Consider the following 72089-nt stretch of genomic DNA (forward strand, 5'->3'; position numbering starts at 1 on the left):
TGGTTCCTCTGACTGTTTTTCCAGGGGACGGGGGGTCAGAGAGAGGAGACGTGGCCGTGACTCGTATTGTGATGGATGCCAACACAAATTGGGTATACCGTTTGGTTTTTGTTTTGTTTTTTTTTCCCCCCTCCACATTTAACTCCGTTGCATACGTAGACCAATTATATATCCTCCGCAGGAAAGAGTCATCCAATATCATACGTGCTCCTGAGTAACAACCGGAAAAAAAAAAATGGAGAGCTAAATTAGAGCAAGACTTAAATATAACACGGGGTGGTGCATTTACAGGAATTAAAGCTCGGAGAGGAGCTGAGATGCTCTTGTGTGGTCTTTACCCCTCTGCTTTCTCTCTCTCTCTCTCTCTCTCTCTGTCGCTCTCTCTCTCTCTCCCTGAATGTTCCTCCTTCTCTCACATCCTCTCTTCCCTCTTTTGTGGCTCTAAGCCTATGAGCTGGTGCGGGCCCTTCCTTACTACACACCCAGTGGGGCTTTAAAAAGGCAGGGCTGTAGGTCTCAGCGGCCAGATGTCGTTCGGTTGTGGCGTTTTTTCCCTCTGAAAAAAACAAACAAAAAACAGGCATTGTCGACCCCCCCTGCGCCCCCCCCACCACCACCCGAAGGGCTCCGGGTCGACCAGGATTAGAGATGCGGACGCCACGGAGAAGAAGGGCCCCGGAGCTCTTGCTCATCCTCCTGGGTTACGTTCTTCTGCTGGATGGAAATCGGGCTGCGTCGGAAAGTCAAGGTGAGGGGTTGTTACTGAAAGGGGTGAGTTTAAGCGGGTGTTTTTTTTATTTTAAACTTTTACCTTTTTTTAAACTTGGGATTAACGGTCTTGTTTCACTTTACAAACAGAAAATGTTTGCTTCTCTCCCAAGTGCATGTAAGGACACTAAGCTGTTTGTTTTTGCGGCTTCATTTTTTACATCCTTTCAGAAACACCTTTTCTCATCTACACCAAATTTATTATAATACAAATGACCCGAAAAGGTAGGGAGAGATCCTCACAGCACACTTGACGGATGCTTTTGATTTTTTTGAGCTTAACCATATTAACCTCCCGAATGCATGACCGGGGAAATTCAGATCTGTTCCAAATATTTCCAATAAGGTTTGCAGTACGAACATGAGAAGGAACCGGCCTATTGGGACGCGCAGGCGAGGGCAACTCTGGCCACCGCACTGAAACTCCGCCCTCGGGAGCACCGGGCCAAGAACATCATCTTGTTCCTGGGTGACGGTAAGTTCGTCCGTTCTTTATCAAACATTTGATACCGTCGCGGTTTCGTTTTGAAAAGTTTCTGCTTCACGAGTGACGAACAAAGACAATAGAGACGACGCGGGGCGATTCTGAAGTCTGCAGTCATTAAGTCTCAACCTCAGAATGTTCTCAACAAATGTGGCTTGGACAGGAGCTCTGCGCGCATAGTAGGGCACGCAGATAGCTTGACTTCTAGGAATTGATGGCCAAGTAATTGCAATAAAACATTGGTTTTCTCAGCAAGAAAATTGTAGGTTTTGGACATTCAAAACATTTAATACTGACCATATTTATACTGACCTCGAAAGGGATCTTAACTCCAATGCATCAGAGTGGAGAAGTGAGTAAACTGTGCGTTTAATGCATTCCTGAACAAATTTTACGATGTCAATCGAGGGAATTCTCATTTGTGTAGCATCGGATCAGGATTGACAGATGTGCACATGCAACTGATCCAACACGCATAGAGGATATTACCTAACGCACTGTACTTATCTACAAAAAACTGGGTTATTAATTGGAGCGGCATGCATTGCAAGAGGGTCCCTAGTTCAATTCCGACATTTCGGCCTTTCTGTGTGGCGCCTCCAGGTTCTCCCTGCATCTGCAAGACAAAAAATACATGCAGTAGGTCAGCTGTTCTTAACCTGGGTTCGAAGACGCACACCCGTCTCATAGACGTGCTAACGCTGGCCGCAGGTGATCGCGCTACATAGCTCGGTCGATCTGTGCTGCAGGGATTTTGGTGCCCTCAGGAGTCGACTCGCGACTGTCGTGACGATACGTCGCGTGATTTCTTTCTTAATATTTTAATCCCTTCATCCTGATTATGTCGAGCAAAAATAGAAAGCGGTCGGACGAATATGTACAATATGTATATCGGAACGCAAACTGCATGATTTGTAACGCCAAGTTGAGCAATTCTAGTCCGACACCGTCAAAACTGAGGGAACATGTCCTGATTCCTTCCTATTCATTATTATGTTTTTATGTGAAAATCATATTTTGCGTGATGTTGATGCACGATTCATTTTGCGCACCAGTAAAACATATACCTATGTTCTGAATTTGAAAAAAAATTATATTTTATGGTTGTAAGTCTATATTTTTAGAGAGATGGAATCCAATATGGATCCAATATTGAGCTTTCCCCTTCATACAACATTGCATTTGCCTGTCTGTCTGTCTGTCAATGCTCCCTTGGCGTATTTTCAGTGGATCTTTACAATTATACCATCCTGCAAATCCTGCAAATCTCCCATAACAAACATTTTAGAACGTGTCTCTTTGAAGACCTTCATTATCACACGCCCTCTTACTGTCCAACCCCCAGCGGCCGTCTGGGGGGGCAGGATGACTTGTCAGTCAACGCATCTGTCTTTGTCTCTTGCTTCTGTAAAAACTCTACAATTTCCCAAGAGCGGAACATTGCAGTTGCAGTTCCCAGAATGCTTGCACTTTTTCTGACAGACTGTGGATGGCATTTGTGAAATGTCCCCGGGTCTTTATAGAGGTTACCCACAGACCGGGAGCAAAGCCTCAAAAGCAACACTGTGCGACAAACGATACTCTATCTTACTCAGGAATCAATATTTGTTTAATAATGCAGTCCTTTCAGAAACTACAGACATAAAGTGATGCGTACAATGACATTTTAAATAATTGCATGTGCTGTTAAAGTGTTAACAGACTGGATGTGTGTATCAAGGGAGGTATTATTGCCAGCTGGAGGGAATTTTGTATCTAAATGATATACCGGTTACAACTGCGGAGTTAAACACCAGTGTCTCTCCCATTAATTACCTCTAACTATGGTTCAAATCAGCTTAGCCATATCCCTTTGAGGTCGAAGCTGGGTTTTTCTTAATGAAACGCAACAGTATTGGTGAGTCACACAGAATCACCAGGCCCCGTTCTCTCCCGTCACCCCATTTATTCTCATAACCAACCATTTCTCAAAGATTAAGCCAATCACAACAACTTCACCCCGGGTTTGATTTGAGGACTTGAATAGCTACTGAACAAAGAGGAATGTGCACAGCTTTACGTGGCGGGATTGCATAACACCAAGAAGGGCTATTACCAGACTTTTAACCCCCATATTATGTTAAGGGTCAATTTGACCCATTTCACCCAATGGGTCAAATTGACCCTTAACATAATATGAGGGTTAAGATAGACGATTGATAATCGGATGCTAAAAAGCTGAAAAAGCTTTTTGATGAGAAGAAAGCCGTGTTTGCTCGACCTCCAGTTTTTCTGATTTGTTGATTTTATTTATTTTTTTGCAAAGACCAACTCAGATTGGTTATTCCATCCGATCGCTTCTAAGGCGTGTCCATAATGGTGTTCCATCCACGGATGTATAGATCCGGTCTTGTAAAATGCGATATGAACATGCATTTGTAGGATTCGTAATCAAACGCACACGGTGCACAGCAACTCGATGTATGTTAATTCATTCAACGTGTTCGCTCGAGTCGCTCGCCAAGAGGAGCCAGTGAGTGGTCTGTGGGCTGACTGTGAAATTCTCCCAGAATTCTTGAAGAAAACCACCGCCTTAATGCCTCAACCATTTGTGGATTCATTTGACTCTGATGGCCCTGACATGCATTCAATTTGTTTACTCGGAGGATTACGGACTTCCGCGCTTTACGTCGGTCTGACGGCAGTCGTCAGAGATTTCTGCAGATGCTCGGATGCGTCTCGAAATGTTTATCGATTGAGGTTGTTTTAGACGCATTGTTGTATTTTGATGTACATTTCAACATATGGACAAGAGGACATCTGGGATTCACCATTTTGCAATAAAATCACATTACAAAGCAAGAGTAACCGCCTAATTCAAGTAGATTTTTTTCCCTTATCAATACACTGATCAGCCTGACTGCTTGTGTCAAAGTGCAGAGTTAAGCATTAATCATGCTTTTTAAATACTATCTAACAAAACGTTACAGTAAGTGTTGACCAAACTTCCTGTTACATGATAGCTTTTGATGCATGCATGATTGTTTTTTAGATATTTTTTGTCTGCTTTTTCAGTTTAGTTTAAGGAATACTAAACAAATGTATCTAAATGCTATCTAGATAACAACAGACTGAACTTGAGTAAGTTAAAATAAAGTTGATTTTTATGGACAGAGTGAGCAAGCGGCTCAGGCTATAAAATAATTCTTAATTATATAAAGATGAATGATAATAACAATAATAATGATATTAATAATAATAATGATGATAATAATAATAATAATAATGATATAATTAATAATAATAAAAAAAATAAAATTAAAATAAAAACTTTAATGAAATTTAATACACAACAACAACAACAATAGTAATAATAATAATAATAATAATAATAATAATAATAATTAAAAGTAAAATTAAAATAAAAACTTTAATGAAACTATAATAAATAATAATAATAATAATAATGATAATAATAATAATAATAATGATAATAATAATAATAATAATAATAATAATAATAATAATAATAATAATAATAATAATAATTGATCACCTTAGACTATATTCAACATCTTTTTTTCCTGGATGTCTGTTTTCAACCAAAATGCTGTTGTTCTTTGTACTGATTGATTGATTGATTGATTGATTTATCTATCTCCCAAGTGTAATTGAGAATTTAAGTATTTGTATCAAATTTCCTTGAGTCATTCAAAAACATTGCTATTGTCTCTAAACAATCTTTTTTTTTGCCAGGGATGGGCGTGTCCACAGTATCAGCAGCACGAATTTTGCAAGGTCAAATGGAGGAAAAATCTGGGGAAGAGACGATGCTGGCCATGGACACATTTCCATACCTGGCACTTTCTAAGGTGAGGATAAAACAATTTTATTTGATGAGAGTTACATATCAGTTTTTACATTTATAAGCCATATACATTTTCTCCTATTCTAGCTTTTTTTTTCTTCACATTTAAAACCATATTATACAGGACTGTCTCAGAAAATTAGAATATTGTGATTAAGTTCTTTATCTTCGGTAATGCAATTAAAAAAAAACAAAAATGTCATACATTCTGGATTCATTACAAATCAACTGAAATATTGCAAGCCTTTTATTATTTTGATATTGCTGATTATGGCTTACATTTTAAGAAAACTCAAAAATCCTATCTCAAATATTAGAATATCATGAAAAGTTTTTTTTTTTTTTTTTTTTTTAATTGCATTACAGCAGATAAAGAACTTTATCACAATATTCTAATTTTCTGAGACAGTCCTATATTATTATGTTGCATTCTCATTTTCCTGGGATGGATTCTGGGAAACATTCAGATGGCAGATGTTCATGATTACCACGTAAAAAGTAGCTATGAATTAAGATCATTTTTTTGTTGCCATAAAACCTTCCAGACGTACGATGTATAATTATAATTTTAAAACAGTTTAGAGAGGGATAATAATGATTCGCCACATTGGCAGATTTACACACACACACACACATGCACACACGCACATAAAAATACACAGGCAGTTCGTATACTGTAAATAAACCTAAACGACAGGATGCACCCCGGTTGCATCACTTTCACGAAATGTCCCTGCAGCATCGACTTGAACCGTCGAATATGGGGCCAATTTGTTCAGAATATGAAACCGCAGAGTTTGTTTATAAATTTCTCTGCTCGACTGGAACCCATTTGTGATGTAATCAACCTCGCAACCACAAGGCGTCAGACTGTGCACCCCAGCCCTTTGGTTTATGATGTAAAGTATGATCTTTTTTTCTTTTATTATGCAGATTATTGTCATATTAGAAAAGGGATGAAGATGTAGAGGTTCTTTTTGGGAGTGAGGGGGATGGATAGAATCAGGAATGAGTTCATCGGGGGGGGCATGACATGTTAGATGTTCTGGAGAGAAAGTCAGACTGCGATGGTTTGGACATGGACAGAGGAGGGATGGTGAAGATCTGGGTAGAAGGATGCTGAGGTCGGAACTTCCAGGAAGAGGAAGACCAAAGAGGAGATTTATGGATAAAGGGGGAAGGAGGACATGAACTTGGTTGGTTGCAGAAGAGAGGCTTAGATGGAGGAGGACAATTGCCTCTTGCAAACCCTTGGGAACAGCCAAAAGGAAAATAAGAGTAAGAAGATAGTCATATCAGGACTTTCCCAATTGTTTCTAGCAGTGAAATTTTCTTCTGACACCCCTGTGAGCCTGTGGAATCCATGCTGTAGGCCACTATGGATTCTCAAATTCACCACATGATGTCACTAGATCAAACACACCGGTCCTTCAAGGACCGTAATCAATTATTCATTGCACTCGATGCATTTCTGATGCAGTATTTCGACCGGTAGCGTCCAAATGGTTTCACGATGTTGTCGGGTTTTTTTTGTTTTTTGTTTTTTTTTCCATCTCTTGCCCTTTAAAACAAACATTTCCGATAGCGTTTCTTCTTCTCAGACCTACAGCGTGGACAAGCAGGTGGCAGACAGTGCCAGCACGGCTACCGCCTACCACTGCGGCGTGAAGGCAAATGCCAAAACCGTTGGACTCAGTGCCAAAGCGGTGGCCTACGAGTGCAACACCACCTTCGGTAATGAGGTCTACTCAGTGTTGAGGCGCGCCAAAGATCAAGGTAAAGAAGGGAATCAGAGGTGAACTGGTTCAGAAATAACACAGTCATCGCAAGATATGTAATCTGATAAATCTGTGAGATATGCAATCGTGAGGAATAAAACAATTATGAGATGCAGACTCATCGTAATTAGGGTTCATTGTCCAGAATGTCTAATTAGGGATTATTTATATTGGATTGCCCTCACTTTAGATATTTTAGTGATTTTTTTTTTTTTTTTTTCAGAGCAGTTCCATGTCAAAAGTCCATTGTATCTCTCGTTGCAGTTGCATATTCAGCCCCGGGCTGAATGATTAACCCATCCCTGTGTTGTCTTTACTGTCAAGGTAAATCAGTAGGTATCGTGACCACCACTCGTGTCCAGCACGCCTCGCCCGCCGCCGCCTATGCGCACTCAGTCAGTCGTAGCTGGTACAGTGACGCTGACCTTCCCCTGAGCGCTCAGGAACAGGGCTGTGTGGACATTGCCACTCAACTGGTCACAAATGTTGACATTGATGTAAGCGAGAATTATTTTTATTTTATTTTATTTTATTTTATTTTATTTTATTTTATTTTATTTTATTTTATTTTATCTTATTTTATTTTATTTTATTTTATTTTATTTTTATATGCATTTTTATTTTTATTCTTCCATATTAAGTTGGGGAAAAAAAGAAAACTTGTACCGCACAGGGGATATGATCTAGATCAGAATATGCTGACTCATTTTATGTGTTGCCGCGGTTCCTTTGAAAATGGATGCAAGTATACTGCTCAAAAAAATAAAGGGAACAATTAAAACAACACAATGTAATTCCTAGACAATCACACTTGTGGGAAATTTAGGAAGCAACATTGATTCATTTTGACTTGTTTTAAGGACATTACATTACAGTTGGATCAGCCTGAAGTGTGTTTTTCCACTTTTAATCCAGACCTCCATGGGTTCATACATTTGCTCTCCATTGCTAATTTTTGTTTGATTTTGATGTCAGCACATTCAACGATGTAAAAAACAAAGTATCTAATCTGGATATTTCAGTCATTCAGATCTAGAATGTGTTATTTTAGTGTTCCCGTATTTTTTGAGCAGTGTATGTTCATGAGATAATCATGCAGGAGGTGATAAATACAGAAAGAAGCGTATTTACAAGACACAACTGGAGAAATGAAGAAAAGTAAAACATTGCCAAAGACATTACAAAACAACAATAAAAATTAGGAGTTGTGATATTGTATTTGCATGAGAGGAAGCAACTCCATTTCCACAGACAATAACTAATTAAATTCATTAAGTTTTTCTCTACTCAATACTTAATCCTGATTATAATCCAGAGCACGTTCTCTCAGAAATCACCACATACCATTGCAAGTGCTTAGACAAGGTCGGCCAATGCTGTTTCCGCCATAAATAAATGGAAACACGCCATGATGCTCCTGAAATCCAAGATATCTGTGGGGATATTCAGTTTTTACTCAGCCTAGAGCAGGGGTGGACGATGAATTATTACAAGAGGCTATTTGAAAAACGATCGGGGGGGTCAAACCAAGAAGCGACACAATTGTGCAACATGAACGGAGTACATGTTTCGTCGTTGTCTGCGGAGGTTCTCGGTCATCCAGTTGCTACTCTGTCCCCAAAGAGCGACGCCCCCGTTAGCGTAGCAACCCCCTTAGACCTAGTTTCTGCCGATCAACTCTTCCATTTACATAACAAGCCACCGTAACCTAGACCTTTACCACTGTTATCACACAGTAAAGAAAACAGAAGCCACACAACCTGTTTGAAATGTAAAATGAATTAACATTTATAGCGTATTTTTTTTGCCTTTATGCTATATGTAAACAAAACACGTGTTGCATTTTTTTTAAATCAATGTACATCTGCAGAGAAAACAAAATTACGTTTCCGTATTGCAAGATGCTGGGTTGAAGGTTACTTTTAGGCAAAATACTCCATGTCTCTATGAGTCCTCCTCGTATTTTTGACAAAAATAAAATAAAAATAGCCAAACTTAAATTATCCAGCGGCAGCAAAACAACAACGCCATCCTGTCTTTATGTGCTGTCATCCTTTTACTGGCGCGTGCAGTCGCTTGATAAAAAGCGACAAAAATATTTCAACACATTTTATTTAGATGTTCCAATCTACACATTTAAAAAAATGATCGAAATAAAAAAAAAAAACACTTTAATTAAATACTCATTTAATTTATTTATTTTAATTTATTTTAATTAAATACTTTAATTAAATATTTTCAAAAGCGTTTTGTCATTCATGTTCTGATTGACCCCACGCAGGCCAGCAGGGATGCCCAAACCGACCCAATCGGTCAAACATATCATATGATAAACAACTTTTGGACTTCATTCTCGTTGCATTGCCCTTTTCAAGGTCATTCTCGGGGGAGGGAGGATGTACATGACACCAAAAGGGACTCAAGACCCCGAGTACCCCACGTCCAACTCTCGCAAAGGGGATCGCAGAGACCAAGTGAACCTTATCGATAAGTGGCTGAAGGCGAAACCGGTGGGTAAACCCGTTCTTTTTTCGGCTGTTGGATTTCCATGTTTAAAATAAATACTCGGAATGAAAAGTCAAAACATTTTGTAAAAAACAACATTGCATATCGGATATTCCGGGTTCTTTATTTCAGATGATCAAATTAGAGATCTGCATCCATCATTGTGGATGCAGGTTTGAGATTTAAACAAAAATGCTAACAGACACTAAACCGTCTGAGAATTGACTCCCATATCTTTGTGGATACACTTTGAAGAGAAATACAAAGAGTCGGAAAAGCCTGAAATTTATCATAATGGTTTTCAAATGGCACGCCGTTTGACACAAACGTCATAAATGGCACACCTTTTTCTGTCTAATAAATCCACAATCAAATAAATCTGATGGGATTCCTTGATAACTTTTTTGTGAGGACTTTGTTCGTTATAAAATCATGCCGATGAGTCTGATACATAAAAGTGTGCCGGGAAAGCTGCCGTTATCTGTAATGAAGGTCGTAATCTGGATTGAGTTTTTGTTGTGCCGCGTCGGACGATTTCCGTGCTTTTCCAATACGGTTCGGAGACGCAAGTCTTATGAAATTAAATAAAAAGATCCATCTGTTGAATATAATAGAGGGGATTTCTTTAAGGCAGCATCCTTGATCCTTTTCTTTCAGTATTTCAGTCAGAAATCAATAATTGTTCGGGGCAGTTCATGACGCTCTCATCTATTCAGTTGAAGTTGAAGTTGGTCAAGTCGAAAAGTTGAAAAATCCAAGAAAACCAAATCACTTGCAATTGTCCTTTTTGCTCTGCGAAAAACCAGGAACATGATAATTTGGCAATAAAAGATTTATCTTCCAGGAAATCACAGCTTTAGCAGTGAGCAAAGGTCATTGGTTAATGTTGGAAAAAAAAAACAAGAAGGACATTTCAGGGGGCGAAAACCCTGCTTGACGAAAAAGTCTGGGGAACAGTTTATCACGGAAAATACATCTCCAACTGCGAAAAAGAAAGAAAAGCACGACTGATGAGGATATTTTAGAATCTGAAAAGAAAATGTGTTCGGGGCTAAATATTTACAGAGGAATAACCACAACTGAAGCGACCCAACGACAGGGAGGAACAACACAAAACACATGTGGGATAAACAACATCCAACAGTGATTGACGTAAAGTAAAGTCTGAAGGCTTTTACACGCCTGGAAGCGTTCTCACTTCCTGTGGCGTGAATAGAACTCAGAAACAGTTAATCTTTAGTTGTGCACGCTCAGATTTTACGTTCTGATACCTCGTCAACTACGGCGGTAAAGATGGCACACATCAAGAAATTCATAAATTGATACAGCATTTCAGCGTTTAACTTTTATGGCCATAAATATCGGTACTTTTTTGCAAGGCCTCGCTCAGAGAGCTGAAAACCTGCCTTTGGCAGCTGTAAACTTCAGTGCTCACATTAAATTACTAACATAAACCATAAAACTATTTAGATAGCACTACTAGTCAGTCTATTTTCCTTTCAATCAAGTAGTACTCTGTCGTGATTACTTTTGATATGACAGGAATAAATGTAACAATCATTTGAATACATGCATTAGATTTCATTTTTTTATCCTTTTTGGTTGCTTTTATACTTAATAATATGCTTTATGTTCTATCGTGTTGGTTTGATATTACTAATATAGAAAACCTAACTTGCCTCTGGTCTCTTTTTCAGAACAAGAAGTCACGCTACGTTTGGCATAGGAAAGAGTTTGATGAGATAAATAGTAAAAATACTGACAGACTCATGGGTGAGTAACTTCTTGTACTACTCTGAATTACAACACATCTGACTTTTTCTACGAGGAATTTGTGTTTGTCATCCTTTGTCTCGTTTATTTCGGTTCCAGGACTGTTTGAGCCAAAGGACATGAGATTTGAAGTTTACCGGAATGACACGCGTGACCCCTCCATCGTGGAGATGACGGAGAAAGCCATTAAAATTCTCAGCAAAAATCCAAAAGGATACTTCCTGTTTGTGGAAGATGAGTACTTCTTTGCAGTTACATATTCAGAAATATAGTGTTTTAATCATCATAAGAGTGAACGTCGCGTTTATCGTTGACGCTCAGATCGACTTCAGCTCAGATGTGGATGTTGCTCTCATCCATCTCTTGCATCTTGTAAATCAGAATTTCATTTTCATCTTTCTTGTACGAGGGAGAATCGATCACGGCCACCATGACGGCATCGCCAAACTAGCTCTGACGGAGGTCGTGATGTTCGACGAAGCGATTCGGCGTGCCGATCAGCTAACCAGAGAATCTGACACGCTAACTGTCGTTACCGCGGACCACTCCCACGTCTTCACCTTTGGCGGCAACACTCCTCGTGGAAATCCCATCTTCGGTACGGCCGGCGGCAGAAAAGACCCCCGCAAAGACATTTATTTTATTTCTATAAAACACACACGATATACCGCATGATCGCTCACAGGACTCACCTTCACCATATTTCCGTCTTTTCAGGTCTGGCACCGAAGAAAGCCGATGACCAATTGCCTTTCACCAGCATCCTGTACGCCAACGGCCCTGGATACATCCACATAAATGGAACCAGGGGGAACATCACCCTGGTGGATTACTGTGGGTAGACCCTAATGTCTTTCAGATGCAACATTCCTCCAACCCGATATACGTAGAGTACGGACTGATGTGGTCGTAGCTGGCTCATGAGAGCGGCGATGGCACGTACATTTACTGCGCTTTGCGATACACTACGCAATCCCAAAGCCTCATCCTGTGAGGGAATCCAACAAGACGGCCACGGGTATTTCTTTGTGGAAAATTAGTCGTGCGACAATTCGGTCCACACTCTTCCCGTTCCCCACCGTACATTTTAGTCATCGCAGGCTTTTGTATACTTGAAGGTAGAAATAACTCCGAGCGCCAGTTTGGTGCGAAGAGACAGGCTTCGCTTTATTTATTTGAACCCGGTCTTTTTTGACTCGGAAAAACCACACTCAGCCCATTTGGCACCTAAAATAAACATGTATTACAAGCGAGGGATTCATTTTCTTAAAGCTAACATTTCCATTCAGAGAAACATATTAGCTCAATGCGATCAAGGCATGACAGCCTATTTTCAATTATCCGTCTCCTGAATCGTAATATCGTTCAGACGGATCTCGGCATTCTACTCGGTTATAAATATCTCATCTTTGTGGGCGATCTGTAGCGCTATATTTGTGATTCTAATTTAAATTCAAATTCAAAAATCTTTATTTGTCCCCTGGAGGCAAAAGTTATGGGAGAAAAGGTAGGCCATTATTCGTCACCGCGGCCAAAAACGGATGTTCTGTTTTTGGCTTAATGCGGTTTGTACTGTCTAGTCTTGAAAGTAATAATTAAGTTCAAGTAAATACTCCTCTTGGTTTCAGGTGACCCGAATAGCTTAAACATCGCTTGCTCACAGTCTCCCCTTTCGCATCGTCTCTTCCCCCAGATGACGAAGAGTACATGCAACAAGCTGCCGTCCCCCTCGACGCCGAAACGCACGGCGGCGAGGACGTGGCCATTTACGCCAAAGGCCCCATGGCTCACCTGTTCCACGGAGTGAAAGAGCAAAACTACGTGGCTCACGTTATGGCCTACGCCGCCTGCCTAGAACCCTACAAGGACTGCCCGCCTCACGCCCACACACACACCTCCTATGGATGTGTGAACACACCCTCAAACCTCCTGTTTGGCCTATTAGGTCTCCTCTGGTTGTTCAGATGACCCCCGTCTCCCCGAACCATATTACCGTATATTATGTCATACACCTAAAAGAAAGCATTTCAGATTATTGTATGCATGCAACAGATACTGAGTGCGCTAAATATCCACTCAGTACAAGATATACACTCACTGTAACACACCAAGTGGCAAGTCAGTTTAAACGGTCAAAAATGAGTCTTATAACAGCCCCTTAGGATATCGGACTACTAACTTGTGCAAACTGGTTGTACCATCTTTGTGCCGGCAAACGTTGCTTAAATATGCAAAGATTCTCTATTTTCATAGTTTCAAGGCTTTACCTAAAAATAACTTGAAATGAGCAAACGAGCCAGGAGCTCAGTTTACATTGTGCGGACGCGTCTCTGTTGATTTATTTACACCATGTTTGCTGTTTTGAATGCGTGACTGGACGCGGAAAATAACCTGAACCAGGAGCACCGATGCTCTACTTTGCAACACTAACACACAACATGAGAGCTCTTCAGAATGCTGTATTTCTTTATGACTCTTTACAGACAAAATGTAACTTTTTATGATTATTTATGTATGTATGATTCTTCAGTTTCCGAATTGAAGATTTGTCACTTGATATGTAATCTCGGTAGATGGGACATGAATGTATTTTATAAGCAAGATGTATTTTTATACCATTTCTTGAGAAAGTGTGACGCAGGGATAAAATATGTTTTGTACTCGTCCAATTCCTTGCCGTTCCATTTTATATTTTTTACATTTTCTTCTCAGTGTCTTGGTTTTGATTTATGAAATAAAATGAAATGAAATTAAAATTGAAAAAAAGAAAAAAAAAAGTTTTCCTTTTGGGACAACTTGCTGTCACATAATAATCTGGTGCATTTAAATCACATTAAATGAAATGCAAAAAAAAAAGATGCAAATCAGATTCAAATTCAAAATCTGTAACTTTACTTGTCCTCTGGGGGGGCAAATGCAAAAATGGATATTGCAAATATTGCAAAAAACATATTTAGATGACCAGCTTTGTACTTAAAATGTATAAAGCAATGGTTTGATAAAAATATAATCAAGAGTATATGTTGTGTTTTTTTTTTTTTTTTTCTGAGTGCAATTTGCCACTTTTGCTGCTCCTGTCCTTTATGACACCTTGCTCATGTTGTAAGAAGGACATGGCCTTTGCTCCTTTTCCTGCTGCTATAAAAGACTCCCAGGTCAAGGAACCATTACACCGCCACCAGAGGACCCACAGTCGAAATGGCGAGGAAAAATCTCCTCATTTACGTTGGACTATTTATGTTAGTGTTTTTGCAATCGACTTTATCTATTTCAGGTAAGGATATACAATCAATTTGTTTCTTTATTGTCCAATCATGATACAACAGAAACTAAATACCTAAAAAAAAAAAAAAAAAAAAAAGGCTATCAATGATATTTTGGACAGCTAAAATAAAAAGACATAAAAACGTCTTCACATTCACATAAATACCTGGCATGAATAAAATACACAATGTCATTTCTGGTCTGGAAGTTGGTGTCTGTCTTTTTTTTTTTTCTTTTCTATAGAGGAAGAATTCCACGCCAGCTATTGGAATAACAAGGGCAGCCAGGCTCTTCACACCGCTCTGAATATTCAGCCTAATCTTCATCAAGCCAAGAACCTTATCCTCTTCCTGGGGGACGGTAAGGCCGAGAGAGGACTTTCCAGCAGCACAGACTTTAAAGAATTGATAAGAAGAATAAATTTCCCAATTAAGGGACAATAATTGGGGTTATATCTAGGTTCTAATATATGATGTCAGACTTTTGATTGGCTGTGGGGAACAGCCAATCAAACGTCTCCAAAATAAGTTAAAAATGGTACAATATGATTTTTATGTTGTTTCATCGGAATATTTAAGAACTGATTTTCTTCACATAAGAGTCATAAGACAGTATTATAGATTTGAGAACGACAGGAAATATTACAAGCCGCAGTCGCTAACTTGAGTACCTTTCAACGCCCTTTAAACTCTCACATCAGCAAAGCTTCATGAAGTTTCATGGAAGAACAATAAAAACCCTGTTTCTCCTCCGTCGATGTTATCAATCGCGGTCAGTGTTTGCTTTTCCACCTGCCAGGTATGGGAATACCGACGGTGACCGCCGCACGAATCCTCAAAGGCCAGTTAGCAGGGAAATCTGGAGAGGAGACCTGTCTGTCGATGGAAGCCTTCCCTCACCTGGCACTATCTAAGGTCAAACTCGCTTTTTATGCATATATACACACACACTCACACACACACTCACATTATTTTCAATGATTTGATGATCGTATTTAATCATGGCAGCAATCCATGTCAAATGTCACTGATGCAAACATCTAGCTGATAACCCAAAAACTATTACTGCCGGTATTTGGCTCTGCAGACGTACAACGTGGACCAGCAGATGCCAGATAGCGCCGGCACGGCGACGGCGTACCTGTGTGGAGTGAAAGCAAACTACGGTACCTTGGGTGTCACCGCTGCCGCCAAAAGGGAAAACTGCAGCACCGTGAGGGGTAATGAGGTGACATCTGTTCTGCATCGGGCCAAAAAAGCAGGTGGGCTTATTATCGGTTTTACCACATGGTGCCATTATTCAGACGTGAGCTTGAATCGCTTTTCAGTATTTTTTTTTTTTGTCTCCTGCAAGGGCTTTTGTTTTTATGGCAGAAATTAAAAGACAATTGTGTTTGATCAGAAAGAACAGAATTATCCCCGGATTGTTCAGGCTGGAAGCTTTGTCCTGCTATTCGCCCCATTCCTATGAATGCAATGTGCCAGGGAGACCTGGATAAAATGTTACATTGACAAATACATTAAAATTTGTGGAGTAATAAAGGCAAGAAAAAAAATAATAAAATGTATTAAATAAAAGATTAGTACTAAAATAAATTTTACAAAAAATTACAAAAAAGAAATAAATATGTTTGTGTCTGTATGTATTTATATACATATGTTATATTTGTGTATACATATGTATACATATATGCATATATGTGTACATACATACATACATACACATGTATACATAAATACTGTATATGCAAAATGTCATGATGTTTAACAAATACAATCACTTATACATATATATATATATACATATATGCACACACAGACACACACACGTATATACGCATGTATAACATATATATATACACATATATATCCATGCAAAATGTCAAAGTTGCATACGTAAAAAGTATGTAGAAACTTGTGTCAATTTCAAAATGTTTAACAAATAAAATCACTTACATTTTGTTGCAGGGAAGTCAGTGGGCATTGTCACAACAACACGGGTGCAGCACGCCTCGCCGGGTGCAAACTACGCCCACACGCCCGAGAGAGGCTGGTACGCTGACTCCGACCTTTCCACTGAAGCTGTCCAAAATGGGTGTCACGACATTGCATACCAACTTGTTCACAACACAGAGATAAATGTAAGTTTTAATATGATGTTTGTTTTTGTCTTTTTTTTCCGCAAATAAATAAATGAATAAAAGCACCAAAATGCAGACATACATTTCTACATGTATTTTCAAATCATACTGTGTAATTTTCGCAGTGTAGACACTGCGTCCAGGAGAGCCTGGACAAATTGTAAATATATATGTGATTTTGTGTGTACATATATATACTTATGCACAAATGTGTACATATATATGTAATTGTTTTGTAACATATGCATGTATATACATCATATATTTATACAAATACACACCTACATATATAAATACCTATACATGTACACGTCTATCTATCTATCTATCTATCTATCTATCTATCTATCTATCTATCTATCTATCTATCTATCTATCTATCTATCTATCTATCTATCTATCGGATTTGATCATTTATACATTTACGTTTGATAAGCACAGGAAAGTAATGAGGGAATAGCAAACTCCCAAGTAAATGTTCGGTCACTGTTCTCACTCCTCTGCTGGTTGAAAGGGGTTCTTGGTCCACAAAGTAATTTTTGGACCAATTTTTGACATTTTAAAGGAAATGAGTGAATGAATGAAGAGCATGCGTTTCGTCATCATATCACAGTACCTCTCAAAGATTTTTGGTTTCTTTTTCACGGAAGTGTCTATTGTAAACGTTCAGTTTTGCAAGATGTGCATTGTCACTCACTGTGCTACTGCCATCTGAAGTGAGCGCACAAGAGATACGATCAACAGAAACTTCCAGCACCTTTTGCCAGAACTGAGCATCTGAAGTGGAAAAACATAATGTAGAAACCCTTTCTGTTCTGTCAACCTCATCTGATCTGAGACTCGCTTGGCGTTGAGTGAATAATGACATTTATTTTGAGAGAATGATGTGGTTGTCTGTCAAACCAGGTCATTCTCGGGGGAGGTCGGGAATACATGTTTCCCGACACGGTGAAGGACCCAGAATATTCCAACAAAACGGGAGTCCGAAAGGACGGGAAGGATCTTGTTGGAGAGTGGTTGAAGAATAAGAAGGTAAATGATGGGTATTCAGGTGTGTGTTATCACACACACACACACACACACACACACACACCTTTCACCTGCAAGACATTAACATCTGCTTTTTTTTTCTTCTTGCTAACAGAGGGCCTCATATGTTTGGAACAAAAAGCAATTTGATGCCATCAATCCAGCAAATACAGATTTCCTGATTGGTGAGGACGTTTTACTTCGTCAATAACATATTATCTAAGATCATCACATAGTTCAGTTTCGTGACTTACACAACGAAACAACAAAAAATTGTACATAAATAGTACAAAATAGCTTAGAAACAAAGCAACTGAGATGAGATAAAGGGCTATCTAGGTATCTCAGAACATGTTTTCTCATAACTTTGATACAATTTAATAATCTATATCATTTCTATTTATTCGAATCTTGAATATTTCATTGACTGCTGACAGACGAAAAATCTACTCTTCTCTCTTAAGGTCTCTTTGAGCCGAGGGATTGCCGTTACGAGTTGGAACGTGATAAGGCTTTGGATCCCTCCCTCACTGAAATGATGGAGAAAGCGATCAGAATTCTCAGCAAAAACCCAAAGGGATATTACCTCTTTGTGGAAGATGAGTGCTTCTTAACTAATATTCACCTGAAGCATTTTCAGCAGCTGCTGGATTATTGAATGGTATTTAATTAGACATATTTAATGACATATTGGATACTTTGTTTTGTCATTTAAGAGGGAGAATTGATCACGGTCACCATGGCGGGAGGGCCAAAATGGCTCTCTATGAGGCCGTCGAGTTTGACCGCGCGATCGGACGAGCCGCCGAAATCACCAGTGAGCTGGACACATTATCCGTGGTCACCGCAGACCATTCTCACGTCTTTGCTTTCGGAGGATACTCTACCAGAGGAAACCCTGTATTAGGTAAATTTTCTCCTCGCTGCGTTTCACGGTAGCGTGACCTGCAAGTTAATTGGTTTTCACACGTTGAAACCCCCTCGATTCCCAGGGGTTTCTCGACAGCTAGCGAAAGACAACAAGCACTTTACAACTGCGGTGTATGGAAATGGACCAGGGTACCAGATTGTCAATGGAATCCGACCCGATATGAATCCGTCGATGTCATGTGAGTACGGCGTGTTGGTCAGGGAGCAGAAAGTAGTTTAGTGGCTCCATCTTGTGGTGTAAAACTCAAGCATGGAGCCCTTGTTGACCCCTCAAAGTCAAAGTCAGCATTATTATCAATTTCTCCACATGTACTGGACATACAGAGGAATCGAGAAGACGTTTTTCACTCTCCCACGATGACATGAAATGAATAAAATGATAATAATAGAGTGCACATTAGCAGATAAACAGTAAAGTGCACAATAAATGTACAATAAACACAGTATAAAGTGCATGCAGATGCAATCTACTGGTTCTGAGGGGAAAGGACAGAGATTAAACAGCATAAAACCCAAAATGTATAAATATATGTAATTTGAATTTCAATATAGACAGTAGCAGCAGTTTTCTCTGCAGATGCAATAAAAAAGGGTAATAACATTTAAATAATATTTGACCCATTTAATCTGTCATATCTATATCCATCTAGTTCCAAGCTGGAAGACATTTAAGCAAAAAATATTGTTGCAGTTATGTGTGAATTGAATTATATAGGTATAGATAATTTGCATATATTCTTCAGAAATGTAATTTTCTCAGCATCAAAGGTTGCTTTGATTCAGTGATTGAGCTGAATTAGATTGTATCATACTTTTCGGTGGAGTTTCACATTGTTTCAACACCCTTTTGATGGGACGTGTGCTTTATCTTTCATGGCTGACTATGTTTTCCCCTGAAAAATGTGCTTGTTTAATATGGTCTCTCTCGCTCTCCTCTACAGCGACTAATGAGTATAGACAGCAGGCTGCTGTTCCTCTTCGTTCAGAGACCCATGGCATAGAGGACGTGGCCATTTTTGCCAAAGGTCCGATGTCACACCTCTTCCACGGGGTCCAGGAGCAGAGCTACATTGCCCACGCGATGGCTTACGCTGCTTGTTTGGAACCCTACAAAGACTGCAAGCTTCCTCCCAGCAGTGCTTCTGGATCCGCCGTGCCCAGCCTGCTGCTGCTCCTCATGGGCCTCCTTGTTTTACCTGTCCTCTCTGTATAATTATATTATGACACCTACCTTTCCCCTGACACTTTGTATAAAAAAAAGAAAAAAAAAAAACCTTAAATGCACATGAGCGACACTGTACCCTGTTGCAGAGTGTGTGGAGTGACACATATTTACACACTGCCATGGTAGTTGAATTGTACTTGTCTCCATAACCTTGTTAAGAATAAGTGATTATGGCATGACGCACTGCTGTTCGGTGTATTTATATGAAAAAAATATTATTGCAAGACAATGCAATGGTTAGAGCACCAGCAAGAAGGTGTCCGGTTCGATTTAGACAGAGAGTGTGTTTGCGTGGGGTTTGCATGTTTTCCCCCTGTGTCTCCATGCCCTACCCTCCTCCCCGACAGGCTCTCTGGTTTCCTCCCAGTCTAAAAACCTCAATGTCCCAGACGTGTGAATGAGAGTGAATGGTTGTATGTCTCTATATGTGGCCCTATGACAGCTGGGACAGGCTCCAGCGCCCTGGCTGCAGGATAAGCAGTACACATAATGAATGAATGAATGACTGAATGACTGAATGAATGAATGAATGAATGAATGAATGAATGAATGAATGAATGAATGAATGAATGAACATTTTTGTCTTTACATTTATATCTGATAATACATACAATTACCTTACAGAAATGGCTGTAGATCGGAATATTCACGGGATAATCTCTTTTTTTTCTAATAGCTTTGAATTCTATGTTTTCCATGCGGTTTATGGCTGTTTAAATTTTATATGGTATAATGAACTGTAAAGGGACTCAGTCAAATAATTTCTATATCTATGGCGTATTAATGTAGTTTATATGATTATTCTATCGATATATATATATTTTTTATTATTATTTTCTTTTATTATGTCTATAGACGTTTTAAACACTCGAGGGCGTCCTCTATCCCACTGGTCAGCAATTTTTCAATAAACCTTACAGAAGAAGAAAGCGGAAGTCGAGTGATGATTGACAAGTATAGTGTCCAATGAGGGAAGCGTAAAGACGATCCGAAGGCGGGACTTTACTGCCATTTGCAAAAGGGGCGTTTTGGTGCTTTGGAGGGAATTTCAATCAAAATACAGACGGACATTGAGGTTTATTAAAACCAAGATCATGTTTGTCGTTTTAGACAACGCCTCGTTTCATTTATTTGGGAGAAATTGTTGAGGAGGGTTTTTAAATGCATATTTTATTCCGTATACCCATCATTTTCGTAGTTTATCGTCGCGGGCGCAAATGTTTTGTTCGCGACAGAACCTGTGATGCGGATAAAATAGCGTGCAGATTGAGAAGCTAGCCGCTCCGATGGAGAAGAGATCGAGAATCTAGAACTTTCTAAGCCGAAAAAACATCGCCATGGACCGACGACGCAGGAACAGAAGCCTGGAGACCCAGCTTGTTGAAGCCGTGAACAATGGAGAACCAAGGTGGAGAGTTATAACTATTGTTATTGTTATTAGCAGTAGCAGCAGTAGTAGCAGTAGTAGCAGTAGTAGTAGCAGCAGCAGTAGAAGTAGTTGTAGTAGTAGTAGTAGCAGCAGCATGTTGTAGCATTTTTGTTTTTGCTTTCTTCCAAATTTCCAGGTCTTTTTCTGTACATTGTGATCTGTAGTGAGAGCAGAGAACAAGAAGAGGAAAATCTAGAGGCGGAGGTATGCTCTGGAAAGGAGAGGAATCAAGGTTAGTCGCAGCAAGACAGATGTGTGTGGTGTGGGGATCGAGAAGTTGGAGGATTTCAAGTTTTTGGGGTCAACAGTCCAGGGGAGAGGAGAGTGTGGAAAAGAGGTGAAGACACGGGTTCAAGCAGGTTGGAATGGGTGGAAGAAAGTGTCAGGAGTACGAAGGGATAGAAGACTATCAGCCAAAATGAAAGGAAAGGTGGGCAAGACAGTGGTGAGACCAAAGATGCTGTATGGACTAGAAATAGTAACAATGATGAAAAGACAGGAGGCAGAGCTGGAGGTCGCAGAGATGGAGATGTTAAGGTTCTCTTTGGGAGTGACCAGGATGGATAGGATCAGGAATGAGTCTATCAGAGGAACAGCACATGTTAGATGTTTTGGAGAGAAAGTCAGAGAAGCCAGACTGAGATGGTTGGGTCATGTACAGAGAAGGGATAGTGAATATATTGGTAAACGGATGCTGGAAGGCCAAAGAGAAGATTTATGAATGTTGGAGGAGAGGATATGAAGGAAGTTGGTGTGAGAGAGGAGGATACAGAGAATAGGGTTGGATGGATAAGGTTGAAAGAAAAAGCAGAAAGGAGAAGATTCCTGTATGGAATCAGGCACTTTCACGTTGAGCTAAAGTTATAGGTCTGCTAACCCGGCTGCTGTTGCTAATGTAATAAAGAGTTTTTAAGGAAACATCTTTTAGCATCATCATTGATGTTTAGACACTCAAACAATGACCGTCTGTATTTTCCCAAGTGAGCGAAACGTCCTCGACCGCAGCCTTGTTTTTACTAAACTGCTGTATTTATAAAGAGCATCAAACTGTCTGGCTTCACTGTGGACAGCGAAGTAAGAATTTCATTGTGCAGGAAAACATGTTTCCTGACTATGCAAATGACAATAAACACTGAAAACTTTGATCTCGTTTCTCAAATATACATTGCACGGTTTGCATCTTCGTGTGGGTTTATTTGTGCGAAGGGAAAGGCAGGGTATAACAGATGATTGCATGTCCTGTTAATTAGGACTGATGGACGGCACATGTTAGATTTTCTGGAGATAAAATCAGACTGAGATGGTTTGGACATGGAAGGAGGAAGGATAGTGAAGATCTGGTTAGGAGGATACAGAGGTTGGAACCTCTAGGCAGGACGTCTGGAGAAGATCAGAGGATTTATGATGATTCACTGTGGTGACCCCTGAACGGAGCGGTCAAAAGGAAGAAACATTTTTCAACCCAATGTGTTTGTACATCATACAAAGAGAGGGTAAAAAGATGTACCGGTATATGCATGTAAAAAACACACTCAAAAGGAACCCAAAATCCCAAACCCCCCAAATCTATGAACTAAAACTTTTGGTCAACCATCATGACAACTGATACTGACACTCAGCCATGATATTCTGGGAAAAAAAAATATATATACATATTAAAAATACTTTCAAGGCACATATCTTTCCATTACTCTTACATTAGCAAAAATCTGAAAAACGACAATTAATCCTCTGCAGGTCTGTGGAGCTTCTTCTCTTGCAAGGCGCCAGCCCTGACCTGGTCGGGAAGACGGGCGTTGCTGCAATCCACCTGGCTGTCGGCAAAGAGACGGAGAAGAACATAAGGTGTTTGAAAATCCTGCTGCAGCACGGAGCCGACCCCAATGCGAGGTAAAGGCTTCAGTCAAATGAGATACGGGCCATCTTCTATGACAATCATTTTCAACCATTTTTGAGCGGCGGCACATTTTTTACATTTACAAAATCCTGGGGCACTCCACCAACCAAAATGACACTCTAACACAGTACATATAAAGCATATCGTTAATAATATCGTTTTTTAATGTATTTATACTCAGTGTGAAACCTGGCTATGGAAATGGATATCGTGGCGGTAATGGTAGAAAGACACACACGAAGACACACAAGCTGGCAGTATTAATGTTTCTGCCACAGTCTGGGACTTTTTGATTTAGCTACAAGTTCAGCAACAATGTTGTTATCTTTGAGGGCTCTCTCGTTACCATTGTAGTTTTTCTCAAAAAAATTGCCAGTTTCTCATTGTTTGTACGTAAGCTTCAAAATAGTCCATCGGCTTGTTTTGAACATTTACATTTGGAGATGGTGTTTAAGCTTGCTTGGCACCATAGCGCTATTGGATAGCTTCTCACCACACATCAAGCACAGCGGAGTCGGTGCCGTTGCTTCCCCGGTGAAAATGAATCCAAATGAATGATAGCTTTCGCTTTCTTGCCTCGAGCTCACCGTCTTTTCTTTTTTCTGTTGTCCATCTCCATCACTGTCACTCGCTCATCTTGCTGTGATCCCAAAGTGCCGCTGTCCTGTGTAGCGCAGGACTAACTCTGACATTGACCTCTATGTCATCGCGTCACAGACGTGATGACGTAGCGAGTGGCGTTCCATTTCTTAAGGACAGATGTGCCATATAATCCAGTGCTCCCTAATAATCGCCCACCCCAGTGGAATTGTTATTGCTGATGACAATATTATTTCGAAATGCTTGGAAATTATGAATGAGTTTTTTTGTCCTTGCAATCCACTATAGTCAGAATGATGCTAAATGACAATGTGAATTATAGCGTGTTTATTTATTTGTCTTCAGATCCGCCGAGGGTCTGACTCCCCTTCACATCGCTGCAGCCTGGGGCTGTTATCAAAACCTGAAGCTGCTCTTGATGAATGGGGGGAACCCCAATATGAAGGATACTGTAAGAATGTATATTAAACAAATATTCTCCATTATTTTTTTCCCGAAGGAAAGATTTTTTTTCAAAATGTACTTTTCATTTACTTCAGATATAAACACACAAATTAGTTCCACATAAATAATAGTCTGTAATAGAAATTACTCACAAAAATATTCCACATTCTGATTTTTTTTTTTTTTTTTAATTTATTCTTTTTATTTCTACAGGAAGGAAATACGCCCGGGCAGCTTGCAGAGCAGCAGGAGAACAGAAAGTGCGCCCAGCTTCTTCAGGAGCACCAGGCTAGCTCAGTGGGCACCCAGGAGGATGACAAACCTCACTCTCAATACTGTAAGAGAAGATCATTTAAAACATGTGTTAGGAAGATTTTTTTAAGTAAAAATTGATGTATTGCACTTTGATTTTGTGTTAATTTTCGTGTCATCTTACGTCCGCCCCCCCCCCAGCTAAACTTTCGGACCAGACGGACATGTCCGGCTATCCCGACTCGGACGACAGCTTCAGCTCCCAAGCATCTCTGATCAGCGACTTTGCCGAAGCCCCGTTGAGCAGCACAAGGTGCTCGTCAATGTTCAACGCGTCCAACAGTAACGGAATGCCAAGTTCCAGAATGTTCCAAAGTAACAGGCCTTCTGACGTGCACATCAACCAAAACAATTCCGCACATTGGATATTTGAAGGTCCCTCGATGTTATCGAGCACTCGTATGTCTTCGGTTGCACCCGTAATACCGGCCGTTAACGAAGAGGAATTGTTTCATCGTGACGGTACGTTTTCGTCCAAACCAGATGCGTGTTGTGACGAAAGGGGTAGAAGAACCTGCCCGTCCACAGACGACACACACCAGGTGTTTCCATCCAGGCAGGAGAGCTGTAAGAGTGCAGCTTTGGACTCGGACGAACCCTTCCCAGTTTTTAGTCCTGAATCTCACAAACACCTTTCTGCCACCGGCAACTGCACCAACAACTTGTCTTTTGACCTGTCCGAATACTCGGGGTTTCTGGATTCGCAGCGTATGGCTACGGTTTTGCACAGGGGGCTCGGCATAGACGTCACGTCTCCCGATCACGTCTATGTTTTTTGCCGGGACGGCAGTGAACAGCAGGAAGAGAACATGGAGAAAACTGTCATCAGTCACAAAGCGTTGGAAGACAGCGACGAGGAAACGGATGACGAGAGTGTGAAAGCGGCTTGTCAGGAACTCGCAGAGCAGCCGGCACATCCCTCTGAAGGCAGCTGCGGCAGCGCCACCGGTAGTAGCCATTACAGCAGCTGCGATAGTGAACCTTACACCAGCACCCTAAATTTGACTTTACCCTCCAAGTGCCCCTCACTCCCCGCAGAGGACAAAGTTTCTGCCAAACGAACCGATGGGGTTTTTCCCCCGGATCAGATTGAGCCTCAGCCAGAGAAAGACCTCAATATGTTAGAAAAATTAACCTGCGATGAAGGGAAACATCTGGAAAATGGTGTGGCAGATGTTTTGTGTAAAGCCAGCAAAGTCCAGCCAGAGACAGACACACAAGTCAATAACACCGGGGAATCGCAACTGGACTTCCAGTTCACACTGAGCCCTTTCGTAACTGGCCGGACGCGGTCGCGGCTGACTCGTTGCTCTCAAAGAGAAAGCGGAAAGAGCCTCCTCTTCACCTCCTCGTTGTTTGAGGATACGCTGCCGACTCCGGTTCGAACTCTGCATAAGACGCCCAAGTCTCAGAGGGGCACAGCTTCTTACAGCTCACCGCAGGTTTCCAGACACACTCCATCATGTTCGGGCGACGGCCCGGCGCCGGACTCCCGTCCCGCTGATAGTGGAGACTCATGGCCCGCCGGTCTGAGAGACGGGTCCTGCTTGAGCGGCAGCACACAAGATGATACGTTCATCCTCCCGAAAAGCGTAGCTGAGCGCGGCGTCGCATCGCAGACTCTGAACGACACCGTCGTACCGGAGCAGAATCCGAACTCCTCAGCGGACGCTTACGAGAGGAACCTAAGGGAAGTCATACTCGCCATAGAGGCCCAGGGAAAGGATCTCCCCGAAGATGGGGACTTCCTGACTGACGATGTGACGAGCACAGAGGGGACTACAGAAAAGGTTAAGATATCGGGCGACCCCCATCCCGCAGAAATACACCAGAAACAAGAAAACTCCCGGAGGGCCGCCGACCGTAGCTTTCAGCCAGACTCCATGTCCTCGTCATCCGGTTCAGGCTGCTTTTCCCCACGGAGGTCCAGAGAAGACTCTCACCTCTCCGGTACTCCGGGCACCGGCTGCACCCCTCGATACAGCATCAACCGCCTGTCGAGCTACAGGCGGCCGAGCCACCTGGTCGAGGTCTCCTACACCCCCGGCGGGCGTCCGCACCTGCAGGACGCGTCCGAACCCATCGAGTACCTTTACACCGATACGGAACGGGGCCACAAGCTGATCGAAACCCACGTCCCGCCGGCCGCCAACACCTCGCTCAGCTCGAACACGACCGGCGGCGAGGAGACCCTCCTCTACGACTGGCGCTCCATGCAGACGGGGGCCGGAGCCGGCAAGGAGAACCGGAAAGTGCCGGAGCAAAATGAGAGCGCCGACCGGGCGGAGGAGCGGCTGCTGCGAGAGACGGAGGGGATGACCGACAAACAGCTGAGGCAGAGGCTGGTGGAGCTGGGGGAAAACCCGGGGCCCATCAGCAATCGCACCCGGCCCGCCTACATGCGAAGGCTGCGTGCCTTGTTGACGGAATCAAATTGCCAAACACCACGTCAGCAGAAACCATCAGAACCGGAAAAGACAGGTAATTAAATCCTCTTTATTTGTCTAATGATTGTGGTTATTAAAAAAAAAAAAAAAAAAAAAAAGCAGTGTCGAGTCAACCTTTGGTTTTTATTACAGTTTTCATTAAGAGTGACATAATCATGAATTAGTTGTTCAGCAAGTTAGCAAGTTAGGCTATGCAGTGTGTGTGTGTGTGTACGTTTGTGTGTCTCTGTCCAAAAAAAAAAAAAAAAAAACCCTCACTAGCCCAAGCTTACTGTTCTGTATATTTCCTGTGCATCGTGTATTTGCAGTCCCTATGTCCTCTATTGTAAGTCGCTTTGGATAAAAGTGTCTGCCAAATGCAATGTAATGTAATGTAATGTAGTTGTTGTCTTGGGTCATAACAGAATATCTGAGGCCTTAAGTTTTGTTAAAAATATGCACGTAAAGTAGCCTAAAAATGAACACCAGTGTATTTCTGGTTAAACTTGTGGATCGCAGAACCACCGTGCTAAAATATGAACCTTATCGCAATTCATTTTATTATAATTGGAATTTTCCCCACCATTTATATACTTTTCCTCAGAACCAGATTTGGGTTTCAGCCCCGAGCTGAATCTGGCCCTGCGGACCTTCAATCTGCCCGACTGCCAGGCCGACGAGCAGGCGTTGTCCCGGCAATTCGACCAACCGGATCAGAACAGGAAGTGGAGGGAGGGTGTCATCAAATCCAGCTTCAACTACCTTCTGCTTGACCCGAGGTCTGCGTCTCTGTATTTTATTTTATTTTTTTTTTGTCTTTGCCCTCTACACACTTAAAACTAAACATCTTTCGCCCCATGATTTTAAAAATGATGATCTCTTTAATGGATTTGCGATCTGCCCACAACAATAAACGATGCGTTATTTTATACGGTTTCACCGAATATCTTGCACCTGCAAGTTCCGCACATTGTTTTAACTGTCAAAATGTTCCAGCTGCCCTCGACGCTGCCGCCGCTCCCCTTTTTAAACTCAGGTTCAAGTCATCTAGCTTCTAGAAAGCGGCCTTTATAAATGACCACGGGGGGGAAACTGCAACCTTAAGACAGAATGTAGGAAATGAAGGGTTTTACAAAAAATGTCTGATCTTGTAATAGAAGATGCTGTTAAATTTTTTTTTTTTTACTAAAGACATGTCCATCACCCTGATCGATGTATCCCATTGTCCCTATCACATCTTTAAATTTTAATATGTATCTTTTTTTATAAATAAGGCTAGTTAGTCTCCATCACTGCGACGGGGATGAACCATCACTCAGACCAGCCTTTTGTTTTTCTCCGCCAGAGTGACGGCGAACCTTCCCTTCCGTAGCCACACCATGACGCCGCAGGAGTGTTTCCAAACCTTTATCGGCGCTGTGTTTTACGTGGGCAAAGGGAAACGGTCCCGGCCCTACAGCCATCTTTACGAGGCCTTGGAATACTACAAAGGGGACAAGACCTCCAAGGTGAGGTGACGTGCAAAAAACAACCGTAATTTCAAGACTATAAGCCGCTTTGAACACTGTGGCTTAAACAATGATGTGGCTAATTTATTGTTTTTTTTTTTTTTTTTATGGGCTAACATGCTTTATGGCGCCAAAATATTTAGCCTTGTCACATCTGACCAATGAAATTACATGTAGACACCGCAGAATACATATTGACAATGTTGAGAGCAACTATTAAAAGAGAGACTGAGGATGTGCGTGACCGAGCAATTCTGAGGATGTTTGACTCCGACGCGGAGGAAGACAACTTTGGTGGTTTTCGTGTGCAGGATAAAAGATAGCGATCAATGACTGTTGCTGGTAGGCTTCTGTATTTTTTTTTTTTTTTTTTTAACCAGACGTGTTACAGACACTGTCAGGGGGAAAAAAAAAGCATTTGCAATATGTATTTAATTAAAAGTTTAAAAAATCTTTCTGTGTAAATCACGTTATAGATGGACACTTGCGGCTTATAAACAAGTGTGGCCTTCATATTTACAGTTTTTTTTTTTTTTTTTTTTCAAATCTAGACTTATATTCTGGTGCGCTTAATAGTCTGAAAGTTGCAATATTTTAGAATATCTAAATGAAATTTAAATTGAATGAATGTTTTTTTAAAAAAAAAAATTAAATGACTTTTTTCCTCCCCCTGGCAGAAACTGTGCCCGAAAGTGCTGCATATCCTGCAGGTGTGGAACACTGGGCTGGGCGTCATCTCACTGCACTGCTTCCAGAACGTCATACCGGTGGAGGCTTACACCAGAGAGGCCTGCATGGTGGAGGCCATCGGTGAGAACCAGGGCCATCAAACTCCTAAGTGGCGGTGTTTAGTTATTTTTTTTATAGCCATGTTTTGTTGGGTTTTTTTTTTGTTTTTTTTTGGCGACACGGTGGCGTAGCGTTTAGCGCTTCTGCCTCACAGCAAGAACGTCCCCGGTTGGATTGCAACCTCGGGCTTTTCTGTTTGTAGTTTTCCCCGTTTTTACGTGGGTTTCCTCCCACAGTCCAAGAACATGCACGAGGCTCATCGGAAGCCGTGTCCTCCACAAAAGCATCGGCAGAATGAATGCGTGTTATTTCATTTGCATCCTACTCCGCTCTCCTCACTTTGACAGAACGCGCTCTCTAGCTGTATTTATTTTTTTAGTATCTATTATTTAACCGGAGTTGCTATTTTTCTCAAGTTTTGAGGCTCCGTCAGTAGTTTTGCTCATTATAAGCCGCTAGCATTGGCTTATTTTTACACGTAAGCGAATGCTATCATATCGTGGTTTAAACTGAAACAAGGCAGAAGAGTTGCCTCTTAACAGTAGTGTCAATACTCGGGGCAGCTCAGCCGGCAGATCGATCCTCACGGGATCCTGCTGCGGGTTCTAAAGCACCACTTCATTCTCCCGTCCGTCTCCCAGGGTTGAAGATGCTCAGCAATCAGAAGCGCGGGGATTTCTACGGCGTGGTTTCCAACTGGGTGGGGAAGAGGAAGCGCGAGCTGGGCGTTCACCTGCTGTACCGGGCCATGCAGATCTTCCTGGCGGAAGGTGAGCGGCAGCTCCGGCCGGCCGACATCCGACAATGAAAACTCTTGGAGAGACTCTGCGCGGGAGAAGACCACTAGTCTTGGGATTATACTTGATTTCTGCACTGGATGGCGGGAAATTTCAAGTCAAGTTTCTAAACTGGTAAAACCGTGAGCTGCAGGCAGAATACAGTTTATCTTATCCTCTAATTTACATCCCTTGACCGTCTCACTTTTTGTCTGCTTTTTTTTTTTTGTGACTCCAAATTGCAGATATTTTACAACTTATTTTCCCGATTGAAAGGAATTCGTACGGGATATGAATCATTCACTCGCCCCTTCACGATGAAATCATGCATTTTTTTCAGTTTACTGAATATCCTACTTGTGTAACTTTGATACGCGATAGTGAATTAAGAGACTGCTACCGCGGGACCTTCAGAAGCAACATTGCGCCACCCATAGCTTTTGCTACATCTGTATTCAAATTCAATACAGTTTTACAAGCAAGCTCCTAAGCACGTCGAACAACAAGCGGCCGAGTCAAGCATCTCTCAGCCCAAGGACACAGATCCTTGGGCTCCACGCATCCATTACAAAGTTGACTGATTATGGAGGCTATTTGTAAAACGTTGCACAGACCATATCAACAAAAACTAGTTATCTGGTCGTTGTCAGTTATCATAGCCTAACGCAACGTATCTTAAAAAGCGGATCTTGGGCTAGTTTGTCGTCGACCCGCATCACTTCGGTGCATGTTTCCTTGTGGGGTCGGGTCATGTGGGAGGAGATGAAGTCTCCCAACTTTGGGGGAAAAAAAAAATTACATCCATTTTCAGTTACAAAAAAAACACATTTTCAATATAATAAAAATGAAATGTTAAAATATTAATGCTTTTCTATCATCGGTCAATGTGAAATCCCACCCTTGTGAAATCCTCCTCCATAATAGTCCAGGTTGACACACATGTTGGTACACATCAGTGACGAATCACAATTTCGTGTTGCTGCAGCTAGAAATTATGGGATACCGTCACAACCTGGTGTCAAAGAGGATGTACATTTCAAAATCTGCTCAGCAGCAAAGCACAAATTCTTGTTGTGGAGTGTTTATTACGGGGCTATATTTTCTTTGTTGCATTGAATTAATGTAGATTTTTTTAAATACAAAAACATGACAAATTGAGATGGATTTACATTGTTGTTGTTTTTTTAATTTATATGTGTTTTTTTGACAGTCAGAGTGGTTTTTATGTATAGTCATCAGTGAGTAAGCAAAAACTGTCACTTACGTCATTTTATTTTGGCCGCTGGCAAACCCTCTCAGGTCACTGAAACATTTGTCTCCTTCAGATATTTCAGTTGTGCATTTATGCTACAAAACACTAACGTGCCCCCTTATACTCCCTTCATGCTACGTAGCTGTTATTTTTGGACCATTATACTGGGAGGAAAAAAATAAATCTTTGTTTTAATTGTGTAAAACTCCCCCCCATCATCTATGATAATCACAAACCAATGTATGTAGCTTTTGGGAGAGCAAGAATATTTATTTTATACAATTATGATGAATGTCTTTTGCTCCAGTGCATTGTTTGTGAGGCCAAAGCATTGCATGATACAAAATTATCAAAAATAAACCTTTTTTTTTTCATGTTTTAACTGAATTATTTGCAGAGAAATTCCACAGCAGAGTAAATTAATGCTGTTCTATTTGGTCGCGTAAGAGCTTCAATGGGTGACACTGGTGTCTGATGTGATTTTTTTTTTTGTTTCAGTAGCTCAGCTTATTTTGATTGTGGGTGCATCCACGTCTGTTCCCCTATAAACTGAAAACGCCATTAAATCTAAGCAGATACACATTGCAACAATCCGTAATCCCAACGGGGAATTTCTTGTGCCATCGAGTGTGATGTCACAATAGATGTGTGTATACCATTGTCTTGAAAGGAAAAAAAAAGAAACAAGAAGTTGTGCATTTTATTTTTGTACATGGTTTATTAGAAATGCATCTGTCCATGTGTGACTCTTTGGTTTTTATTTTTCAATATTAAAGACCAAACATCTTAGTATAGTAAATCAAATGCAGAGCATACATTCTTAATGTGTTCCTCTTAAAGGTCATTCCTATTTTTTTTTTTTTTCGTTCTTCCTCCTCTATGGAAATACAGAGTCCTCCTCCTATCCAGTGATAGAGATGCAATCTGAACTTCCTGTCAAGTCGCACTGCCTGTGTTTGCCTCCTTTTGGCTGGAGGCGAGGTTGGGGGAGGGCCGGGGCGGGAGGCGGGAGGCGGGGGGCGGCTAGCGGGCTGATAAACAATGCCATCATCTGCATTTTCGTGATGCTAGTCTTTGTGACGCTCAGCTGGAATCTGGGACACAGTTGCATTCATCGTTCAGTGAGCTCTTCCACACAGTTAAACCCACCGACAGCAATGAATGTTGATTGTGACCTTTGCTGTGGTTTCGAAGCTTTTTTTCCCCCCCCTGCAGAAAGGGGGTACCTTCTTTAGCGGGTTCGTTCGCGGCGGAGGAAACTCGGCGTCCTTTCTCTGACGGACGCTCGCCACTCCAGATCTCTTGCTTCTTCTTTCACTTCGGGGACACTGACTGATAAAAGGCCTTCCACAGGGTACAATCAACGGTCGATGGTTTTTCAATTTAGCTCAAACTCACCGACAGCGTTGAATGTTCACTGAGGCGGGCAGAGACCTGATGGTGACCGAGGATGAGATGTGGAAGGGGGCGCGTCTTCTTTGTGGGGCGAAGAGCCCCCGATCTCACTACTTTACCGAATCGCAGAGTATTTATCCTCACTCTGATGATGCTTCTGTCTCGTTGTTGCATATTAAACTAAAGATAAAACTGTGTTATCCCTTTTGAAAGGGCAATCTCAATCTTAAATACTGTCAGTGCTTGACTTTAAGAGGAAAATGCGAGATGGTAGAGAACACATATTAAGAGAAAATTGTCAAAATCTTAACGCTTCTGCGCCGCTGTGAGAGGAAGTTTGCTTCGCGGGCTAAATCCTGGGAACGTCGGGCCAGTCACGCCACAAGTGTATGCGAACCTTTTTTAACAAGCAGCTGAGGGAAGGAGAGTCATCTTGAAACTACTGACTCATGGTGGCTTTAGGTAAACAAGCAGCCAGTCATTATACACAGCGGAGGAACACACTTTTACATGGCCTGGACAAAAATATGTAAAAAGCGATGGCATCACTCCGGGGGTGTTAGCGGAGAAGAGCATGGATGTGTTGACTTACCATTAATACCCATCAGTTTCACTTTGACGTGGCGCCGCGGCCCAAGACACGCACAGGGACTCGCCTGTGGTGATACCAGTAAAACTGCCATTTCATAAATGTGTTTCGTTGAAACGCAACTGAGTCATTGTCAGCGTGAGCATGTTAATACATCTCAAGAGGTGACGCCAACATTTAGATACGGCCGGACAGAACATCCGGCAGTGAGTCAAGTGTGTGCTTTTACGATAAATAGTTTTACGGAACCTTAAACGTATGGCTAAGATTTTTTTTTTTTCTATTTTAAATCCTTCCCAAAAAAGCCTGTGTCAAATCATATGATTTGGGTTAATTTTTTTTTTTTTTTTTTCACATGTAACATAATGCAGTATTGGCTAAGAAGATGCGTTTTTTTTTTTCTATTTTAAATCCTTCCCAAAAAGCCTGTGTCAAATCATATGATTTGGGTTAATTTCTTTTTTTTTTTTTTTTTTTACATGTAACATAATGCAGTAGAAAAATAAAAGGAAATAAACTCCATCCCAAACTGTTTGCCCGCTGCAGACACGTCATCGCGTGAACTCGGACTCGAAAAGCACAGTCCTCGCTGCGAGGGCGGCCGCTAACTCGGCCCCCTTCTTCCGCCATTCTGCCCGGACAGCGATTTGAATGACAGCGTTGGAATTGACAGAAGTGGATGAGAAGGAATGTTGCTTTATAAGGTCTTCTCTGGCCGCGGGACAAGGGTTGACAGGAAGAAAGATCTGGGACACGGCGAGAGAGAGCGAGAGAAGAGCCCTGAGCTGACAATGTGGTCCTAATCTGAATGACAAGGTCTGCACATCAGCCCTCAAACCAGCCTGGATGGGAGGAGTGGGGGGGTGGATGATGATGAGAGAGCTAACGGGGAGAGAAGAAGGCAAAAGGAGAGTGAGACTGAGAGGAATCAGAAGAGACAGAGGAATCGAGAGGGGGAGGGCAGGCAAGGGTGCCCTCTCTTCAAACAGGCTGGCCTTAATGGCACGGACAGCTCTGACATTTAACCACTGAATCAGTTTTTTCTAAAGTGGACATGGTGGTTTGTGGGGGGAACCGTAGTTAGAAGTAACGTTTTCATAAAAAAGGGTTTTTCGGGATTTAATGACTTACGAAAAGATGACAATGGGTTCGGACGGGGAAATGCGCGGATTAGGAAAAGATGGTTTGAGGCAGGTTTGTGACTTGGGGGAAAAAAAAAAAAAAAAAATCAGCGGTGTGAAGTTAAGAAAGTTTGTGCATGACGCAACCGAAACTAAGCAACATAAACAGCGGTTGTTTTTCGGGTCATGATTTAGTTCTCAATTAAACTCAAAAAAGTCTCAACTAAGGACGAAACGTTTCAGGAGAGGAGCAAAAATAAATATCAGCTTACAATTATTATTTTTTTTATATGCTTAAATACCGTAAAACGAATGAAAACATTATTTATGCCAGATAAATCTATAAGAGCGTGTTTATGACAACCCATCAATATTTCGCAGAGTCAAATATGAATGACCATTTTGTTTGCAATCTTCTTGTTTTTTGTTAAAATGTGAAAAAGCTAAAAATGAATGCGCAAAAAAAAACATCTAAAACGACATTCTGGTTTCCTAAAATCATGCTGCGTGTTTTTGAGTACGAGGATATTTCTGACGAGGCGGCTGAGATTTGTTGCTTTCAGCCCGCAGGTACAGACCGGCGTCCTCTGTCTGCCTGTCTGCAGATGTCATACCGTGACATGATGTTTGTTTGGTTGCCTGACTTAACGCTCACCTGCTCACACACCCCTTCGGGTCTTCGCCTGTGTTCGCGTGCGTACGCTTGCATGTGCGTGCGTGGAAGTTAACTTCTTCCACCCTTTGCCCCCCTCCCCCGCCTCACAGCTGGAACGGCATCTGCCTCCTTATCTGCTGCCCTGCGATTACGGGGGCGCACGCGTGAGGCGGTGTCAGACGGACCTCAAAACATCCTCGCACTCTGAAGACCTTCGCGTCCAGAAACAAGATTTCCCAAATTCAAAAGCGCCACGCGGTAATTTGTGCAAATTAAAGGGAAGGCAAGTGATATAAAACCCAACACTGCCATGTTCAATTAATATTAACCTCTATGACTTTGCATCCTCTTAAAGCTATACACTCCCACACACACACACACACACACACACACATCTATACATATATATTATTACCCCCATTCCTCCCCTTTTCACCCTCAGTTTGTCAAGGCACTAAGAGGTCAGGCTGACACGTACAGCCATGTTCAGAAACCCCACACAGGCACACTTGAGAAGGGGGTCTGAGTCCAGCTGGACGTGGGCTCCTGCCAAATCTGCAGGCAAGCTGACTCTATTCATATTCATCACACACAAGCTGATTTGAACTGACAGGCGCGCACACACACACACACACAGAAGAGAAAAAAAAAAAAAAAATGAAAATCTGCTGGCAAGTAAAATCAATATTTCAAGGGCAACCTGCTATCCTAAAAATTTTATAATAAGATTCAATTTTTGCCATCCCTGCTGTTTGATTTCGCATTTGTTTGTCGGCTTTAACGACGACAACAACAACAAATGTGCGCCGTGGCGTCGGACCTTTCCGGGCCTCTGCACGCGAGATGGGCTCGTTTCTGGATTTGACATATCCTTTTATTTCTTCTTCTCCTCGAGCTGATTGTCCGGATGAAATTTTGATCCCAGATATCCCTTTGCCCGCGTGCAGATCTACGAGCGAAGGCCTCGCATCTCGGGGCCGTCACGTTCTGGAATCTGAGCTTGGAAATACAGCTACTTGCGTAAAACTCGAAACAAATTCCCTAATACATTTTTGTGTTTAGATTAAACTGTATTTTATAAACAGTGTTAAAAAAAAATAATCTTGTTTTCAGTCGTTTTGGGGAGGTAGGGAGGGGGTTTGTTTGAGCTGTGATGGAAAAAAAAAAAAAATTTAAATAAAAAAAGAATTGCCACAGAGTAGATGCAGGTGGCATGAGAAAACGCAGACTAGTACTGGTGAATAATTGCATGAGAGACAGAGAAAGAGAGGGGAGTCACAGACGGGGGGGTGGAGGGGAGAATAATCGGCGATTGGCTGGGGGAACATCAAGTGTTACAGAGATGGAGCGCGAGTGTCTCGCTCTCTTTTATCTCTCTCCCTCACCCACACATACAATGCCGAGAGACTCTGCGGGGAACCAAATAATAATCTTCCTCGTCATTATCATCACCCGGCCAAAAACCGCCCTCCCCTCGCCCGTCGTCTATACACGATCCTTGACCTATCGTTTACGGTGTTGCTAAATGGGCGGATCAATAGACACATCCATTAGCGGCTCGTGTCCCTTCCTCTCTGATTCTCGAGTGTTTTAATAGCCCGGCAATCACGCTTTCCCTCCGCGTCCATTCCAACTGCTAACCAATCTAGCAGCGCTAGATGACGTTTTTCCTCAAAGCTTGGTGGTTATATCATTCTTTTTTTTTTTTTCTTTTTTTTTATAAATGACATCCATGAACTTTCTTTTTTTCGGGGCACACATCTTTTTTTGGTATTTGTAGTGTGTGTGAGAACTTCCAGCTTTTAACCTTTTAGCTGTTTCCCTATTTTAATCTGTTTATGGGCTACTATTTGGTCGGCAGCTGTTATCCTCTGAGGTGCATCCAACTAAGACAGTTATGTTAACACATACATCAAGTTATGTATATTTAAATTCCTGAATTCCCAAACATTTATTTCTAATAGCGACGCAGCCTTATTTTTTTTTTCCACAGTGTAACTGTGTTTTAAAAAGGTTGATGCCTCTGTGGGTGGAAGAATTATTGGGTGGTGGTAAAATAAGTACTGAAAAATGTTATGATTAATAAAAACATTCCGACGTATGACATTAAATAAAAGCCCTTTTTTAGTTTCTGTCACCCACACACACACACACACACACACACACACACACACACATAAATAACTAAATTTCAATACACAGCCCTTCTTATTTAGGAGCAAATTCATAAGTAATTTCCCTCATTCTGTACTCGAGCCCTTGTAACTATAATTTCAAATTAACACCAGAGGCTGTTTGATGATTACACGTTAAAATAGACACTGCCTGACAAAAAAAAAAGGAATAGAAGGACAGATAAGAAGGGATGAGAAGGGCGAAGACAGACTTTGTGGAAGCGAAGGCTTTCCCACAATGGCCGCCTCGCATACGCTGTAATTTCAGCATGCCTGTTGTTGTGGGGGGGCGGGAGGGGACACAGGATGCTGGGAAGTTTGGGAGGGGCACCGGGGTGAGATGGGGAGGTGGGGGTTGGATGTGGGTGTGTGTGGTGCAGCTGTTAAACTTGACTTGTGGAGGTTGGTTTGGAGCGCTGAAAATAGAAAAAAAGAAAAAAAAAAAAAAAAGGAAAGAAAAGAAGCTGGCTTTGTGTGTGCGTCTGTTGGAAAAGGCACACACACACAAAGGGAGAGCGTTCAAGATGGCCTTTTCAAGATTCCCCGACACTTTTGGGGAATGTGGAGGAAATTATGTTTTGAGCATTTTGTAATGTAATGATTTCTAAATGAATTAATTCATGATTTAAAAGTACCAAATAATACATTTGCCTTAGTTGTACTTTCCAACAGAATACTTTGTGATTCTTGTTGAAATGGTGTGTGTTCGTGTGTTTGTGTGTGTGTGTGTGTGTGTGTGTGTGTGTGTGTGTGTGTGAGAGAGAGTGAAGGGGGGGGTTGGAAACCGCAGACAAACAGGCTCTGGGTGCCGTTGTGCTCCACCATCATGTCTGGACCTGGGTAAAAGACAGACAGAAGAAAAAAAGGAAATAAATTCAGGTGTCATCTGGGAACACACAGAATTCAGCTGCCATACAATACATACACAAATATGTGCTAGATGACACTGTTTTAAAAACACGGACACACACACACGCACACACACACACACACATGCACAGGCGCCAATACTCCAACATATCCTATGGTTTTGTTTTCATGAAGTTCATAACACCTAATTGAGAAATAGACGAGCACGATACGCGTCTTAAATTATTCACTTATATTATTCAACAGTGTGAACGATGCAGCCATTAGCTGTCGTAACTCCGCTCTTGAACTCCTCCGAGGAGATTACAAATGGTTTTATAGGCACAACGGTCCCACTCACAACTCAGTTCTTCTAAACACGTTGGGTGGTCCCGAAAAATAATCACAAGAGGCCCTCATGCGTGTACATTTAAACAGGATTCGTCTTTATTTTTTCTATTATCTCGAGCAGGATGTCGGCTATGCGGTTTTGATGAAAAAGTGCAGCGTGAGCCAGGTGCTGTAACTGCACATATGCGGAATCCGCCTTCGGATCGCATCGCAGACGTTCTAAACCGGAGTATTTATCGTGCCCTTATGCGTTTCAATGGCGGTTGTGTCTCCCGGTGCGGGTGGGAGCCAAAAAGAAAACACTGAGTCGCTGCCCTTCGTTAGGAATGTGTGACGCAAAACAAGTCACCGAGAAAGTTGGGCGTCTTTCTCGGCGGGAAATTCTGCTTGAAACGCCGCGTCAAATCAATGTCTCCGTTCCGAGTGAGCCCATCGCAATCAATAAGTTCCATTCTTGGCATTAGACGGGCATTTTTTAATTCCTATCAGGCTGGAGCTATCAGTATTTTTATTACCCATCTGGTGATTATTTTCACAATTGACAGATTAGTTCATTGTTGTATAATCTGGAAACCAGAGAAATGATGAACTCAGAAAGGACTTTATTTATTATGTTGTGTTTTTTTTTTTTTTTTGTTTTTTTTGGTTGACATTTTCAAATTGGGGATTTTAAAACCAAAACCAGTTTCCAGTATTTTAATACTGTGTTCCCTGGTGTCGTTCTGTCTGAAACCAATGTTTTTTTTTTTATTTGTGGTCAGTGAACACATCAAAATTCACTGGGGAATTTTATTCATATATGGATTTAAAATCTAGTTTGGCCATGTTTCCTCTGAGACTTTAAGCAGCCCCTCACTGTGCTCTTGGACAAAAAAAATTGAGTTAGGAGGTCAAGTGTAAAGTTTGTAAGTACAAGTTCTTTTTTTTTTCTCACTCAAGACGTCTTGGAGTCAACATGTGGCTTGTTTAAACGTACTATGTTTATCCCAACCAATTCCATTTTTGGTTGGCGAACACGCCCCGTCCCTATCCTAAAGTACAAATTTGTATGCCGATATTCCAGCCGACATGGGAGGACTCGCTTTACGCTTGTATCGATTCAATTCTCTTTTATGCCACATACGCTTAAACACATTTTTAGAGCAGTCGAGACGCCACTGCAAAAGAGAACCCCGCTATTGACATTTCCAAAAAAGAGGAATTATATACAAGCAAAAGAAAACATACACAAATAGGTCAGGGAGGTTGGTGAGAGTTGGCTGTCTAAAATAGACTCGCCTGTAAAGTATATTTCGTCTGAATTCCTCCGAGCCGGATCTACATTCACGGAGGGAGAACAATGATTGACCTTGGTCAAATGAAAAATTGCCTCAATTGTTCATACTTCACTTTGATGTTAAATACAGTGAAGCGGGGCGGTGGAGGAAAGCGGCTTGCCGCTGCTGCAGGAGAAATTAAACCTTTTATGTCTCCTAAGACCTGCCTAAATCATTTTTCTTTTCTTAAAGTTCCATTTTCAGAAATTGCCAGCATAACAGCATGACAGAATAAACTAGAAATGTTTTTTTTTTTTTTTGTTGTTTTTTTTTTGTTTGTCTTGCTTAATTTATACCAAAGCGACGATCGACACTCGTCGTGTGTGTGTTTTCTAATCTTGATCGAGATCGTTGACGCCGTTTGTTTCCTGAAAAAAGGTTTTGGTGAAACCGCAGAAGGTACCGGTCACTGAGTCACGGATTTATAATCCTCTTTGCTGACCTATGCGTTAGTCAGTGTTTAACAAAAAAAATAAATAAACGGAAAATAAACAGATGAATGAATCAGAGGATTCACCCACATTTTAAGGCAACGTCAAAACTAACGGAACACTAATGTTGATAACAGATGTTTGACGACACGCTCGATGTTCATGTATTAACAAGAAATCCCTCATAATCATCCTGTTTTAAAAAAATATGAATATTTTGGGGTTTAATTTGGGGATACAGCCTTCGGTTTTGTACATTTTGTGGAATTAAAAAAAAAAAACTTCTTATCAACGTGGGTCTGAGAGGAACTGTGTGAAGATGTAGGTTTTCTTTAAATTTTTTAAATTTTTAACATTCATATTCCTTTTTGAGATGATTAAACAAGATAAAACGAGAAAACGTTCACGCTTAAATCCCGAGGCGTTCACTTAGTTTCGAGACTGCGCGGCACGACCGCAGAAAGACAGAGCAGTGTGTCTCAAGTCACAAAACGCATTAAGGAGATTGGAAAAGCTTATTTCCAGCGATCCATGAGGCATTTTTCACTCTTTCTACAGCCGCGGAGAAGCTGCAGGGTCAGGCCAGCAAATAACCCCACTCAAGAGTTATTAATGAACACCTTGCAGTTTAAACAGGGGCTTTATAATAATATAATGATCCCTCTAACGTTAATGCCCGTCTTGCCACAGAGGTCCCGACGTCCTGATGGACAGTTTCCGACGCACAGATTTTAAACGTTCCAAAAAAAGTTTGAGAACATTTAAATCAACAAGAGAAAGAGAAGGAGGGAGGTAATTGTGTGTGAATTAATATACGACATGGCTTCGCTTTAGATATTAGCATATCATGTGCGCCGCTAAGAGTGTCAGGTTGTTCTGCGATCTCTTTTGATCAGTCCAGTTTTTATTTATGAAAAACAAAACAAAAAAAAAAAAAAAAATTAGGCTCATCTTATCAAAACTACAATCATGGATGCCTGACCTGGAAACAGGAGACGCGGCCGCAACCTCTAATTACTTCATCCTTTCTGTTTGTGTACACGTTGTATGCTGATCCCTGCGGTCTTTCAGGATATGTCTGTGTTGTTGTGTTTTTTTTTTTTTTTACCATTTTCTGCCTGTTTGTAATAAAACTAGAACAGACATGTAAAGTGAGACCACCCAGAGTAGTTGCACGCCAACCCTTCATACGCGAGGAAAAAAAAAAAAAAAAAAAAAGTCTTAATTATATCCATTCTCTGGGTGTGTCTTTCTGCTCAAAACAGACATCTGAGCCGCCACGAGGCCTTACTGAAATACGGTCTTTGGCCGACACGTTGACCTTAGATGGAAACAAAACGTATTGAGCACCGAGGAGTTACTTTCTCGGAGGTTACGAATACAATCTGATTTTGATATTGTTTGATGTCGGATTATCTACTCTTGTACCCCAAGACTTGTAAATGATCCAAGACTTTAAAAGTTCCTTTGATAGCAAAATCGGCAGGGTGTTAAAAGGATATATCGTGATGAAAGGGTGGAAAGTACAACACAACCTGCATATGAACACACACACACACACACACACACACGCGCGCACACGCAGCTATCGGCTCCAGGGAAAAGGTTGTTGTGACTGCACTGCTGTTTTTCTCAATCTGTAATTTTCAAACTGGTAAAAGTGAGGGACAACGGTGCAGCTGCACTGCAACTGCTGCTGCTGCTGCACACATATAGAGACATTGAGACGTGAAGACAGAAGGAGAGTCTGCCAGACAAATCCTCCCTGGGCTTTGATCGTCTGCCCATTTGTCTCTCTGCAGTTTCTTCTTTTTTTGTCTTCAGGCAAACCGATGATTTGTAGCTGCAGTTTACTTCAGTCGTATTCAAAGATCAGAAAACACAAAAAAAAAAAAAAAAAAAAAGAGCCACGCCGAGCGACGGGAAAATGAAAAACAAACCTGACGGCACTAATTTAAAACGGAGAGGGCTAAAAATACTGAATGGCCATCATCCCTGTCCACTTGGTCCTACTGAATGATTTCAAAAATACCATTCATCGAGGGTCAGGAGGTTAATCTTCTTCAATTGTACTTTAGTCCGAATGCTTTTGAAGGCCATTTGTTCCAGGCAGCGAGGCTAATGACACTGATCTCACACTCGCTGTTTGGCTGGAAAACACGGCGCAAGGAAAGGTAAGTAACTCCGTATGCTCTCTAGAGGACGGCCTAATGAGAGGGAATGGGAATATGAGCTAAAGGTTCATCATCCACTTATTATCTAGACAGCTCAGCTGTCGGTCTCTCAAACGTGTACCCACACACACACACACACACACGCAGTGTGTGCGAGTGTGATACAAATATGTAAATAACAAATCCAACCATTTTGTCTACTCGCACCGGGTGTAGTTTTGCAGGCCGCATAGACTGTTGGTTAATAATAAATTCGTGGTGCAGACCTCGGCTTTGTTGGTCTACAGTAGCACGTTTCGACGTAAATAAACAATTACACAGTACGTAAACGTCAGTTTCGCAGCTCTGGGTGCCATTTATCGGGCTCTTGTCACGACATCTTAAGGTAAAGTTGAAGCTAAACAAGGAATGATAATCACGCATCTCCGCAGACAAGCTATGTGGACAGGACACTGCTGCCGCTGCCACGTGAGCAAGGAGTGAATTCTGCTTTGATTGGAAAGCGGTAGGGGGTTCACTCCTCTGCTTATTCAATTCAGTTCAAGCCTGGCTGACTCTTTCACACCCCTGGCCCGCATACAAATATTTAAGTGTGTGCATGTGAGGGGGGGGGGGGGGCTGTACAGGAGCAAGGACCCTTTTCCTATATGTGTGTGTGTGTGTGTGTGTGTGTTTGTGCATGTTGGTAAAGCCTCCAATGGCAGACTAATGATAGGTCTTATCAACACCCAGCAGTGAATACAGGCCTTTGTCTCCTCTCGGGAAGCATTATGGAAAGCTTAAGGGGCTGACTTTGACTCCTTTTCATTCTCTCAGCCACTGATAAACCGAGCACAAAAATGGCAAGTGTTATACGGCTCCTGTGCTGCGGCAAGTTCAGGCACAATAGTCCCTCGACCCCGTCAACAAAATGAGTAAAGGTTCGACGCACTTCTTTGAAACTCAGGGTAAGTTACTGACGCTATTCATTTTGGGGGGGGGGGAGGATATAAAAAAGGGGTCTTTGCTGACACATATCACAATAGTCAAATATTCAAACAAAGGTGAAAATGTATGTAAAATTCTTTATGAGGATGCATGACATCATGGTTTATGATGAAATATGCTGAATGCAGTGGACTGAAACAAGGTGGAACCATCCAATACCTCCAATGCCATATTTGTTTCATATTCTTTGTTTAATCTTATATTTTGATTTGCCCGAGTGTCCATTACAGACATGATATTCCTAAAAAAAAATCACAGGTTTTGATAATACTAAGACCCTTTTCTTTCTTAAACCATTCTAGTTAAAGTATAAATCAGACTGCCACTGTTCTCAATTTGACACTGTCTAATTTTGAAACATCAATGGTTCATTGAAATCCATCTGCAGGTTGGGTAGTTTGAGGTTTGTTTTTTCTTTTACCCACTGGAAGAATGAAGCTTTTCTCTTTCTCTGGAAGCACAGTTAAGTTACTGTACTTATTTTAGGGTTAGAGGTTGGGGCAGGGTCCCTCGGACGAGGAGTTTATGAATTGAAAATGTTTTCTTTTCCTCTAATGGCAAGCATTACTTTTTCATGTTTTTCGAGACCTCAGCAAACGGCACGTTGGGGAAACAACACCGTCTCTACAGTTGTTTCCTGCTGAGTCAATAAAATTCTCTCTCTAATTCATTTCCATGCTCACCCTCTCTCCCAACCTAACAGCCAGAAAAATCTGAGAACATTATATTTTTACCTTCAGCGCTGCATTTTGATTTTTCCCTCAGATCTCTGTCCTTATTCATTCAGTTTTCTTTCCTCACAAGACAACTCTGAGGGCGCCGTTGACGAAAAAAAAAAAAAAAAAAGTTTCTGATCTTGATCTCCCCTTTTTGCTTTCTTTGTACTTCTCTTTATCAACTTTCACCTCAAGCGCCACCAAAAACAAGTGTTCAAAAACACGCAAAATTGCCCTCCCCCGGTATCTTTGTTGCCATGCTGCCGTAACCTCCGACGCAAAGATCCCAAGCTGTAACGGTTCGGAGTTCTCATTTGATGATGAGACAGAATCATGTTTCCCCTCTATTCCATACCGCTGAGCAATTACAGCGGCTAGGAGGTAAGCATCGGATGGCCTTGTAAAGACATTAGCGCTGCCTCTCCATCGGCCCTTGATTTACCAGTTCCATCGCTCCCACTCTCTTAACCCTCTCTCTTACCGAGCTCCCGTCGCACTCGGATCGTGAACTAATACGTTTTCCATCTCGTGGATATTTATATTTCTTCAATCCCATTCTCCCCGACCTCCCTAAATTTTGATCGAATGTCTCTTCCCCCCCAGATGGCCGACACTTTCCTTCATCCATCCAGCCATCAATCCGTCATTATTTTTAATTTCCAGCAGCTTCAAACTTTGTAAAAGCTCTCTTTTTAATCCTTAATCCCTTGGTGTTTGTAATGTGTCTTTGGAAGGGGCGGGTGCTTTGATGAAATATCAACGTTGTACCAAATTTCCACTTTATGCAGACACAAATGTTACCACACTTGTCCATCAGGTTTATTTCTAAGCCACTTCTCCATCTGAGTATGTCTTTCTCCCCCTCACCATTGTAAACCGTTGTCCGCAATTTGTTACTTATTTTGCGTGACCATGAAAGAGACAATTACGTGCCCTGTCCTGCTATCCCGGAGTGGATCAAAATGATTTGACAGAGTGACTCATTTGCCTGTCATTTCTCATAGGCTTTTTTTGGGAATATGAAACCGTGTGACATTAGTATGGTGTAAGCTTTGCTCCACCTCCGTATATACAAACGGACCCCCCCCTTTTAAAAAAAAAAAAAAAAATCCACCCTGCCTCTTGAGCCTTGCAGCATTTAAAGCCGGCTTAGACAAACTCGGCTGCTCTTGAAAGACCTTCTTCCACTAGACCAAGGGCAGATACACTTGAGAAGAAAAGGGAGAGAACATCCGCCACCTTTTTCCTTTCTTTCTTCCCTTCCCAAACAACACGTGCATCACTTGACCAGTTCCTGAAACAATGGAACACAACACATAACATGTGACTCGGCAAATCCCAGTTGTGTTAACATACAGTGTATCCATCAAAAAACTGATGAAAGGAGGAGATGGCATGACTTCCTTAAACAAGTTTGAAGCGCCTTACATTGTCTTGTCCGACTGGTTTGATGAAAACCTGATATTTACAATGTAAGGATGTAAAAAATAATGAATAACATCAAACGGTTATTCTTATGTTTGGGTAAGCCCTTAGAGGTTTTTTTTTTTTTAACCCTTGCTGCAGCCATTCTAATCACCTTCATCATTATTTCATGTGCCTTTTGTTTGGCAGCTTAAATGCAGAATCCATGCAAAAGCCGTGTTCAGCCTTATCAGGGACGGAAGAAGGAGAAGAAGAAAAAAAAAGAATGTGATGGAACGATGCTAATGAAAAGACAAGATTGCTTGTGTGTGAAAAAGCAGTGAAAAGTGGATGAGTCTAAACCTCTGTTTGCTCGAGAACAAAAGGTAGTCGAAAGCGTTAGAAAGGCAAAAGGCTCAGGCACACTGAAAATAAGTAGATGAGCAAAAGGGAGAGTTTTGACTGAATTGGGTTGATATGAAGCGAGCTGAGCCTTAGAGAAGGGAAATAAGATCAATTATTTAAATCCGCCTATAACCCACGGATTACTTTAATGTGCAATTTAACAAAAATATTGTCCACCGGTGATACTTTGCATTAACTGATTTGATTTAGTCGCTTTTTCAAAGGGAATAAAGACAAAAGAATAAAATGTGGGCAATTTTAGACAGTCGACAATTATGAGTGGGACAGGCAAAGATGACAGGAAAACCATTTAAAATGACAAAAAAATGACCGCTGGATGACAAACTAGGCAAGCATACCCAACAGTGTAGTTTATGTTAAATCTCAAATCCATCACAAACTGGACAAAGAACATTTCAAGCTATTCTAACCCCTGGAGTAGGGGGTGGGACACATTTTTCGAGGGAGGGAAAATAATTATTTTCTTTCCTTGCCCCCGTCTCTTATGGCTCGCGACCCCACTATCCGCCCGATTCCAAGAAAATGGTTAAATGCTCGTTTCTGACAGAAACAAAGTGAGAAAATCAGTCACTGAGACCGACAATTTGAACAACTGATGACAAAACCTGCCATGTATTTAATAGTAGTATTCAACAACGGTATGTAAAAATCAAGGAAAATCTTTTGCTTTTCTTTAAACGTAGTTCATTTTGTTAATTATTTGACTATTTTCAGCGAGTGAGGTTTTGGCTTCAGCATAGTTTGTGTGTTTAAGTTTTGGCTGGAAATGGCTTCATTGCTACTGATGTTGAATGCTTTCCATCTTAACTTGGTCCTCTGAATGCGTTCTTTTCTTTTTCTACCTTTCAACGCTCATTTACATAATTCTCCTTATTCCTCTTCACTCTAGGCGCGCTGGTCTACGTGATATGTCTGCAAAATACAGCTCACGCTATTTGCTCTAAAACCTCTTATACCCATCCTTTAAACATAAGAGTGTGCAGAGCTGCCACATGACAACCCACAGGACTGACATTTTCCCCAAACTGATTCATTTGTGTCTTAAAAAAAGCCCTGTATAAGACAATAAGATATAAATAGATACAAGAAGGGTCCTTGTATCTACTCAATCTTCTTAAAAAAAAAAAAAAAAAAACAACGAAAAAAACTCAAATATAAATGTAGTACTCCTGGATACAAAATGGTTTCATATGGTTTGTACATCCACTCTAAAAGTATTTAATTTCCAATGAGTACAAAAAACACTGAGGGAAAAATGGATTTCAAAAATAGTCTTTGTAATAGCACTGCTTTACACTGAAGCTCATTCAACTTCAGGAACAACACATTCAAGATTTAAGAGAAAGTCAATTAACTATGGCTTTAAAAAAAAAAAATTGTATTCTAAAATTTATCGTCCACACATTTTAGATATGTCCATATACGAACAAATATATTTAAATGTTAATTACGAGCATTACGTGCTAAGATCTGATATTTAACCAGAGTAAATAATGAAATCAGCTCAGTTGTTTTTGAGACTGCGAAGTGCAAAACTACGGAGGGGTAAAGAAAAAAAAAAAAAGCTGTATGTGGAAAGTGTGTTGAGGTTACAGTCCCCCTTATGGTCTGAGGAATGCGAGGGAAAAATAAAAAGGAGCCAGAGACGGAGAAGGTGAATCAAATGGGATTGCACATTCTTCACCTGGCAGCCGTGGCTCCACATTGAGTAGATGCGCAAAAAAAAAAAAAAAAAAACACACACAAAATGAACGACAAATGAACACTCATCACAAAGACACAAATATGCATGCAAACGGCAGACACACTCCGTGTACACAACTGAATCGTGGAACCTGGTGGCAACAGAACACACAAACCCAAGACAATGTGTAACCCTGGGGCAAGCCAAGCTCTCTTACCTCTCTGTCATCACTCTTGTCTTTTTCCTGGTTGTTTCTGCTCTGGGGGGCTCTCTGCTCCTCTTCCTTCCCTCTGTGGTGAAGGTTAACGCTGCGAGCACTTCTTCTGTTTCTTCTCCTTGTGCCAGCCGCTTGATCTGAAATGGAGGAAGGCAGAGATAGGAAGCTAGTGATGAAGAAAGTGTTTCAGAAAAAATGACTACCCTACTGATTTCTACAAAGCAAAATGAGTAAGTTTCTATATTGTAGTGGAACTGGGGTCTGTTGGAAATTCCACTACGGCCTCAAAAAGTGAACAAAAACTAAAAAAAAAAAAAAAAAAACCCTAAACACACACTGAAACACGAACAAGATAGGCACGGGAGTTATAAATAGCTGCAATTTGTGCCTGTCGGTCAAAAGCCCAAGCGGAAAATTTGAAGGAAATGTTGTGTTTTGTTGAGGCAAATTTCTACGGCTGAGGATCCTCTTGATAGCGAGAACGCAGACTTATGGAAACCTGAGCAGACACGGGACAGCGCCGCACCGAGAGGAAGACGCTCGTCCGATACAAGGAGGAACAAGCGAGGGTTCAAGTTGAGGTCAAGCGACAAATACGAGCAATTGGGGGTAAAGAAAGTGAGGCTGGGCGGTTATGATCACGTCGCTTTAAATCCACCTGATTGACATTTATCGTTCACACACCTGACTTCATTGGTTATTGTGAGCATTTCACCAATCTCTGCTTATACAGAAAAGTTAACATTTAATGGTCCAATTGGGAGAACCATTTTAACGTTCACTCATAAACTGACAAGGTTTGTGTGTGTGTGTGTCGGGGGGGGAGTGTCTAATATTGCACTGATTAAATTGCTAACAGCTGTGACAGCTGCCATCGCTACACGAACGCACACACTTTTTGTCATCTCATTTTGTGGCATACAGCTGCACAGATAAAACGCGTGGGTTAAGCAAATATTGTATAATGGCCAGGAAACAATGAACCATTCCCGTCTTTCGCCTATCTCACACTCACACTATCTGCAGCTTTGCAGTGTGCTGAGTAGAAGTGTGCGTCTGACTGAATCGGACAAAAAAAAAAAAAAAAAAGAAGACTGGCACTGCTTGTCCTCTTTATTACTATGAACAAAACAGACACCCTTGCTCCCTCCTCTTCAATTTAATCTCTATTCTTAATGATAATACCTCCTCAGTCACACTGTTTCAATGTCTGCGCTCCCCCCATCTAGCCTTACCCCCGCTCCCCACCAGCCTGGCGTACCCCCCGCCCTACCCCACCCCTCCACCCCCAAACCCCTACCCCCAAACCACAGCTAGACAGCAACAGTGCTCCTTTGTTTGCCCCCTCCCCTCCACTCCCCTCAACTTGCCTGTCGCCCTGGTATGGACGATGCTGGTTGGCGGAGATGGAGGCATGCCTCGACAGGAACGCCACAAGAAAGGAAAGGGGGTCGGGTTCGGGGGGGTTGGGGGCGTGATGTATGGAGGAGGAGATAGAGATGGGGGCTACACCCTTGGTAAACTTACCTACTCCGGGATGAAATTTGGCAAAATATGTCACATGCTATTTCCAGTTTATGCCGGCGAGCTAATTTTAAAATGCCAAAAGTAAAAAAAAAAAAAAAATGAGAGTGCTGGAAAGGGAAAAAAAAAAGAAGGAAGAAAGAAAATCAAAACTGGATTTTATTTCTGCTCTGAAAGAACAAACACTCTTAAAAACAGCTCTTATTCCTTTGGCTTTTAAATCTACATGGCTCACAAATAACGTGGGTGATATTCCAACAGGCAGTTATAAATAGCCGCTAAGTACACAACCTGTAATTTCTCGTTCATCCAAAGAAAACGCTGAACCTGCCCGATGGAGGTTACACAAGAAATAATTTTAGCCATTTCATTTTGGTGCCACTGCTGGAGCGGTAAACCCAGTTCCCTAATAGTATAAATTCTGCCACTGTGATGATGCCTGGAGCACGTCTCATTTGGAAGCGAGTGAGTTGAGAGAGAGCGAGCACAGTAGAACAGGGCCTTTCTACTCTCAGCCTGAAACTCATATGTACTCTCACACTGAGGCCGTTGCAGCTTTAAGGCAATCAGATCATTAACCCCGACTAATCTACAAACAGTATGCTTGTAGAATCACCTTTCCCGTTGGAGTGCCTGCACACCAAAGCTATGCTAATTTCTCTCTGGGTTGTGAGAATGTGATGCGCCGCGTTTGAGAGCTTTGACGGCGTGCATGTCTGAGGCGTGCGTCACGTCTGTACGGGTGCGTGTGCGCGCACCAGTACCTGGCTGCGTGTGTCAAAAACGTGTCTGTCTGCGGGGTTACACACGCGAAGAACATGATATAGTCAGAGAAAATGTGAAGGAGTGAGATTATGATTGTCAAACGTGCGGCTCACTGTCTTGATCTAGACTCCTGCCACATTTGGACCCCCTGCTGAACCAGCTTCATTAATCAATAGGAAAGATGAAGGAAAGAAGTTCCTCCATGCTGAGAGAAAACAGTAGCTTGCGTGCATGAGCGGCTGTGGGTTTTTTTTTTTGCATGTAAGGAGACTAGAATGCCCTTGGGGAGAATGTGGAAGGCATGATGCAAACCTTCAAGGCTTCCTGCCCACACCAAGATTATCCACACTGGATTTGCTTTTCTGTGCCGCCAGAAGAAAGTAATGCTCACTGTGATAGATGATTTCCATCAAGCGATGTATTTTCTAGTGCACTAACCCTAACCTGACAAAGCAGGCACAGAAGACGAGTATTTGAATTTCAGTGTTTAGATGGCGTTAGACAAAACCTCGTCGTTTACAATGAATAAAAATGTTACAGAGTCAAACGGGGAAGCAGACTGTGATTATTATATCCAGAGACTGGGATAAATTCATTTGATTTATTTCCTCATCCCTAGTTATTTATCACCCCCACTATTCTAAAATGACGAGCAGGTTAAAAAAAGCACACAAGGAACATTTTTGATGAATCGCGTGAGACCCAAATCACGGAAATTCAAAAATATAGCTGTAACGACTCGCTCTCCTACAGCAACTAATGTGTCAATCTGCGCTCTTTAAACCCTCGGCTAAATAAAAATATCTCAAGGGCCCTAAAAATCTCTCAGAAATGGCTTAAATGTTCCTTAGTCTTGAGGGCCACTTTAATGAAATGGAAACTACTTTTAGTCTTATAAAAAATCTTCTGGAAACAGTAAATCAAGTCACGTGGACATAGGATTTCAACTGCCTAGTGTGTTTTCTCTTTTGCAAAACGGGAAACTACACCCTCATAGAGTCCACATAATTAGCAATGCATACTGGCACGCAGAAATGTGATACTATTACTCATTACTGTGTAGCTTTGTGAGTCAGAATTACCTATGGTTAAACATGAGGGAAAAAAGACTGAAAAATAGGAGCTGCAAGATAATCAGATCTAACAAAAAAAAAAGTGGTTTGTGCTGGAGATAGAACACAGAGGCTATATTTGTCTTTCATAAATGAAGTCCAGAAAAAAAATAAATACATAAAAGAGCACCATGGTTTTTCGTTTTTGTTTCTCTTTTGTTGTTTGTGTCTGTACCTTTCAGTACGTGTCTCCAAAGTGCAAAGTCCAAAATACACATCGTAAATCCATTTCATGAACTCAAAGGAAGTAATTAAAATTGAAATTTTAGACACATTTTGCAGAAACTGGAGGGAGCCGGGTTTTGGTTTATTTTGTTACTGAGAAGAAGGAATGTGTGTCATTTCCTGATGCTTCAAATGGCCTAATGACTTGAATCTAATATCACAAACAGCAGAGACATCGACATCTCCAAACATTGGGGGGGGTTGTGTCTCCTCAAAAGGATGGTTCTTACACAATATTAACCATGAGACCACGACAAAAGACAATCTTGAAATGTTCTTTCGTATTTACTGCACACGCAATAGCAAACAATAACTTCATTCTGCATGTGGTTACTTACTGTTTAAAAATATGTCTGTTTTAATTTATTTTAAAGAATATTAAAGTACCTTCATCGACCAAGGGGCAAAATCACCCTTGGTTTGCAGATATTTTTTTAACGGGCGGACAAAATGACTAAAACCGTAATCAGATGTACTCAGAACTTTACTGCTACCATCTGCAATTTTTATGAGAAGAAGAAACTAGCGTTGTTTTTCTTATTTCTACTTTCGAAAAAACAACGTATCGTCATCCCCAAAGGCATAAACACACATTGAAAAAAAAATCCTTTCATTCTCAACCCTATAGAACCCTTGAAAAAATCCCAACATGACATCCTGTGTCAGTTCTTAACCTGAGATTGTCTGATTGTATAGGCACATTGTGTTATTTGACATTGTACCAACGCCTGATGTTCAGACAAAGGAACCCATGCGGGCCTCGAGGGGGTAGATGACAAACACTCCTAAACCATGGCCAGACATAATCCCCCCGCCCGCCAAACCCCACAACAAACGCGCAGCAGAGTGGAACCTATTCAGAGCATATTAGGGAGGTGAAGAAGGCCAGGCACTAAGGGACTCTCCCCACTTGGCTGTCCTAATCATCTGAGACAACTCCTCCAGAGGCAGACCCCCACCCAATCCCTTCCCGCCTACAAATTCCACTCCGCCCCCTTACATATGACCCAGATACATCCAGGAGCATTTACAAGGGCGGGTGGCCATGAAGTGGGAAAGCTGACCAAAATGAGCAACCCCCAGGGAAATGCAGTATAATTGTCCATCTTCTTGGTCCAAATTAAACAAGCTCGAGTGCATTCAAGTATCCGCACTCCCCTACCCTGGCAAACACACTTTTAACAGACTGGCACGTTCCATAGAGCATGCCATCAATGCTGAATGATGAGCGGGACCCCATTGTCTCTTTATATTGTCTTCAATTAGGCAGGAGATGATGGGGGACAATGAGAGAAGCATTTGTAATCATGAGCCTCCCAAACTCATGCTGGGAAACAGAACGTCATTATGCCCAATAGTCCCACATAGACTATAAAACTCATAATATGTGTGGTTCATTCTTGGGAAGTTTTCAAGCATGAATGGCTCAGAGATGAGAGAAAAACCAGGAAATACTACAGATTCTGAAGTCAGTGACAGATACCACTATTCTTGTCCTGCCACCGCGCCAGAACAGCATTTTTAGCATAACCATAACTCATTTTCAACTTACCTGAAAGCTCACCTTACGCAAGTGTCCTTTAGCTCGTATTACATTTAGGTTTTTTTTTTCTTCCACATATAGGAATTCATACGTGTTTATGAGCTTTGGCTGAAACGAGTAAAAAAAAACCTCATATGATATAATATAAAAAGTATAATATATAAAAAGAAACTTTCATGGATGGCTTGACAGGTATGAAACGTAACCTGTATGGCACTTCATCCTCATCACGTAAATGTTTTTACAAGCTTAGTTGTGAGACCACGGGTCCTTTGTCCGCTCAAATCTGTCCGTAGAAACGAGACTTCTTCAGAAAAACGAAGTGGAAAAAAAAAGAAAAAAAAAATACTCAAGAACATGTTATCTGCATTTTACCTGGAAAGCGTTCAGCTGAGAAATGACTCTAACCAGACATCTTGCTGGCTTTGTAGCTCACCTCGTCATTTAAATCACATTCCACCATGTCGGTAAGGCTTTGATAGAACCATCCAACCGGACAAATACTGCTTTCATAAAACTGTGAAAATGATTTCTTTCAACCTGGATCGCCTGGATTGTAGCAGTATTGTTCTATCATTTCTGACTCTCCCCCCACCCCGTTTTTCCTCTCTCCTTACAACACAAAGAGCTAATCTGAGAAGAACACTTGCACCAGCTCTGACACACTGTCACATCAAACCAGGGTGATTTTCTTTTCTTTAAATCAAGTATGTGAAGAATGAGGTAAAAACCTCAGCCAAATGCAAAGAGGACAACAGCAGGGTTTGGAGAAAAAAAAAGCAGCATATTCTTCTGGCCAAGCAGGCTTATATATTACCCCTCCATTTAGCCCCTTCATCTGTTCTTCCCATATACAGTATCAGAAAGGCACCAGATAGATGCTGCTAGTTTTGAAATCAGTCCGCAACGTGTGCCAGTAGGAGGGGCAGCCGTCAAGGCAAGCTGCCCTGAGGCTGAACAACCTCTCCTGGTAGAACCCACTTCCTTATCTGATTCCAGCAGACGGGGTGAGATGATGTCCAAGCCAGCCAGAGCCTTTGATTTTTTAAGTTTATCCCTCTGCGTTCACACTGTTTTATTGATCGACAACAGATCTTATTTTGCTACTCTGGGAAGGAATAGAAGTACTTTGAGAATGTCCTGTTTCTAATCATGAATATGAGGCGGGCAAATAGGGCTGGATAGACTTTCATTTCCTTTTTTTGCACCCCAGTATCTGCATGCTGCTTGTGGACCAATGAACTTTTTTGTCATCACCAAAGGTGTGGAAGACACACTTCGCTGTGACATTATTCTAAAATAGCGCAAAGGTTCCCTGACTATGCGACACTCAACTTAACCGGTGAAATAAAAGGGGAGCAGAACTCTTTCCAAATCATACTCAATATGAAATGTGAGTTTCTTTTCATTCTTGTCTGCTGCAAACATATCTGCTGCAAACATTCACTTAGTAAGGTTTAATGTGGCCTCATTAAAATCCCCTCTTACCGTAAGATTGATTTCTTGCATCACAAAATCCGAGCCTTTTTTTTGTAGTTTGCATTGACACAATATGAAATTTTATCCCATTGTAATTTTACTCAATTGTAACGAGACACGTTGTGTCCCGAACTTAAACCGAAACCTAACAATGGGGGCATGTCCATGTATTGTAAAATATTCAATGAGGGCGAACAAGTAGGTGGCGAGGGTTTTAATGAGGTAATTCTGTTTTCTTTTCGTAATTTGCCCATCACAGGGTTATGCTTGGCAACTATGCCAAGTAGATTTTCATGAAACCAAGCGGAAATGTCTGGTTTTAGCCGAAGAGGACCCCATTACACGTAGGGCGAGCTTGTTTAACATAAACCCCGAGACATCCGTGGCAGAGGTTCATATTCTGTGAGTGAGTTTCTAGTTCATAAATATATTTGACTGCGGGCTTAATGTTAAACGCTTTCATCGAGATCTGTGGCCCCCGACATTCCTCCATGCACAATGCAACAGTACAGAGCAGTGGAGCATCTGCGTTGTCACTCCACCCAGATGGCAGAAGAAAGTATTTAGATTGGTTCATTAACCTTACAGTGTTTCAACCAATGGGCCATGAAAAGGGCTTGTTCCATCCACTGTTTCTTGAATTTTATTAACACATATTAATGGCATAGGGAAACGTTCACTAATGGCCTGAGGTGATTCACTGTGCTATTATCAAAGACTGAAGTAATTATACATGAACTGCCTCTGATTAACACTCCTGTGATTATTGCATCATGTTAGATCTTTTTTTTTTTTTCCATCGTTTGTGATTTTAACGGCAGGCATCCATTTTCATGAAAGGGACAATATTTCAAAAAAAAGGACAAGAAATTAAAAAAAGATGGCTTAAATGATCACAACCCAGCAAGCAGGCTTGGATCTCTAACCCTTGACAATAGAACGGCATGAAGAAAGAGAAGCAGGGGGGCGGGGGCAGGTTTTGAAAAGGATCTGCGTTTTCATACGGCATAACCCCCCTTGTGCTTGCAGAGTGTGTGAAAAATTAACTTGTAGTGCATGTCTGAGTGTGAGCTGCCAGCAGTGAGGGCTTGCACCTGGGGCAGGGAGGCGCATACAAGGGGTCAAGGGTCATTTTGTAGGCTAAACACGATTGAAGTTCCCTCTGTTCCTCAGGAGCTTAAACGTCCCCCGTAGCTGCGTCACACAGCACAGGTTTTCAACATCCCCCTTTTGCTTTTCCTTCGCTCCTCCTCTTCTGTTCATCTCCTTTTCTCTTCTTCTGTGGAATAGCTCAGAAATCCATAACCCCAATGAACTACGAGAGGCCCAATTATCCCTCCTGTTTTCTCCCCTCCGACGAAGATTCAAAAACAATTAACCTCTTCACAGCTGGGGACTTTTCTTACGAAAGGCCACGGTGGTAATTGAATGACTCTACCGTTTACATTCCTGTCCATGACTTCACTCCTTCATGCATAAATCTGGTTAATGAAAATCCTAATCTGTGACTTTGCGATTGTCCAATGTCATTATCATGGTTGGTGTATTATCATTATGTGGAGGAATAATTTTTTTTAAGTCAATGTTTCTGTTAAATACTTTTGACCTACTTGGGCATTAGTAGATTCTCATAAATTGTGTTGGTGATGTTTCAGTTATGTCTTTCTTCGTAAAACCAAAAAGGTCAAATACAAAAGAGGTGATTTGATTAATACTGTTCAATTACTCTTTTACACCAAGCATCTACACAGTTGCCCCCTGCACACACACACACACACACACACACACACACACACACACACACACACACACACACACACACACACACACACATCCCAAGCCTGCAATCAACAATTCCCATCACTCCCGTCATTATGGAGGGGCTTTCTATTCATTTCCAGGTAGAAACCCTCAAAGTGCAAGAGGGAAGGCCAGCTTGTTGCGCCCACTGAAGGTTTTATTACTTCCACCATCAAAGGGTGGTGGTAGAAAAAGACATCCTCGGTCTCCTTGATGCCACCCCATGACAGTCAAATAAAAAACACACACACAAACATGTATCGGGATTTTCACTTGACCTCTGTGTTCACATCTGAGAAGATTATATAGTTCCAAATACAGAATATCCCATTCCAGCTGTTGGCATATAATCCTCAAACAAACATGTTTATCAAAAACTGCGCACTGTTCAGAAAAACAAGAAGGGTTAAATATTATCTACCCCAGATTGAAGAGACAAAGAATTTTATTTTTCGTGTTTAAAAAGCGCAGATTTCAAACAAAGACTCCGCTCCAAACGGCCATTTTCCATAAAGTAAGCTATCTTATTATCTAACTAACCCGGCAGCAGCAGAATGATGTAATCCCTTGCCAACACACACAGAAAAGAAAGACGAATGCAGTTTGAAGATGAATTTGTCTGTCAAAGACCAAAATGTGCATAGGTAATTTCACCAACTTCCACCTTTTAATTACAGGCTCGTATTTGTTTTTGCTCGACTTCAGAAGCCAGTTCTACCGCAGCTGAAAGCCGCCCACCATCATGGCGGAGGTGCGACAGTCAGCGTCTGAGGGCCTAATTTAAAAACCCACAGTTGTATAAAAGATGGAAGCGTCGAGCAGAAATTACTGTTTTTCTTCTGTTCGTTTTTGAGGCTCAAAGGGTCACACACACACGCTCGTTGCATTACATTTTTATCAACCCAGCGCTTTTTCACTTCGAAGACTTTGTCATCGCATTGGAAAAACTACGGAGAGCTAAGACATCAAAACCTCAGACCTTCTGTGAACACAAAGTAACACGACCCATAAACCGAGCTACCGGTATAGAGAGTAGAAATCCACGATGAGTACAGAAACCCCGCACCATAAGAGTTCTTGCAGAAGCTGTCAAACAAAGTACGGATTAAATCCCACGGAAATACGTACTGACGTATCCTCAGATATTTCCTCATGTGAGTTTCTAGCGCAGCATTATGAGTCACCTACACTTGCGCCAGATCCAGTAGCAGTAGCATGGAAAACTGCACAATGTATCACGCATACCCCGACTCGCTAAGCAGCATAGCGTATCTTGACTGGGACTGAGAAAGAGGCGCAAGCGGGGCCAGCTGGGCCAGCAGGGGGACAAAAAAAAAAAAAAGAGAGAGAGAGAGAGAAAAAAAAAACAACTGGCAGTGTTTCAGACAGACTGGAAGTTCTCTTGATCATTATGTCTAGCCTTCAGGTGTCTGGGGTCGGTCGACAGCAGGCGGTAGTTAGGTTGAGGGTGGCGGGAGGACCTGGGGGGTAAGATAACACAGCAGCCAGACAAAGGGGGAATAAGAGGGTTGCCTACATACCATCAGCATCAAGGAAGGGTGGGCGTGAGGCAGAGAAGAAAACAAGATGGTTATAAAAATTTGATGAGACGATCCTTCGCCGAAGTGACTTTTTATGTTGGTTTGCCTTTTTTTTTTTGTCATTTCCCCCCTCCTTTGTCGCTCCGTGCCACCACAGAGAACAGTGCAGTCAAGATTTTATAGGTCCTAATTAAAGCCATCTGACGCCTTTCAAAAAACATCAAATGGCTCCAATCCCGGTTTCTTTCCCTCCCGATTGTGCAGATATCAGATAAATAAAAAAAAAAAAAGAGGGGGATAGCAGGAGGGCAGTCTTACATATATTTTGCCTGCTGACTTCCTCTTAAGTAATTTGAAATAAAATGAGCACTGGGGTTCAGCGTGACCTCACAGGATGTCTATCGCACTGAATGGAATTTAAACCCAAACCCACTGATGGGGGGGGGGGGGGTGGCGGCTGGTGGTGGATGCTTTTCTGAGTTGCTCCCCTGAGCAAAACCATAAGTTCTAAATTTAAGGGACTTTTGTGGCATCCTGCAGAGGACACGCAAGAGATCAGGCTACCAGGAGATCCACCCTTGTGCTGGCGGGCGACTTGGGGAGTGAAGTGCAGCAGCAGCAGCAGCAGAAGCAGCAGCAGCAGCAGCAGCAGCAGCAGCAGCAGCAGCCTGTTTACAGAGCACTTCCAGAACTCAAGCCCTCCCTCTCTCCCGTTCTCCACCCCTCCTCCCTAATTGTCCCCGTTGAGCTGCGTGGACTGGTTGCGCAGCCCGGCCGGGGTCAGCGGGTTTACCGTGTGCTTCTCTATCTATATTTCATGCTATGGCGCGGCCGGCGCGTAGACAACCCCGGCACACCGAGGAGGATTCGTGTGTACGGAGAGAGGAGAGAAAAGTGGACATGAGACGTCCAGTGTATTGTTTATTCATCTTTATTTTTATTTTTTTTTAATTCATTTTCCAAAAAAAAAAAAAAAAAAAAAAAAAAAAAAAAAAAAAGCGACCGAGGGCGCTTCAGAGAGAACCGGTGAGGATTCGGCGCAACAAAAAAGTGAGACAAAGTAAACCCCTCTGAAAAAACTTACGTTAACTAGATATAATAAACATATTTGTATGAATTTACTAGCTGAATAAAAATATATGTATACATATAATGTTGAAGGAAACGGCTACTTACGGTTCAAATCGGTAAACTTCGGCGAATTGTCGTCTTGCCCTTGTGACTCTCCGGTGGCGGAAAAAAAGTGTCCTCCGACGACGACGACGCGGAGGGATCCGTCTCTTCGTAACGGCGCGGAGCTTCATGTGATGTCGGTAAAGTTTTCGAGGGGAAGAAGGAAGGACGGAGGGAGGGCGGGTGAATACATTAATAAATGGATAACACCTGGACTCTTCTGCTGCGGAGGTCCGGCGCCTTCGGTGTCAAGTCTTCAATGATGCTTCCACTCGCCGGGATTGAGCGCTCAGAGGAGACGGGAGCGCGCGGGAGGGTACGTCATGTGAGCCGGGCCGCGGCGCCTCATTGGCCAATGGAGGCGAGCGCGAGGGCGCTGATCCGCGCTGCCATTGGTCAAAGACGGGGAAGCGGGGCGCCTCCTCACTCGGCGGTGCGCAAGAATGTGAGTCCGCCTCGCTGTTCATAATTTTCAGGAGGGAAGGGAGGGGGGTCAAATAACAAATTGTTCAAAGGATCTCCTGTTTGTGAGCTGCTGTTTTGTCTGTTTATTTATTATTTTCTGTCATTGGCACACGACAACACAGGCATAAATTCTCACCTTATTTAAATTCTTACCTTATTTATTTATTTATTCATCCCATTCAGAAGACGTGACTTTTCTGTTGTTTTTTTTTTTTTTTTCTTTTGGATAAACATTGATGTGACAAGGACCGGGGGGGTTCTTTAAAAGCTTTAAAAAGACGAGGTTAGACAACTTTTGAGTCAATATCATCTAACCCCGAAGAATATTTACCGCCGGTTACATCATTAGGCTTACATTATGAAACGGGAAAGAAACAGTACATTCAGGGATGTGTGAAATTGAGGATGAATCGTCAGTGGTTCGGGGACGATTTGTTGCATTGTCTCATGAAGCCGCGTTCTGTTTAAAACCTCGATCGGGAGTTGAATAAATAAGAACCTTTGCAGGCTCTAATTCTAGAAATTGAACGATCCCGACGTAAATTACCCTTGAAAAGCTGAGCTTTAAGGAGGGAACCACGAGAGGTGCTGAGTACACCTTAAAACTACATCACTAGATTTTTATCGTTTTTATCTTTTATCTCTTAGAGTATAAAGTATTCGCCCGCCGCAGTTTGGAGCGATACTGACCAAGCTCTTACAACATTTTTTTGATGGCATGCATCTGAAGCCTATTCATTATTTAGGAGGCAGGGAGAAGATTGAAAGAACACGACCTATAGGAGCTGCGACGGGGGGGTCACAGGAACAGTATTCTCTTCTACGTGTCTAGAAAAAAAAAAAAAAGGGAGCATGTTTTAACATATTCATGCTGTTCTAATTCTCCATTGATTTCCCACACAGTTGGACTTCACAGAGGGCAACAGCTCATAAAAGAACATCCTCTCCCCTGTTTCTCCGGAGTGTGAAGGCAAAGGAACTCAAGGTTCTGTATGGGTGGGAAATAGAGCGCATGTAATCTGGAGTGCGCATCTTCCCTTGCGCAGGCTGCAGCATTAAATCAATATTCCACAAAGCTTTCTCTTGTTTTCACATTCACTTGACTGCTGCCGTGATGCGCTGCAAGGGTCGAGCAGCCGCTCCCTGATTTTTGTGGCACTTGCCCCCCCTCCTTCCCCCCTTTCCACCTCCTACTTTACTTCTTGGCAGACACCCCCGTTTGGATTGCTCCGAGGCAATGCGCCTATTCACTTTGTCTCATGCATTAATAGGAGGTGACAGGAATAAGACAACATGTTATCTCAACACAAAATATTATCTATGCCTCGCTCCTTCAGTACCGTGAAACAATGATTATTAAATGCTTGAGGACCACGTTCAGGGGTTTCGAGGCTTGTCCTCACACTTAAGGAACATGAAATATATTTTTCAACACACCTCCCCCTGCTAATTTTTTTTTCCCCCTTTTGTTTATCAATTGAGACGCTTACCCTTTTCTTGCTACTTTGGAAATCTTTCAGTACGGTTTTGCCCGTCACCTGCCGGGAGTATGGCTAACAGCATTAAAACTGGACACGTGACGGTAGCGTTTTTTTTTTTTTTTTTTTTTTTTTACCAAAAAAAAAACAGTCTTGCACTTCCTTTTCAAGATTTAAAAGCCTGTCGTGCTGCATCATCCTAAAATACTAGTTATGCATTCATACACACATGCACTCACTCACAACCCATCGTTATGAAAGCAAAACCCTGCCACTGCAAAATGGGTCATACGCTGCAGTCACTTCATCTCAGCAAATGTATTGTGCCTGGGCAAGTGTGTGTGGTAGGAATGCGCATGTGTGTATGCACATCAAAGACTCTCATATTTAAGCACGGGGGTCTTTGCCGAAACAGGGTTCGGGTATGTTTAGCCATTCTATGTTTGACGCGGTGTTAGCTCTTAAAATAAACTTCTCGTTGCATCATTTTTATTTTGCCACAAACAGTGGTGATTTCAAGCAGATATCAAATACAGAAAACCCCACACCACCACCACCACCACCCTAACCCACCCCTTCCAGTCTGCGTATGTATCTTTCTACACGGGCTAATAGATGAACCTTCACTCAGACTTGAAGATATTTACCCTCAGTGGAATGAATTCAAGTCGCGGGGCTCATAACTGTGCCACTCAAAGAAGGAAGATAGCGCCATGCTGCCATCTTAGAACCATCAATGTGCACACTAATCTGCAGCATATTCTGTCCCTATATTTAGAGGTGTGTTTTGTGAACACTTAGCATAATTCGCCAAGATGAAAGGAAGCTTTCAGAGCTGTTAACCTTGTCTTGGTAAATCTCATCTGCAGTTGTTTTTTTCATCAGCTGTGCATTTCAGAAGCACTTGTTCTCACCTTTGTCATCATGACAAACCCACAATTTCTTAAAGGCAATCAATTGCTATGAATGAAGATGTGAGTGTAATATGATAGCGACACTGACAGCATCCTGAATATGAAAAGGGGCTTCATTCCCCTTGTTGCTTACCAGAGAATAGCTATTGTTTGCGGCATAATCCAGAATACTCCAAATGTTGTTTGTCGAGATTTCTTACCCCACAATGACTCTCTATTATTATCGTTTCCATCTAAATTATCTTTGTCGCGTGGTTTTAACATCATATTCCGTTGGAAAATGTCTTAATTAGAAAACATATATTCCTTGAACAAACCCCGGTTGTTCTTCGGCCGTAGTTATCGGGGATTACGGCTGATGAAAATATGCCTGTGCGTTCATGTTTGCGGGTAATACGTGTTCTGATCTGGTCCGGTTAAGCCGGAGGGATTTTTCATTTATACCAAAGGCCTTTAACTCCATCTGCTAAAACATTTTCCACAAAAACACACACAAAGAAAAATGGACTGTCAGATTCAAAAGCCTGTCCCTTTGGTGTGTAGCATTAAGTGCTATATGATGGCCAAAGTAACAGGCTACACCAGGGACCTGCGTGGCATCTGCTCCCGACCTTCTGTAGCCAAGGTTCGGGGCTGAGAGGAGGCAGGGCTTGGAGCCAAGATAAGCTTTTGCTCCCTGGTCACCACTAGGCCATGGGGACCTAATAGGCCCAGAGCTTCAGCTGAGGATCATTGATAATATCCGCGAGTGCACATGTAAGCATGCTCGGATGGACTGGTGTGTGTTGAAAAACCCAAGTATGGATTAGTGGATGGGGAATGTTTTGCGACCGGGGTGGGAAAATGCATGGATGCAAGAAAGACCTGCGTACTTTCGTTGTCACGTCTTAAAGTGGGACGAAAGCAATGTAGTCCGGCGACATGTTTGACACAGTTTGCATAAATATTTCCTCTCTTGAATAAATGTCTCTTGTTAGTGTGAATGCGAATGGCACAATACGAAGCTCTTTCACCGAATTGTGCAGAAATGACCTATCGATTACACCTACGACTGAATCTCAAAACAGCTTATCGGATGATATAATGCCTTAAATTGAATCAAAATGTGTTTGACATTGCAACAAAAAAACAGATTCATTTTTTTTATTATAAGAGCCAAGTACAAACTATTATATTTGCTACTTTTGTCATTGACATCCCTTGAATATCATCAAACCTGCACAATGGTCCTCATTGTAGCTTTTGTCAAATGTTGTTAATTAGAATCGACTGCTTTCTTGCAGAAGTCAGCCTGTCCTGTTCGCTCGCTCCAATTAATTGTCTATTTAGCACAAACGTGTAGGTTTGCAAAATGACAGACACTGGTCCCCATTTATACTGACCTTATCATTTAAACGTGTCACATCGGAACATTCATTTACTTGTCGTATTAAGAATCACTCCGTGCAGTGACGGAGAAAGGCGAATTAAACAAATCCCTTTTCATCCTTGATGATTAAAATAAGAGACTCCCAGATAGAAAGCCTGAAAGATGTAAACACAAATTGAGAAAAATATCATTTCTTTTTACATCTAGATATATGCATATATATATATATATATATATATATATTTAAAGCTTTGCATTACCGCATTTATTTTTATGGGATATGTTTGATAAGTAGCCATGATATAATTAAATACATCACTGTGGAGATTAGCATATTAACAACCAACATATGGTGCTTTTTCAGATGAATGAGTAATTTAAAAATGAGAAAGAATTCACCTGTTTTTACCGTAAATGTTCTTGTCTGGAGTTTACAAATGAGCAAAAAAAAAAAAAATCTGAATCGTAATCCAAAGCTGTTTTATTGCCAAGTTTTATTGCCACTTACAAAGATTTTCCCTGTCCTGCTGGGCTGGTGCACAGCGATGGATATAATAACAAGATGATATCGGAAAAAAGAAAGAAGAACTCTCATTGTTTGGCTGAAGTTAGACTTGCTTTATGCGCCATGCACTAATAACGTGTCAAGCTTGATGAGGTTAGTTTCTCAGCAGTGGCATTTACGTCGAATGGAATTCCTGCAGGGAATCTGCATTAAGTCGCGCCTGGACATTTAAGCCCAACTTCATGCTATAGGAATTCAAGTGGTTCCAGTTTTTCCCTTTTTTTTTTCCCTCCGCCCATCCAGATGTGTATTGAAACTGGATATTCTCAAATCCGAGCAGACCGCCATATTGGGTCGCATTTTAAATACGTAACCGCACCTTAAGAATGTGTCATGCGGAGGACGACAGTGCGTCGGAAGACTTTGTGTAACCGTTCGTCTGCATCAATTGGCAACCTACGCATTTCAGCAACAGGTTTTTTAGGGCTTTCTTTTTGATACACAGACATTAGTATTAAAATGTAAAGTAAGCTTGAATACGTGCATCGAGACCCTGTTGCCGCTTTCTGGTTCTATCGGACAAACTTGCACGAGAAAAGAACCAGTTCTACTCAAAAACTACACCTGGGAAAGAAAGAAAAAAAATAACTTCTCGCTTATAGCCTTTACTTGTACCGTCAATCATGAAATAATTATACAGAGTCGGGCACAAGATCGATGCATGACTGATGTGAGTTTAATGTTCTGACACTTTACCAAAGGATATGATGAAGTACGGCTCCACTGCAGCTGCAGGACAGGAGCTTTTACGTACGAAATGCGAAACAACAAACGCGGTGTGGCACGCTGCAGCTTATCCTGTGTGACCCTCGGAGTTTAAGCGCGTGTTTTGACAGGGAGAGATCGGGGAGAGAGCAATAGACATAGAGAGAAATATCCAAAGATCCAGGTCAGCTGTGAGGCCTCAGCTGGAGTGGCGGGCTACACCTGTCAGCGCCCGGGGGCCTCTCTCTCTCTCTCTCTCCTCTCTCTCCTCTCTCTCTTTCTCTATCTCCCTCCCCTCTCTCTTCTTCTCTCTGTCGTCTTTCTGTCCAGCTGGACGTGCAGGAGCCTCTCAACCCCCCACACAGCCTCCACCTCCCAGATCCAGGCCAGCTCAGCTCAGCCATGCGTGGCGATCTCTGGGAATTCATTCCGGATGCTTCCTGTTCATTGCATCCACTCCTCCCTCTCTCTTTCTCTATCTTGTCATTCCGACCCACCAATTCAATGCTTTCTCTTTCGTCTGTTTCATAAATAATTTCTTACTAACACACGATGAAACCTAGACACTATTTCCATAATGTGTATCTTAATGCAATATCTAGCAAATAATTCATCATTCCGATAGTCATATTTCACACCCACACCTTGTAGTTTTGTCAAAATTTCCCTCTTTCATTTTAACAATGACATCCATCTAAAATACTTCATACTGTTCTATATTAGATGTAGCATAACATTAAAATCTTTTTCATTTAACTAGTGATTTTTAACCTTTCAACCAATAAAAACAAACAAAAAAGAATTCTCCCCACAGACCCCAACCTTCTATGCTGTCATTGTCTTGCAAAAATGTGACATATACTTTGTTTGAAATAATACATGGCACAGATATTCTGAAGTATTCCTTTTCATTCAAAAGTTTCGACAGGAAAACTGAACGTCAGCACTTCGGACCCCTGCTGTGAAATGCCTTCTTTGAAACAAAGTCAGCAGAGGGAAACCTATTTTTCCCAAACACTTCTTATGCTATAAAATAATAGCGCCATAGTATTTCTGCAGCTCTGCTGCGACAAACAACATATCCAGGTACCAGCTATGTATGAAAAATGAATCCTTGTGCAATGAGCTTTAAACAGAGACATCGAGCAAAGGTACGCGTGATATATATTTTTTCGTGATTTTACATCGGTTTATATTAATTGAAATATTTGAATCTCTGCACAGACTGTTTCTATTTAACCACACGTGGCATGTTTAGGATGTATAGCGTTAACATCCAACCGGTAATTAGTCTTAATCGTTAAGAAGACACAGCGTGACATTGGAGTCCACCCAACTGACATTGAGCAACAGGAGGGATCCGCCCCCCTCCGCCATTTTCCGGGCTGATGTACAGAACCATATACGGCGCTTCAAAAGCCAGCGGAGGTCGAAGTTCGCAGCACCCGCGGCGTAAGATGTCAAATACATTTTTCTCAGTACCCATTCATTTTCATCTCGATAAAAATCAAATCCATTAAGCTGGCTCATCTCAACATTCTCCACCTTATGCGTCTACAACCTTTTAAAAATGAAGAGGGAAAGCGCCGTATGATGAAGCGATGAATTCTTTTTTGTTTTCAAGAGTCCGCAAAGCAGTGGCAGGATTGAAAATGTGATCCATCTTCTCTGTATAAGCCAAAACTGCATAAAAAAAAAAACAAAAAAAAAAAACATATCGATCAATACGGCGTTCCTTTGAAATACGGCAATACCTTGAAAATCGGGGAAATCATCTCACGAACCAAAGGTGATTTGCGATTAAAGAGAGGTCTTTTGGGTCTCGCTCTTGAGATTGCTCACAAAAAAGCTTTCAAAGGATTTTACCCTTTACTCCACCTCTCACCTGAGATGTGTTCTGTAGTTTTTCTTGCCTGCCCTCAATTCACTTACCCTCCAGCCCTGGGAGATGCAACACATCATATGTCATACGAGTGGTAGCCAAGCAAGGAGTGCTCTGTCTGAAAGAAGCTGTTGAGACTCGCTTGCCCTCACCTGATCGCTTCCTTTTTTTTTTTTCTTCTACTTCCCCACTCCTCTGCAAACCTATTTTTAGGCATGCATTCTCGCCACACCGACTGGAATGCGAATCGAGATATAGTCAAGTCATATAAATTTAATGTATCATATGCAGTTATCGTTCGTGTGCTAGCGGCTTTTTCAAAACAACAATAACGGGAACATGGATTGATTCTCTATGTAAGGGTTGAAGGTCGAGCCGATTGTAAATTGTTACGAGACAAAAGATTACAACCGTGTCGGGTTAAATCTAACGCCGCTTCGCCATCGACCTCGCCGTGAAAGCAAAAAATGCATGGGAAAAAAAATTCAACTCAGGTCTTTTGAGGTTGAAGTTTGCATTTGATGTTTCTCCGGCTTTCAGTGCTGCTGCTGGAAAATACATTTCAAAAGGAATAAGATATAACAATTCCTTAGATACAACACATAATACTTTTAATGTGATGACATTAACAGGCCATTGAGACGAGGCTTTGATGCACTTGATGCAGAGTTCACCATTAATATACTGTATATATTTTAACATCCTAGATAAAACATGGTGATTTCTATGTAGAACCAGTGCTGCACCGTGCTCGTAATAAATCTTTTATGTCATTCAAAAGCGCATGTCGTGGTTTATAAAAGCACCGGTTGACTGGGAGTCCATTCACATATGCTATAAACTAAAATGCATATCATTAGACTGTTCTCGCTCCCCTCCTGTGACTAAAAGAAGGTATTTTTGTCATTTCATTGTGGAAAATGTTAAAATAGAGCGGCCACAATGAATGAAATGTAACAGCAATGAATTTGGTCCACAATGATAGACAGTGTGTGGGGATTTTGGAGTATGAATATATATATATATGGGTCACTCTTCAATGGCATATTCTCTGTGTGACAGCATTTTTGTGCAATGTATTGCCCGTATATGTATATCACTGGGTGTAATCTGTCATTGTTGCATATGTGAAAGGCGATCTCTGTGGTTTAGTTGTTAAAAAACGCCATTTAACCTTGCTGAATCTCTATTTTGTCCTGCAGCAAGATGGAGCGAGAGAGAATAACTGTAAGCTTAGTCTCCGGCTGCATTCACACAACATCCTATCTGACATGCTCACTACTGAATTATTCAACTATTTGTACCTGTGAGGCAAGCAGGCCCTGTTAAGGGCTGCCCCTGTATGATCTATAATTAAATATAATGCAACATGAAAGTGCATAAGACATGAGACTAGGGTTTGGACAACTCACTCAGACTTCCTCCTTGTACTGGTTCACATGCTGACTGCAGCTCTTTTTAGTCCGAGTATTTATTTTATAAGCTTTTGCAGTCTAGAAGGATTCCCCCCCCCCCCCTTTATTTCCCCCTCTTCTAAGCTACTTTCTGAATTGGTGGTCTTGAGTGTTTGCTATCAACAGTTGACGCTTGCGGGTCACTATAATCGGGTAATACTGGATATTGCTTTCGTTGGCTCGCGAATCTACGAGCGCACGGTGCTGCGATGAGCAGTACCTTTGTCTCCAGCCGCACGGTTGTTCTGTTATCCACGGCGGCTCTAGCATAAATGTTTTCAGAGCTCAACCTGTGAAATAATCCAGCTGTGCATTGAGAAATATGACCATCACAAAACCGTTTATAGGTTTTTCTAAATTGCCCATTTGGGATACATAAAACTCAGCATCCGTCCATTGTTCTCAGCAAGCACCCCCGTGTCCCGGAGGTAGCTGCAGTAACCTCAGCCACAACCACACACAAACCGATGTGCTCCTAACTTCAGGACGCCGGGAGATGCTTCCAGATTTACCTCCGGTCGACGGTCGCGGTAGTTTTGTCTAGGATTGCGAGCGCGCGAATATTACTCGACTTAATCACGTTTGCAAATTGCTATATGTTTAAATCTCAGTGATAGTTTAAGGCCTTAACCACCACACACACACACACACACACACACACACACACACACACACAGTGGCATGCTTGCATCTGTCCTAATGCGAGCGGTAATATCTCCACCTTGCAGGCAGCAGGAAGGAAGGCTTAGTGGCTCGCTCACTTTCTTCCTTCACTGGCTGTGAAGTAGAGTCTGAGGTGTCAGGAGGGTTATTTTTTCCATCCCTCTCTCTCTCTCTCTCTCTCTCTCTCTCTCTCTGCATCTTTCTCTGTCGTTTCACAGCAAATACGTCATAGTGTCTGCTTCACAGAGAACACTGCGAGGGCCTGATAAGGAGCTGAAAGCAGATATATACATCCCGGAGTGAATCGCGGACGTACATCCAGGGCTACAGTAAACAGATCACATACATTATGATTTCTAGGATTTCTACGCGGCGAACGACACGCGGAGTCGTTCACGTGGAGGGGCGGTTGAAACTGGCATCTTCCTCAAAAAAAAAAAAAAAAAAGTGTTTTGGAAAAAGGCTTGATTTTTCTTTCAGAACAATAAAAGTCCAAGCTGTGGTAAAAAAAAAAAAAAAAAAAAAAAAAGATAAAAAACAACTCGTGGCAACAGAACATCCAATGTTTATATGCCCCAGCTAGTGCTGTGAGTGTTGACAGAGTTGCACCCCATAGATACACTTTTTACCTCTTACCCTTTAGAAAGAACCAGCAATTACTCTGGTTTGCTGACACCCTGAATACCAGTACAACAATGCCTCTTCTCTTCTTCTCTTCCCCCCAAGGTACCCCCTCCACCCCCCAGCCGGCACACATCTCAGCAGCGACCTCCCCACCCAAACACCCTCCTCGCTACCCTTCTTCTCGGCCTCAAATCCAAAGTTGCCCGCCGTTGCCATGGCTACGGCAGGAGTTAATAAATCCAAGTGCGGAGGGACTCTTCATCCCTTGAAAATTATCAGGAGGATTTTTTTATGGGGTTGGGCGGGTCGGGGGTTGCAAAGAGTAACGGCGAGGAGTGGCGGGGGGTGATCTACGGGATTGAAGACGGGAGGATTTGGTTGAGGGAGCTCGCGGTAAAGCTTGTCCCCCTCTTTGCCACATGTCCTGCCGAAGCAGATGGTGCGGCTTCTGCATGCGCTGCGGTTGGTTTTCTGAGCACTGCAGCCATAAGGAGGCAGGTTAGTAGGAGATTTGGGGTGGCAGTGTTTGGCATGGGCTACAAAGTCGAGATGCAGGGAGGGAGAAAGCGCTCTGTGCCTCAGGGTGATACAAAGGTAAGCTGCTGTTATGTGATGTTTCTCTCTGTGATTTAGGCCAGTAAGAAGTAGAGAGAAAACTACCTCTTGCTTCTAAGTCATTCAATCTTGTGCCGTCTTTGCATGTTACTTTCAGTGATACACCACCTTAAAAAAAAACAACAACATGTTATGATTTACTGATTTAATACACATATTGGCTTTTCTTGGTTCAAGTATTTTAAAATGAAATATCAATATGGTGCATTTGATATACCTTAATAGAGAAGAAATCATACTTTTCCATTCTGATGTGCTTTTGGAGAAGGGATGGAAGCTGGGGTGTATCGAGATTCGTTTTTGTCTTCATGGCCGTTCTTGATCGTGACGGAAAAAAAAAAAGGGAAAATCTCAATGAAAGCGTTTCCATGAGCTCAACGGTCCGGTCATGTGTGAAAGGGTTAGGAGATTCCTCTCCACATCATTCCACGCATTTATCAAAGAAAACAAAGTAAAACTCCAATAACATCAAAATAAATAAAAAGACATACGCATACTTTATATTTTCACCTTCTCAAAAAGTTCTCCTGCTTTGTTTCATGACACACTTAAGAATATATGAATGCACAAGTAGTGTGAGTCTCAGAACAGCTGGGTGCTTCTACACTATGAAGTCTTTTCTCAGTGTGGGTGCAAAGAGGATTCCATCTCACCGAAGGAGGCTGGATATTTGACCAGGATTGGCTTGTAAAATATATTTGATGTGATGGTGTGTGTGTGTGTGTGTGTGTGTGTGTGTGTGTAAGGTTAATAAATCTGCCTTGTAGGCCTGCCTCAAACTGTTTTCATCACAAAGAGATTATTCACTGTCATCAACAACCACCTTTCCCTGTGTCAAATCTGCAGCCGCTTCATTTACGAAAGCTGATTTGTGATGAAGTTGTGCCTTGACAGAGTTCCCTAGTGGAGAATGAAAAGGTATTTTAATCATTAGGGTTCCAAGCGGTGAAGCTGCGGGGGACCCTTTTGCAATTAATTGACAATTATAATTACACTTTTGATTATATCTTTGCTTAAGTCCTGCTTTACTTCCACTGGGTTTAACCCACTGTTCCCGCCCCCCCTTGGAATTCAGTGCAAATTTAACTGCCAATTTTCCAGTGTTTTTCCTAATGTAAAAAATCTAAGTAAAACAATCTATTAGAAAGAAGAAAAACATGACAACTTCAAACTATATTTTGTACATTTTATATTTTAGTTAAGGTACGACCAGTCGAAGAGCCCCAGAAGCTTCAAACCTGTGTTTTGAAAGATAACGCTGTGTTAATTTGCTTGAATTGGCTGAAGTCTTGATTGATCTACTCAAAAAAAAAAAAATCACCCTAAAAATAGCAGGTACTGTGAGGGTTAGGCTAGAAAAAGAAAAAGAAGGGGAAGAAATAAAATCCAGTGAAATTCTTTAGTACAGCTTCATTGTATCGACGTGCCAATTTGTCCTGAGCTTTTCAAAACCGAAAGTGAAAGTAAACTCATCCAATGACAGGCCTCGCTAAGCTCTTGGCAACACAAACAAAATATAACAACAATTCTGATGCGTTGTTATGCTTCTAAGGCATTCTCACTCGTGATGCCGTGCTCAATATTTTACTTGTGGAATTCTAAAAATATATGGCAATCGATCACAACAACGAATGTTCGGTTAACACTTGCATTTTGTCGGATTCGGTCACGTTAGCATCTTCCGAGGCACTAGCAAAATGGCCGACGGGTACAACATTTGCATGTGTGAATGAGTAAACTTGTGACACCTTCAGAAATAACCTGTGAAAATAGTTAAACCAGGAAGCTGCCAAGTCATGTCTGTATTTTAGAATGGCCTTTTAAGTTCTCTGCTTATTTTAAATCTAAATTCTCGCTTCTTTGCAGTCGTGATTTCCTCTGGATCTGAGCTCTTGCTTACATTGTGTGTTTTCTGTTTCCGCCCCCTCTTTTTTTACTGCTTGCAAGCTGTGTATGTAACAATGTATCTCATATGAAATCACATTTTTCACCTGCCTTCGGTTTGAAATTGTGGATGTTTGTTAATAAAATAGAATAAAATAAAATGCTCCCGTTGTGGAAATAATAAAGTTAATCCGTATTGTGTCATTTCCGCCCATCTTTCCGGCATTATTTTACTGCTGAACCTGACCAATCACATCCACGCTGATACCCCGTGGTCCAAGATGTCAGAATAGCCTTGGTGAGAACATTGTGTACTGGCCCAAGCATGTGCGGGTGGAGATATGGGTGGGGTAGATGAGGGGTACAGGGTAGAGGGCTGTCTCTGTGGGTCTCCCTCCCCTCTCACTGTCACATGCAGCACACTCATGCACGCATTAGCTCCCACATGCATTATATCCATCCAGTCTCTCTCGCTCTCTCTCTTACACACACGCACATGCAATGATGATACAAACAAAAAACCTAAATGCATTAAAAACACAACCTTGAAATTGAAACGCAAACTGTGAAAACCAAACACATTTATACCCTGCTTTGGTAGCAACACTTAACCCTGCACACACACCGATACACTCTTCTACGCA

The 72089-nt window shown here is 41.8% G+C and overlaps 3 protein-coding genes and 2 long non-coding RNA genes across 5 annotated transcripts; 3 read left to right on the forward strand and 2 right to left on the reverse strand.

Annotated features, from left to right (window-relative positions):
* The first annotated feature begins 642 nt into the window (after positions 1-642).
* On the forward strand, positions 643-14052 carry alpi.1 (alkaline phosphatase, intestinal, tandem duplicate 1). The gene is made up of 11 exons (XM_086161637.1): positions 643-748; positions 1115-1243; positions 4988-5103; positions 6701-6875; positions 7202-7374; positions 9253-9387; positions 11080-11155; positions 11255-11389; positions 11562-11753; positions 11873-11989; positions 12849-14052. Exons 1-11 carry the CDS (start codon positions 649-651, stop codon positions 13121-13123), a joined length of 1623 nt encoding a protein of 540 aa, XP_086017763.1. The 5' UTR covers positions 643-648; the 3' UTR covers positions 13124-14052.
* Positions 14053-14285: 233 nt separating this feature from the next.
* alpi.2 (alkaline phosphatase, intestinal, tandem duplicate 2) lies at positions 14286-19731 on the forward strand. The gene is made up of 11 exons (XM_086161718.1): positions 14286-14429; positions 14663-14779; positions 15218-15333; positions 15506-15680; positions 16387-16559; positions 17466-17591; positions 17704-17773; positions 18053-18191; positions 18305-18495; positions 18581-18697; positions 19460-19731. Exons 1-11 carry the CDS (start codon positions 14354-14356, stop codon positions 19729-19731), a joined length of 1572 nt encoding a protein of 523 aa, XP_086017844.1. The 5' UTR covers positions 14286-14353.
* A 1098-nt stretch (positions 19732-20829) lies between these two features.
* On the forward strand, positions 20830-31988 carry LOC147226060 (uncharacterized). Its single transcript, XM_086162144.1, has 9 exons — positions 20830-21151; positions 22910-23062; positions 24015-24120; positions 24327-24450; positions 24567-26906; positions 27456-27630; positions 28197-28359; positions 29037-29169; positions 29790-31988. Exons 1-9 carry the CDS (start codon positions 21081-21083, stop codon positions 29954-29956), a joined length of 3432 nt encoding a protein of 1143 aa, XP_086018270.1. The 5' UTR covers positions 20830-21080; the 3' UTR covers positions 29957-31988.
* A 1626-nt stretch (positions 31989-33614) lies between these two features.
* Positions 33615-49015, reverse strand: LOC147226061 (uncharacterized). Its single transcript, XR_015107291.1, has 2 exons — positions 47666-49015; positions 33615-37946 (listed from the first exon to the last, which is right to left on the reverse strand). It is a non-coding gene; the product is annotated as an uncharacterized LOC147226061 (long non-coding RNA).
* Positions 49016-55130: 6115 nt separating this feature from the next.
* On the reverse strand, positions 55131-59073 carry LOC147226062 (uncharacterized). Its single transcript, XR_015107292.1, has 2 exons — positions 58831-59073; positions 55131-57646 (listed from the first exon to the last, which is right to left on the reverse strand). It is a non-coding gene; the product is annotated as an uncharacterized LOC147226062 (long non-coding RNA).
* Between the last annotated feature and the right edge of the window lie 13016 nt (positions 59074-72089).

The sequence above is a fragment of the Fistularia commersonii genome, chromosome 16 (assembly GCF_037954325.1).
Source record: "Fistularia commersonii isolate RoL2024-O1a breed Wild chromosome 16, RoL_Fcom_v1.0, whole genome shotgun sequence".
Classification (NCBI taxonomy): domain Eukaryota; kingdom Metazoa; phylum Chordata; class Actinopteri; order Syngnathiformes; family Fistulariidae; genus Fistularia; species Fistularia commersonii.

Excerpts from the sequence above, each read along its gene's own strand:
- alpi.1 (XM_086161637.1), top strand. The coding sequence starts at position 649 with ATGCGGACGCCACGGAGAAGAAGGGCCCCGGAGCTCTTGCTCATCCTC. Across the intron at positions 9,388-11,079 it reads AGTGGCTGAAGGCGAAACCG|AACAAGAAGTCACGCTACGT; the intron begins GTGGGTAAACCC and ends TCTCTTTTTCAG. Across the intron at positions 11,990-12,848 it reads CATCACCCTGGTGGATTACT|ATGACGAAGAGTACATGCAA; the intron begins GTGGGTAGACCC and ends CTCTTCCCCCAG.
- alpi.2 (XM_086161718.1), top strand. The coding sequence starts at position 14,354 with ATGGCGAGGAAAAATCTCCTCATTTACGTTGGACTATTTATGTTAGTG. Across the intron at positions 17,592-17,703 it reads AGTGGTTGAAGAATAAGAAG|AGGGCCTCATATGTTTGGAA; the intron begins GTAAATGATGGG and ends TCTTGCTAACAG. Across the intron at positions 17,774-18,052 it reads AAATACAGATTTCCTGATTG|GTCTCTTTGAGCCGAGGGAT; the intron begins GTGAGGACGTTT and ends TTCTCTCTTAAG.
- LOC147226060 (XM_086162144.1), top strand. The coding sequence starts at position 21,081 with ATGGACCGACGACGCAGGAACAGAAGCCTGGAGACCCAGCTTGTTGAA. Across the intron at positions 28,360-29,036 it reads AAGGGGACAAGACCTCCAAG|AAACTGTGCCCGAAAGTGCT; the intron begins GTGAGGTGACGT and ends TCCCCCTGGCAG. Across the intron at positions 29,170-29,789 it reads CTGCATGGTGGAGGCCATCG|GGTTGAAGATGCTCAGCAAT; the intron begins GTGAGAACCAGG and ends TCCGTCTCCCAG.